Raw genomic sequence first — 72,089 nt, forward strand, 5'->3', positions numbered from 1 at the left:
ATTGTTCAAGCTCCCGTAGATACTCCATGATAGACCAAATAGTACCTGTGCCTCTGCTATCAGAGTATCTCAGGTGTGACAAAGGAAAGAGGAAGGATTCATTGAAAGAGATAAACTATTAGGAATAGTGGCTGACTTTGCCTTTTGAAATTATATGCAAACTTAATAATGGCCCAAGCATTGCCATGGCTACTCTTTGGTTATGAGTAAGTCATGTCTCTGCCATCTGTTTCTCTTGACTACTTCCACTCCCATTTGTGTGTTTAATATGTGTTTATTGCACAACTTTGTACCTTCGCCTTTAGAAAAGCACTACTAGCAACAGGCTCAAATTTCCTTCTAGGCTTGGACTCTGTTAAAATTGCGAGATGCCGTCCCTCCTTCTCAAAATCTCCTTCTTTCTTTCTGGGCAAAGCTCCTATGGTCTTTCTCTCAATTTCAAGTAGATGTTGGGGATAATAATTCTCTCATTACTTGAATTTTAACAGCTCTCCAAACCCAGAGATGTGGAGCTGAATCACTAGAGTGACAAATAGTTGAGATGGCAGTTAAGCAAATGATATAGTTCAGAGCCACCCCACATAGGCTCTCTGACTCAGCCTGTTATTTGCCCTGACATCTTCCCATAGGGATGGCAGGAAGAGAAGAAGGAGCATGGCAGTGAAAGAGAAATTGAGGTAGAGAAACACAGTAGTAGTATTGGGAGATGAGAAAAGAAAGGGAGCATATAACGGTAGGCCTAAGATTTTTCTCTGACTCAGAACATTAAAAGCAGTTTATCAAACCATGTGTGCACCCAGACATATTTTCCTGGATTGGAATGTTGTGGTCAGTACAGTCCTACAGCCACCCACCCATTAAACAGAGATTGATGTCTTGGAAATCTGGGGGGAGGTCAGTGACTATCTCAAAGTGAAGTTAAGTCCCTGTAGCTGGGATGGCTGAGCTTCCTATTGTAGAGTCTGTCAAAGGCCTCATCTGATAGGCAGTGACAAATAGCCGCTCTCCAAGAGCACAATTGCCCCCGAGAAGCATTCCTGAGAAAGAACATAAAACCACAATCAAATGACCACGCCGCTTCCCACGTTAAGTACACACTGAGTGGTTCATGTGTGGGCTTTGGACAGAAGGCCAACTCTCCAGATAGACTATTGGACGGCTAGTGCCGCTAATGACTTCACTGGCCTTGACATGTGAGGAAGCAGGACATGTACCCATTAGAGTAAAATTTTTATTAGAATTGCCATTCCAGAGATTATTAGCAACTTGTAAAGAATGCAATTACCACTTAAGCTGTATTCAACTGAATACATTTTAACCGTAATTGAAAACAAATGTAGGCTTAACTGTATGGTTGGTTAAGCCCCATGATCATGACTGTTATCTTATTATTTTCCATTAATTAAAACAACATGTGCTGCGATTTATTTGCAGCTACGCAGTTGCAATTGGATGAAGGCTCAAAACAGAGTTCTTATTTCACGTTTGCTCCGCAGCACCGCTCAGTGTGGCCACTCGGACGTCTGTCACAGTGTTTTTGAATCCAGTGAAATGTGAGTTAAGATATAGATGCACTTTTATTTATATTCTTCTGAAAGAAAACTTTGAACTCATCCAACTCTTCCTTATTCTTATATAATAGGGAGGCCATTGATGGTGGTGGCCGCCTCAACATTTTGACCTCAGTGACTTCCAGAAGTAATCAGTTTCCAGTTTCTGTTGACTATGAGAGGAACATTTAGGGCTTTGAGCTGCTGTGAATTTTGTGTCTGTTTTTAACCACATGCAATTGTCAAGGGTCTCATGTTTTCTTTTACTTTTTTTTTTTTTTTTTATTTCCCTCAGCTTGGATGCTTCATCCCAATGTGCAAGGAAAATTTGATTTTAGGGGAATTTGCTGTAATTACATAACTTGCCTTCTGAGAGCACATTTCAAAGCTTAGATTTGAAAAATAAGAGGTCTGGCTCTAGTTCTCCAGTTTAATGTGATATCAGGAAATGACTTCATAGCCCTGGACCTTGGTTTTGCCATCTGTAAAACTGGGATACCAGGCCTGATCTTATCTACCTACCAGGGATATTCTGAGACCATAGGAGATGACAGCAGTGGAAGGGATTTGGAACCTGAAATGAATATTCCAGAAGTCAGGATCATGATAATAACAAGAGTCTTCTTCTCATCACAGACCCATTAGGTTTGTCAACATTGAACACAGTAGTGTCTCAACTCTCATTAGATGTTCAGTAAATGTCTTCTAGAGTGCAGCCGTGATTTCATGGTGTACATCTTTGAATGGTCATCATGCTGCTTTTAGGACAGGCACATAGAGACAAATCTCAACCACAGGTGAGGGATTTATGTAGTTTACAAGGAAATGCTCAGTCTCTGAGATGAAGAGCTGCTGGACTACCTACTATAGGGTCCTTATTGTGACCAGCTCAGCATTTCTATTTGGGCATTGACATGTTTTCATTTTCCTTGTGATCATCATCATCATCATCATCATCATCATCATCATCATCATCACTGTCAATTTAAGGTACATCTCTGAACTTCTAAATACTTAAACACAAACATACACCATACAGTGTATTTTCCAACAACCATACAACATGTTGATGGCAGATGTTAACACAAGGAGAAGTGCCTGGAAGAATGACAAGCTAAGCTGCAGATAGGACAGGAGCTTGGGTGTCTGAGTTTTGTAAAAAGGTTCTATAATAAGGTTCTGAAAGCGATGAGACAAAATGGTATTTGATTTTAAGAAACCAAATTTGAGGTGATCAAACTAGTTAAGGATCAGGTTGTAGAAGAATTAACCTGTATAAAACAAACTACCAAAGCAACATGGCATGCAAGATCCCATCAAATCTAGACCTTGCCTGTCTTTTCATGTTAGTTTATCAGTCATTATTACCACTCTTTTACTCACTAGACACATTCTACATTTGACCAATATGAAATGCCCCCTTCTCTGAAAGTGCAATGTTTTTAGGACTCTGTACATTTTTATATGCTGTGGCCACTGCTTAGAATATCTTCTCCCATCTCCACCTCAGGGGCACAGAGAATTGTGATGGTATAATTCTGTGCCTGCCTCCTCTAACACCCATGTGCAGAAACCTATCTTGTCCACTCTTATATTTTCAAAACTCACTCAGATGCTGACACAGAGTGTGCCTTTACTGAATGTATGTATAGCTCATTCGTGTCCAATGTGATGGTGGGGATGCTCTATATCTGTGCCGTCCAACCCAATAGCCACAAACCATATGTATGTAGTGATTGAGGACTTGAACTGTGGCTAGTACAGCTGAGGAGCTTTCTCTTTAATTATAATTGATTTAAGTAGATATAGATAATGCAACTAGTGGCTGCTATATTGGATGGCACAGATATAGAAAATAATGGGAGAATGACAAAAAAGTGACTCCAAAGAAATGGTGTTCAGGTGCCATGACGAGGGGATTGCTGTAAATCAGGAAGAGTGAGACTTTGGATGATAAAGGACATTATGACCAACCCCTGCATTTTTTCCTTACGCGATGTTGATCAATTAGTCCTACACTGGCTAGGAAGCTTGAAGACACCAGCATCCATAATCTATGTGTTCTGTCTGACTTGCCTCCACTCCTGAGTGCTTGACACATTCTGCGTGGAAGATGCCTGTAAAAAGAATCCTGTCTCTAAAGTATGCAGAGGCCTTTAGGAAAGGGATCAGGTCAAGGAGGAGAGAATGAACTGCTTAGAGTAGGCTGAAGAAGCCATTTTAATACAAGACAATGCTGTAAGGCCCTGCTCCTGGGTGGAATCATCTTGCCTTTGGCACGATTATTTCTACAAGGCCAGGAAGGGCCAGGGCAGCCAGGGAGAAAGAGCATGTCTGGGTCGGGGAAGAAAAAGAGCCCTGGAGGGTCACCAGTTGGAACAAACTGAAACTGAGCACAGCTGCAGGTCAGGCTACATGCTTTCCAGATGCCTCCCTGGAACCGGTCCCTATGATATCTCTGCAAAGGAGAAAGCATCACAGCTCCATGGCCATGTCCAGTGTCCTTGTAGGGCAGTATCTCAGTGGTCATTCCCAGAAGGGCTCTTACAATTCATAAAAATTTCAATGACATTTATAAATAAAAAAAGATTCAGAACTGCTGTTCTACCTCATATCCCACCTACCATGTCCCATCTGAAGGACGTGAGGTGCAGAGAACAAAAATGGCATTTCCCAGATCATGCACTGAATCATGTGGCAGATCAAGGATGAAAGAGAAGGGAAACACAGGAAGAGCTTGTAGTTACTCATTAGAGACCCTATCCCACTTCCCCCAATTATCAGCACCTTCAGATGTGGTTTCACCTAATATTCACCTATTATGTCAACGGCCACCTTTATGTCTCCAGTGTTCAAAATACATCATGAGGAACTTTGTTATGCCTGGTAAATACCAGCAGTAATGTCAGGTTTTCGTGATTCCCAATGGCTACTGGGAACTGTGGAATTCACACAAATAATCTGTGTATTCTCACACAAATCAAATATTACCTGTAGGCTGAATTAATTATGTTTTTTTGCATATGCATGAGCATCTTAAAATAAATGCAGACACTGTTGAGATAAACATATAGCTAATTAATTTAAAAATTCATTTTATACAAAGCACAAAAAATAAAACAACTTCAATTAGGCTCTAAGCTTGGAATTATTTTGATGCCATAGAAGCCCTCCTCCTCGCAGAAGTATGAATCATTGAAAGAGCTGCATTTCTCTGGTTTGGCAATCCTCAGGATCAGGAAGTTCAAACTGATATGTTTTTAATAAAACAATTGTTTCAAATTTTTTCTCTATTCCCCAAATCAAAGTAATCTATTGACAGTTCTCAAGTGAAGGCACCCATCCACAATGAGGGTTCCTGATTCTGCAGGCATCTTCAGGTTCCCAGAGGCTGCTGCCACTTAGAGGAAGCACATGGGTCCCTGACTTTTAGGATGCTGGGGTGCAAGAACTGTCATTTTTGAGATATTGGCCTCATCCTAGAGCAGCTGGGTAAGGGTTAGAGCATCTTCACTGGCAGTGGGGACAATTGCTACCCACTCTGACAGGAAAGTGGCCTGGGGCTGATTGAATCACATGCTGTCAATTGAGTGACAGACATACTGTCTCATTCAAGGCCCCAGAAGGAAACACATGGCCAGTGCAGTCGACCTGGTTTAATTACACTGAAGATGCCATTTATTATGCCCTGTGCTTAGTTTATTCACATTGGGACTTTTCCTAAATAAAAACTAACTGTGGATTGTACTGTCATGAACATTTGCAATGTACACTTTGGGACACACCAGTTGTTTTGCATCACAGTTTTCCCCCTCGAGATCTTAATTAAATTCTAAGCCAAGAAAGACCCAAGGGAATAGGACCACACACTGTACTTTAAACTGCGTTTTAGGAGATGATGGATTGTGCCCTCACAGTAGCCAGATTCTTAAAGAACACCTCTACCCCATTCCCACCCCCCCCCCAAGACATTTCCACTCAGTGTTGTTTGTTTAGACATCTACAGACAGGCACCCTGTTCAAGCAGAGCACAGAAGGCCTCCTTCTGCCTGAGCATCTCGGGGTGGGGGGGGGGGGGTGAGGGGTTGGGGGAAGGCAGTGGACGGGGGATGAACACGTGACCCTGGCGCTCCTCTGGGAGGCACACACATCTCCCATGAAGGCGGTGAGTTTGTCTGCCAAAGGATGTGCTCTTCAGAGCCCAGTGCCAGCAGGGATGGCAGGGTCAACACAGAAACTTCGATTGCTCTCTGTTACAAGGAAGTAGGCTCCCTGGAGCAACACATTTACATCTTGCTGCAGGTTTATTCATAGAGCTGAGTAGCTCACATACCCTGACCCTCTCCTGGCCCAAGCTTGGCAGAGTTTCACACGTTTCACAACCTCCCAGAGTTAGTGTAGGTCCAATGCTCTATGGCCTTGCCTCTGCCAATGGCTATCATCTGTAACTTCGCTGTCACTTTGGTTTAAGGCTCTTTTTCCCTGTTACGATGCCACCTACCCCCATATCTCAATTTAAGATTTTTTTCAGTCGTCCATCCCTTATTATAAACTGGTTTACAGATTTTTGTTTTTCCAGAAAAAAGTTTTGACAGTGATGTGTGGGACTTAATCATGGCTATTTTGATTGCTGATGAGAAGGGAGAGAAGATTATACCATCAAGGTGAGGGAAGACAATGGAAAATGAAGAAAGCTCTCTGTATCAACCTACTTTAAATTTTGTGGAGAGAAATTCCTATTTGCTTGTTGGGAATTGAGGTTCAAGTGTGAAATGTTACAAGGACCATAGATACATGACTGGAGATGGGAACGGGTGCTGAAAACCAATAACACTTCCCATCATGGGCTGTGTTGTTAAGGTGTCTTGCTCTTTTAGCTGCTGATCAAAGGCATTAAAAACAGACCCCACTCCTATCGAAGGCAGGATTTCATAATACCTTGATTTCAAATATGCCATGTGTGTGATACTCTCCTGGGATTGCTGCATTCCTAGAAACAGCGGGGGGAAAGCTTACAGGTTTACCCAATTCCTAAAGAAAAAGACTGGTTTTAGAGGTCTGGACTGATATGGTTTGGACAAAAAGATATAATTGAAGAATGTCATAAATGTCAGGAAAATATGGAAATGACACTTTGACAGGTGCCCTGAAGAACTCCCAGCCCAGCCAGACTGGTTGGTAACTGGTATCTCCTTATCAATGGAGAAGGTCTTCCTGGAACTAACTCAGAAGGTAGTTCAGAGTGGACCAATTGCTTTTAACCACAGCATGCTGCAGATTTTTCAGCATAGGCTGGAATTTGGAAAGAAAACCTCTCAATGTTGGTTTTAAAAAATGGATGATTATTTTAGTTAGCAAGTATTTAATGAAAACCTACTCCAAATGGATCCATAACCCAAACATGAAAACAGACTTAGCTTTGTGGGCTAGGCTGACCCAGACTCAGGAGACTTCTAGAGAGCAAACTGGTAATTGGATTGAAAGGGACCCCAGCACAACAGTATCTTTCTGAATAAAATCCCTGAAAAAAATAAGCCAGAAGAATAGCACTGGAAACAAACATTTTAGGTCCTATAATGAAATAATTTCTGTAAACGTCCTAGAAGGCGAGGAAAAAAACAACTGCATTACATGGTTGATTTTTCTTATTCTGTAATGAAAGAAACATAAGACTTAGAGAAGCTAAGGGCCTTTTTAAGTAGACATGTGAAATAGTGGATGAGACCACCAACTTCTTAATTCCAAGTCTAGTGCTATGTCTCTTCTCTGCTCCCTCCCAACTTTCACTTTCTTCCTGTTGCCTTCCTGAGATTCCCATAGCAGCTTATTGTGCAGAGCTCTGATGAGGTCAGGATCAAGTCTACAGGAAGTCATTGTTTGGATGCACATGGGCAACTGGGCTTCTTTCTCTCTCACTTGGAGGACGGGCTGGTTTTGATTGGGTGGCTGGCTATGATAGCAAGTATAGAAAGTTTCTGGATGATTAGACAATTCTGATTAAATCTGTTATCTCCCCAGAGGTTTACTTTTTCAATATGTATTTTTCCATAGAAACCTTAATGGAGCTGTGGTTTGATCTTCTCCTCCCCTCACTCCAAGTGGCTGTGTCTCTCCCCATACATGGTAAGGAACAGGGCAGTGCCTATGATGGGCTGGTACCTGGCTCTCAAGTGGACCATATGGAGGGAGGCAGCACTGCTTCAGGGAATCCTGGTACAGAGGCTCAGCAGGAGAGAAGAGGAAGTCTAAGGGGCAGGACAGGGTTAGGAGCAACCTAGGGCAATGCTAGGGTTTTCAGTGACAGGATAAGAAATCATGGGAAACTCCTCTTAGAAACCCCGTTTTCTGAGCTATCATAGTCATGGGATCTTATTATCATTTGGACTCTAAGCTAAAGCTCTTTTACCAGGAAGAGAGGGGTTGACACTTTTATCAGTCATTAATTTGGGTGAGTACTTTGGGTTTTATTCCTAACAAACTACATAGAAAAACAGCTAGTAAATGAGTATCTATCTATCACCTATCTATCTATTTATATCAGCAAACTCAAATAGGCTATTGGTTCTTCTCAACTTTTTGTTCCCACATGAGTATAAAATTTATGTTGGGTTCTGCAAAAGACAGACCCTTCCCTCTCAAGGCTTTTGCTCAGTCTGATGTTTAAAAGAGTTTTATAAACTACCCATGCAAGGCAAAGGTTGGCTGCATTGGGAGGTGTGGCTGTTAATGGTTCTTGGGTTGGGTGTCCTTCAGGGAACCCTCCACAACTCCCACAGTGATTTATATCTTTGCACTTACCCGGGTCCCAGCAGTGAAGCCTAAAATGACTTGACCTTTCTGGGAGTCTCTTCAGTAAGAACAACAAAAATCTGTCCTATTCTCACTCCCATGCTCCTTCTTATTTTATCTTTTGTCAGGACCCCAAAACAATTCTGGCAATTGCAGGCTACCTCACAATGTGGCTGTTTTCTGTTTGGTTTCTGGGTCACGTCCAGGTCACCCTTTTGGAGGACCTTTTGAATTCTCATACTGGGCTATTGTGGAGTTCAAAAACTGGGAATGCCTGGGTCCTATCACAGTTATGTCAAGGGACAAAGGAATAGTATTGGCATTAATTTGCCAAATATTTACTTATTGAAATAGGGATCGGTGTTGGAAATAGAAAGATCTAGACAGTCCTTGCTGTGCAGAGACCCACAGTATGGTGGGCAAGCAGACATGCAAACAGAAAATCACCAAGCTGGTGTGGTATTCATAGGCTGGTATACATGCAGTGCTAGGATAGCGAAACAAGTCATTTCCTGTAATGAGAAGGATTCATAAAACAGGTGAGACCTGAGTTGAGCTATAAAGAATGATCCAGGGTTCATCAAGCTGGAAAAGGGATAAAAAATTCAGACCAAAACAGCATATACAACATTACAGAAATGGATATTAAAGCTAATCTACTCTAACTCAAGTGAGACAAGATGTAGATTGTATTTCCCTCTAGAGTCACTGCAATTTCCCTTTCACTTATTGGATTTATTTTTTGAGAGATAAATAGATAGATATGAAGGAGGGAGAGGAGAACCAAGAATAAAGATCAGCTTGCTAGGCCATTGCTTGGTATTATCATCACATAGTAAACAGATGGGTAGAATCTCCTTCAAAATGATTAGTTTAGTTGTGCCAACACTTAGTAACTTCCCATTGCTGAAGTTGTGAAACTGAGCCCATAATGGAACATTCTACATCAAGCCTTGGTGACTGAGGCCACTGAGCAGTGCTTCCTGGAATCCAGGAGACTGCCTCGCTCTTTCTATCTTCTCCAGGCCAGTGCGGCACCTGAACTGGAGGCCTCTGATCTGAAGAGCATATGAGCCTGAGGCCCTCCCTTGAGTTACAAATACCTGAACCCTGGGAAATATGCTCCCATAGGGGTGGGCACCATTGACACTATGAGGCTCTCAAGGGAGGTGAACTTTTGGTCCATCGAGTTTGGTGAAGGGCCCTAACCCTTCAGCAACTGTCACAAAAGAACTCTACCTGAAGAACGGGCCCCTGGAGGAAACATAGCTTACGGACACTGAATCTGTACCACGGAAAGACCTAAGCCTCTTCCGGGATCTCGGACTCTGAATAACTCCCCTGGGAAGGCTGCCTGACCATGACTGTCAGAGATGGTGTCCAAGTTCTGATTGGAAGGGAGCAGCACAGAGCCAACTGCAGGTGTGGGCATGTCCCTGGCTTCACCCACAGGCCTTCGGGAGAAAGATGTGCTTTCTGAAAAAGGCCTGAAGAAAAGATGAGGCCCATGCAGAGGCCCTGCTGTGCAGGAAGATTGCTTCCAAGAAGCGGTTCATTTTTAGTTTCCCAACTGTGCATTTGGTCCCCAAACAATTTATCTTCACGCAGAATCACATACCTGTGTGCCAGATGTGCACAGCTGTATGTGAGCAACTGCTGATCTGTCTGGATCACATGCCAAGTGCCTGTTTCTTTAAATTAGGGTGGGTTGGGATTTGGGCCGTGTGAAAATTTCATTTTGAAACCAGAAACCGAGCTAGCCCTGGCTACACGGGGGTTTGAGTGGAGCACGATGATAAACCAAAGCTGAATTAGTCTTTTCCAGGACCCCCCAGAACCTCCCCCGTTCTCAACCCGTGAAATTCAGCTGCATTCTGGGTCTGCAGAGGTCGGGCTATCTGGAGACTCAGTCCTGCCAAAGTGTGCGGCCCCTGTAAATGCTTGTGGTGAAACTGCAAAACCTCTGCCCGGCCCTGGGGAGCTCTGGGAGCAGAAGAGAACTTGACATTTTTAGTTTGTGTTTCAGTTTTTACCCTCTGGACTTAGAAGCAGCAAGACCACAAAACACTCAATGAGAACTACCACCCCAGTGGCCAAGGTGCAGCTGTGCACAGGAGAGAGGGACCCGAGGCGCTGAGAGGACCCTCTCCCCTAGACGCCCAAGCCTCCGTGTGCGCCGCGGGGACCCACAGCACTGGCACCTGGGCATTTCCCACCGGTCATGCCGCTCCCTCCTCTCATGGCCAAAGACAGTCAATACTAAAGCGATTCAGCCCCAGGTTGTCATTCCTTCACCGATTTATTGGGTATTTGCTACTGTTAGGTGTGTGCTAGGCATCATTAGAAGGTAAAGTGCTTTACACATAATGAATGTTCAATATGTGTGAGCTGCTGATGAGATTATTGAAAAATTGCCTTTTCCACCCATATTTTTTTTTTGAGACCTACCAGGTTCTCGGCACTATGTACAAGTCTCCCATTAATTCTCACAACTCCATAAAGCAGGCGCTACTTTACTATTCCCCCAGTAGAAAGACAGGCTCAGAGAGTTCACAGAACGGACTCCAACATCCTATCTCCTACGCGGTAGAGCCAGGCTCGAGATTCAGCCACGTCTGATTTCAAATCCCGTCTTCCTGCCACCATGCTGCTGTCACTCCTCCTCTCTCAGCTGTTCCCGGAGTCTTAACAGAGGCTGCTCCATGCAGAAGTGCATTGCATGTGCTTCTCCCGGCCCCTGGGCCACCCCGCTTTAATGTGTTCCTGGACGGACGCCCGCAGTGCGACCTCTTAGTTGTTACACGTCCCAGTTCCACTCGGGTTCTCACGCGGGCCGGCCCTGATGAATCAGCTCACAGTAACAGACTCAGTTTGAATTTCAGCAAAATTCTCTAAAAACAATAACCAGATGCAATTCAACTCACATCGTGTCCACATAAGGAATCCATTCCAAGAGAAGTCAGAGGATGCACTGTGATGCTTTAGTCAGATGAATGACTCCTCATCTGCCCTGGGCTCGTTTTAGAGCTCAAAGAAGAAATAACATCGAGATTAATTTTAGAGCTCAGGCTTCGACTCCGGTCTCAGGAAGAATGCACGTATAATTAAGTCTTATAATGATGACCCCTTAGAATGATCATAGATCACTCACGGGTAGTGGCTCCTTCCAGACACCTGCCCCACTCAAGGCAATTTCCTCTTTTCAGTCTCAAGAACTGTTTCAGACTTTGCTTTCATACGAGCTGCTCAGAAGAGCCGGGCCACCATCCTTGGAGTAAAACGGGATCCTCCAGGAATTACATCATTTATTTTTCAACACAGATTAATTTAATTTGGTTTAGTTTTACAAGGGCGAGTGATCATAGATTTGATAACCAAATAGATGCCCTGACGTAAATTTCAGCCCTGGTTTTGCTTTCTTCCAGTGAGAAAAACAAAGACTCTCAAAGGTAATTGGTATATCACCTCTCCAAGGGGGGATAAAGGGTAGGCTTTCAATTTTCTTAAACATAAAACTTAAAATCCACGTATAATAATAAACAAATGGTTTAAGGCATTTTATGTCATAAATGTGCTGCCATTATTTAGTTATGAATTTTCAGGTTCAGGCATTATGCTAAAACCCAACGGTCATTATGGAATGTCTGTATATTTGATTTCCAAAACTCCAGATAGATTTTAATGTGTTCAGTGTTATACCACTGCATTCCCAAAGCTATTTCTGTATCCTTAGAGACACGTCCTAATAACAGGCCTCCATGATTTCTGCTTAGTGAAAAGTGTGAATAATAGCTCCAAAGAGAAGTATTTATGTATATACACACACATACATTTATATATATATATATATATATATATATATATATATATATATATATATATTTATATATATTATTTTTTAACTATAACATATGTTCTCACATGGCCAAATGATTGAACCCAATACAGTTAACAACTTAGGAAGGGATCCATTGAATTTTCCAAGTCTCTTCATGACCAGAATTACTTTGTAAGGAGACCCTAAATGTGGAATAATCAACATGTTAAAGTAATCTAGATGTTTATGATTTGATAACTCTTTGGTGCATTGTTTAACAACATGTTTTCAATTTACTTTCCTTCAAATAGCTCCAAATAACCCCATGATTTGGGATGATTGATTATGGGAATGCTGCTTTTGCTGTACATCCAAGGTAATTTTAAAATTACATCTTCTTTTCATTGTTAAGGGGTAAAATCATTTGCAGGTCTTGACATGATTTATCAGAGAAAGGGGGACAAAGGGTCAGTGTTGGCCTCACTCTATTAGAACATTATTATGTGAGCCCAGAAGTAAAGCATTAGACCCGTGGAAGCTGGGTTCTAGTCCCAGCATGCTCCATAATCAGTTCAGTGGTCTTAGAGAGTCCTTCACCTCCTGTGACTCATTTTCCTCCCATATAAAAACCATCAAAACAATTGGGATCAAAACCTTCCCGAGAGATTCTGATTCATTATAATTGGGCCAAGGCCTTGAAATGCGTATTTTCTGTTAAGAACCTGAGGTTTATAATTATACAGGTTTGGAAAACACCAGGTTAAATAACTTCTAAGTCCAGCTCTCAAGTTCAATTCTAGAATGAAGTTTTCCTGTCCTCTGGACATTTTTCTTTCAATATAGCCATGTTCTTAATGATCAACCTTATGTCACTGTATGGTTGCTGCGTATTTCTCTCAGACACTGTGCTCAAGCTTGTATGTAAATGACCCGTTTGATCCTCCTCAGAACTTGGCACTGTCAGCGTATTTGTAGACAAATCCTACCTGGGACAACAAACTCCCAATCTCAGTGGCTTGAAACATTGATGTTTTGTTTCTCACCATGTAAAATCTCACTCCATCTTGCAACTAGGCGGCACACATGTCCCTCATGGGAAGACCAGGATAGGAGACACTGGATCTTACCTATCATGATGGGAAGTGACGAATGACACTTCTGTTTACAGCTTACTGTGTTAAATATGTCTCATGGCCCTGATCCAACGGGAAGACTGGGAAATATAAAGGAGCAAATGCAGATCTAATAAATAAAACTGCCACAACCAGGGATCTAAATTTTACAGCTTTAAGAAACTGAGGGTTATGAAGGCCAATTTGCACTTGAAGAATGTCACTGATGAATGTGTCACACGGTATCTGATTCAAAAAAGGAGGCATGCATTATTCACAATAGCCAAGGTGTGGAAACACCTAAATGTCCCTCAGTAGATGAATGGATAAAGAAAATGTGATGCATACATACAATTGACATTATTCAGCCGTAAAATAGGAAAACCTTGCCATCTGAAACTGCATGGATGAACCTGAAAGACATTTTGCTACGTGAAATAAGCCAGACCAGAAGGACAAATCCTGCATGATTCTCCTTGCATGAGCAATCTAAAATATCAAACTCATGGAAGAAGAGAGTAGAATGGTAATTTTCTGGGGTTCAAGGAAAGGGGAAATTGGGAGGTGATATTCAATAGTAATAAGGTTTTCCATTTAACTCCTCTCTAAAAATAAAGTTTATGGATGTAACAGCTGTCAAGCACAAATTTACAAATACTAATAAAATATAAAATACTGTTTATGTAAAAAAGGCATGACTTCCAAGAATAAAACTTGTTTTTTTTCCTAGAGAGAAGAGGATTTTCTCCCAAATATAATACTACAGAAATGGTATTTTTTGAAGCTATCCTTGCTACTCTGTGTGCTGAAATCTGAAGACTTCTTCCTTCCTGCAGCCGACAGGTGCTCCCACTACAGAAACATGATGTCCCAGGGGACTTTCCTGTGCTGCTCTACTTTGACTCCAGTTTGCTCACTCCAGCGAAATAGGACCCCCAAAATGTCAAAGAATCATCCTTTTTACCTTAGCTCTTTTAAGCAGTTCTAAACAGAGATTATTTCTTCACAACTAAACCTGTGAAATAACAGCTTTGTCCATTCAAAGCACACCTGTTGTAAATAGATACTTCTTCTTTCTTTCTAGTTTTTGCCCCTGAGAAACTTCTCAATAACTCAGCAAATAATTTTAAGGGTGTTGAGAGAGTCAGAGATTTTTGGAACTAGGATTCAGGAAGATAGGCCCTGTATTGGAGGAGTATCTAGTCCCCAGCAAAAGCAAAACAAAATGAAAATAGCAACAAATGACAGATAAATAAGTCACGGTAAGACATGAGGTGAGGGCCATAATCTTACACTTATGACCGAATGGAAGCCTAGGGAGGGGGACAGTTACTTCTGCTGGGTCTGTGAAGTCTGGAAGGGCATCAGTGAGAGAGGATGACAATTTTTCTAGGCTGCAAAGTGAGGCATCATTGGTTCCCTATGGGAGTGGAGTGAGTGTGGAATAGCCATCCAGGGAAGGAAGACCTTGAGCAGGAACTCTGAGGTGGTAGAGTCTTCCCATTTGCAGAATGTAGTAGGCTGGGGCTGGCTGGAGATCTAGGCTCGGGGCAAATGTTCAAGAACATAAATATCCTTATGAAGGAGTTTGGACTTTACCCTACATGCATAACGGAGGCATCGAGGTTTGTAATTATGGGTCTAATATGTGCTGCAGAAATATCTTGGTGTCCAGGGGAGATGGAAGTCAACACTTGTAAATCTCTGTGTAGCACAGACAGTAAGTTGTCACCCAGTATCTATTTCTTTTTCTACTTCAATGTAATAATAGAAACTGTAACTGGGCATGTGACTCCTCAGAATAAAGATGGCATTTCTCAGGTTTTCTTTCAGTTAGTATGGTTGTGTGACTAAGTTCCAGCCAGTGAGACATAGCTAAAGACCCACTGGCAGTTCCAGGCATTTTTCTTAAAGACAGCTGGCACCTGGGGCTTCTCTTGTGTTCTTGCTGCTACTTAGAATGCAGATGTGATGATGATCTACTTGGGCCTATTTTTTAAGACCATTTGAATGGAAAAGACCAACTGCACTTTCCACCACTTGAATTGCTTTTGCATCTTTGTCAAATACCATTGGGCATTCTTATGGAGGTCTATTTCTGAGCTTTCTATTTTGTTCCATTGATCTGCAAATGCCAGGTGTATTAATTATTGTATCTATAGAATAAGCTTTAATGTCAGGTAGAGTGATTCTCCCACTGTATTCTTTTTTTCAAGATTCAAGACACATTTTAAGAAATATATTTTATAGCATAGAATACATATACATAAACACACACACATATATGAAAACCCTTCCATGCAAAAGATATCTTGATTATTTGTGATGCACCTTTCTTTTCTAACCTACGATTCCATTCTATTTTTTCATAACAAAGTGCTGGTCATGACCCAGTGCATTGACATCACCAATGGGTTTTTCAACTTGCAGTTTAAGAAACACTGGACTAGAAGGGAGTGGGGAGTGGATATTTACCATCAACCCCCTGGGTCCCCAACAGGTGAAAGTAGCAATGACAGAGAGAAACTGAAGGTGCAACAACCATGAGGTTGAGGTTGCCCTCTTCACATTATTTTTTTCCTAACTGGGAGAATGGCTTCTAAGAACACACAGCCTACTTTTGGGGTTGCTGTCTTACTAGGAGAAAATAAATGGTCTCTAAACATAGGTTTGGTTTGCTTTGAAAATGGAAAAACCACTCAGCAAGAGTAAGAGGTTACTTGTTATCACGTAAATCCATAGGCCAATTATTTTACATATATTATCGTCTTTCATGCACATACTGCCCTAAGACATATATATTTTCCATTTTACATATGAGAAAAATATAGCCTGATAGAGATTAAGGGATTTTCTCAAATTTCACATCTGATAAGCAGCACAATTCAGAATAGAGCCTGTATTGGTCTCCCACCTTCTCCCCAGATGTCATGCATGAAGATAACCTAGGCACCGTGGGTGGTCAATGTCAGGAGCTACAAAGGAAGGAGATGGACTCTTTTGGATGGTTTATAAGAAGGTTCTTAAAATGACAATGTAACAACCTACTTGGTCCATGATGCTGAGAGCCACACCTGAGCTGTACAAGGTCTGGATCACTGATGATGATGCCACTGAACCGAGCCATCATACCAGCCAGGACTACTGGTCCTGTACATAAGTAGGGAAATTTTTTATCAGGTTTAAGTCGCTTATTTCAGGTTTATGTTACAGTTGAATCCAATCCTGATAGAATCACTATCCCACAAGAACAGTGGCAGAAAAATATATATCCATCACATAAATCCACTTTTATAAGGGAATGAAGTCAAATTATTACCCCCAATAAAAAGGTGTTTTGCAACATGACCCAGGAACTTAGAAGCACCGTTTGTTCACTGGTTCTCCTTGTCTCAGTCTCACACACACAGCTCCCTCTGGCCCCATGGACATATGTGAGAACTTGGTTTGCATGATGGCAGGATATGAAGCGCTAGGGAAAGAAGAGCTTCCAAGGACAGTGTAGGGGTTGTCATGGTCGGGTCAGCAGTGTACAACCCTCCCTTCCCCCCCGCCCCAACTCTGCAGTCACAAGCAAGACGAAGAGCTTCCTTCTTTTACCCTTTACTAAATGTTCTAGGACAAGGAAGAGAAAAGACAATGGTGGATACGTGGGCTAGAAGAAAAATGAAATATAAATGAATTAAATTCTTCACTGAACAGAAAAGTTCAAATTAAAAAAAAATAAAGAAAAATGTAGGATACTAATTTGAACCATAGCCCCATGTCTAATGCTTTTAGCCAAGGAAAGGAGAGAAAAGCAAAAGAAATCTGAGTCAGAGGGAAGATGTCATGGTGAGTTTCAATGGGATGAATTCCTTATTAATTTTAAAGAACACGATGCAACATGGATTTAATTATACAAGTCAACCCACCCACATTCCTCTGTTGCTTTTCACACACATGGGCTTCTGAGGATGATGAAAGGTGGGTGGGGAGAAAGGGAAAAGGAGGAAGAGCACAGGGTGGCTAAGGCCATGGAGAAGGGGGCTCTCCTCCAGGGTGCAGGCGCTCTGGGCCTCCCTCTCTGAACTTGACAACCATGGGTGCCTCACTCTAGTCACTACAAGAGTGCCAGACCACATCAGTCTCAGCCCATCCATTTACCATGGCTTCAAGGACACTTACATTTTGTTCTATTTACTGTGAAGGGGAGATTCTTAAAATTTTGAGAGATGGAGCAAAGACATATCACAAAGGATACAGATAGAAGCTTGGGAAAAATCTCTCTCAGCCACTTTTCATTTCCTGTGGAAGGCACAGCTCAATCTCACCACGATTTTCACTAAGAACAAACAAATCTATTAAAATGGAAGAGTTGTTAATCCTCACACAAGAATATTTTTCCATTGATTTTTTTTTTTAGAGAGAGAGTGGAAGGGAAGGGAAGAGACACAGAGAGAGAAACATCAATGTGAGAGAAACATCAATTGGTTGCCTCCTCAGGTGTCCTGACCAGCACTGGGGATCGAGCCTGCAACCAAGGTACATGCTCTTGACCGGAATCGAACCCAGAACTCTTCAGTCCCCGCAGGTGGACACTACCCACTGAGCCAAACCAGCTAGGGCTATGTTTTTAATAACAATTGTATTGGAATAAAACATGATGTTTTGATATGCAAATATAGTGAAATGATTACTACAGTCAAATCCAACTCGACATTTTGGTTTTGTGGTGAGCACATCTGAGATCCACTTTCCTAGCAAATGTCCGGTATACAGGATAGTTTGATCAACTATAGTCATCATGCTGCACTAGACTTCAACCCACACAACCTCAGCTTTGCTGAAGCAGCATTCTGCTTTCTCCAAGTTCTCCCGGGGGCTTTCTACCTGTGCTGTAATCAACAATAACCCGAAATCTGTTCAGGTGAAGACATCAACAATTTTCCATAATCAAGACCACATTGTTTCTGCCTGTTTTTTTCTGCTCACTGTCAGATAACACCCCAGCGAATGTTAGCTGTCAGACAGCCCCGTTGACCATTCTGTGCCTATAGTTTATCTCTGGACATTTTTAGGCTCTCACACTGAGGACATCTCGTTTGGAGGGGAATTGGTGGTAGAATGATGGGCCCATGAAGTCACAGGGCATCAGCAGCTGAGTTCAGATGAAGACGACAAGAACAAAACCAGTCCAGCTCGTTTAAACAAAAGGATGCAAGGCAGAGAAAGACATAGACTTGGAAGGCTTTCGGTCGGCCTCCACGAATGACTCCCAGAGCAACACCATTCAGCTGGCCCTTCAGGGCAGCGGCCACCTCTCCCGCCATCTGGAAGACGGACAGTTGGAAAAACTACCACTGAAACATGGCTCTAGGGACACAGTCTTTCTTAACCATAATCCAGGACGAGGAGCTGCCTTCAGAACATTGAATTTAGAGCTGCACCATGTCTGCCAATCTGCACTGGCAAAATAAACGTCCATGATCCATGCCATCCATGCACTGCCTCCTGATCAGGACTCTCTTTGGGGAAACTGGCTTTTTTTTTTTTTTTTTTTTTTTACAGAAGGAAAAGACTTGAGATGAAATAAAGCAACTTCACTTGACTACCCTTCAAGTAGCTTCCTGGTAACTCATTCAGGTTTTTCTGGTGTAGGACGACAATGCTATGTAAAAGCCCAGATTACCTTTAAAAAGACTGGTGAACAACCTTAATTACTGGGGAAACTACTCCATAATTGGAGGACCTTTGGGTGGTGGCAAAAGCAACAAGAATAAAGGTAGTTCTATGCCAACAGCAGTTCCCGAGGAGGCAAGAGCAGCAAAGCAGCAGCAGCTGGGGGCTGGGCGCCACGGGGGAGCCAGCTGCTGTAAAACCACCACTGATTGAGCACCTACTCTGCACCTGGCAAGGTGCCAGGTGCCTTATAGGCATCGTTCACTTTCGCAACTCTGACCCGAAAGAGAGGCGATCCACATTTTTCGAGAGAAACACTGAGTCTCAGTGGCGGGGTGGTTTGTTCTCGGGCAGAATGGGGGTGTGCCTCTGGAGCCCGTGGTCTTGCAACCACGCTATATGCCTCTCGAAAGAGGAGAGTTGGAAGGAGAGGTAGCCCGGGAACTTCAGCAGCACGGAGCTGCGAATGAAAGACTTGCTCCTGTTTTCGTGTCAGCAACATCACAGGCTGGTGCGGTCTGCCGATGCTGGGAGGTATGCAATGGGTGTCGGTCAAATTGAATTGAACGGAGTTGATACCAGTGCCACAGTCTAAGCCTAATATCGTCACCCACCAAGTATTTAGAAACCTTCTCTTTATTTTCAGCATCCTCCAGCGGGTGGGTGAAGTTCTCAGAGTCCCCTCTGAAGGAGGAGGTGCCCGGTAAATGTCTCTGACATTTTTGAGGGTAGGAGCAAGGCTAACGAGGGCCATTGGTTTAAAATCAGCCTCAACAAGAGGAGGAAAGAGGGATTGCAGTTACGTGTGTAGACCAGTGGTCGGCAAACTCATTAGTCAACAGAGCCAAATATCAGCAGTACAACGATTGAAATTTCTTTTGAGAGCCAATTTTTTTTTTTAATTTTTTTTAAAATATATTTTATTGATATTTCACAGAGAGGAAGGGAGAGGGATAGAGAGCTAGAAACATCGATGAGAGAGAAACATCGATCAGCTGCCTCCTGCACACCCCCTACTGGGGATGTGCCCGCAACCAAGGTACATGCCCTTGACCGGAATCGAACCTGGGACCCTTGAGTCCCCAGGCCGATGCTCTATCCACGGAACCAAACCGGTTTCGGCGAGAGCCAAATTTTTTAAACTTAAACTTCTTCTAATGCCACTTCTTCAAAATAGACTCATCCAGGCCTTGGTATTTTGTGGAAGAGCCACACTCAAGGGGCCAAAGAGCCGCATGTGGCTCGCGAGCCGCAGTTTGCCGACCACAGGTGTAGACCAATCTGACTCTGCAGGCTGGGGATCTGAAATTACCGCCACCACCACCGTCAACAACAAACACATGCTGAGTGCTGCCATTTTCCCTCCTCTTCACCAGCTCGCCCACAGGTCAGCCACACCACCACCTGCATCTTCCCTGTGTTTACACCAACCAGGCAAACAGCTCTCCCACCACACCTTCGATCTGGTCTCCTCCATCATGACCACCTCGAAGTGGTCTCCTGCCATGTCTCAGTCCTGCCGTGGGCATCTGTGTTCATGTGGCTTTCTGCCCTTCCTTGGGAATTGAGGACTGTCCTTAATCAGGTACACAGATTTCCTGGTTCACCCCCCCAAGGGACCCCATCCTCTAAATGCCGCTTGGATTTTAACCCTACAATTCACATAGTGTTTCAGAGCTCATATTTAAAAAACAAACAAACAAACAAAAAAACAACTTACTTTTCAAAAAACAAATGTTTATGACCAAAATACAAGAAGAAATCGAGTTTTAGAGTCTTTTATCATGAGTTGGTGCTAGGTCATGGGAGCCACTAGTCTGAGTGGCCAGGTATGGTGTCCCCTGTCCAGCCGTCATGCCAAATTATCCCTGGGGAGCATTTAGGAAGAAAGATCAGCTGTAAATCTTTAGAGATTTCAGTATTTTAAACGCAAACAAAGTGAGAGACCAGTGAAGTGTCCTTGTGAACATGTTATATGATTGGACTGGATGTTTCTAGGATTTTAGATAACAGAGGACTGAATTTCAGATACCCTGGTGGGTTTGAATCTTGGAAGCAAACCTGGCTCCCTTTTCTCAATGCTGAGGCATGCTGGGGTCCAGGGTGCACAGGGAGGCAGAGGAGAGTTCTTAGAGGGCCACTGATGGACCTGCTACCTGTCTTTCCCAGCCTGTCTGCCTCTGTCTCTCCAGTTCTCATCCCCTTCCTCTCACAGAGTAATTTACTATTTAATGCATTCTCTGAACTTTTGACTTCAACAATTTCGTCTTTATTTCTAACGGTTAGCTGGTTTGGAAAACGATTTCCTAATACTTTCTGCTCAATGAAGTGAGGTTTCCATTTGCCTTTAACCCTGGGCAGTTAGAAGGAAGACTGGTCTAGTGGTTTGCTTGCCCAGACCAGGCTCAGTGAGTTAGCGCAGTGGCCTGCAGTGTTTCATGAACTTCAATCCCAGTTCTGATTAAACTTTGGTTTTCCAAATAGAAGATGCCTGTTTGTCTTAGTCTGTCCTCCTGGCTATTTATGGGAGGGAGTTTGAAGACAGGAAATGAGATCTCCAGGAGTGACAAAAATAGGGAAGAGGTTTCTAAGACTCTGCTGGGGGATCATCTGCGGGTCCCCATCAGATCCCTGTGAAGGGGCCTTGACTACCATACAGAAATCCGACTTTGTTCCTTCATGTATTACAGCTAACACGCGTTCTCAGCTGAACTCTCCTGTTTTATATCATCTCACTCAGACATCACTTCCACTCTTCAGCTGAGAGACGTTCTATTTACTTTTACCAAATCACGTGATGTGAGATAAATGTTCAAACCCTTATTTATGGGCATTTAAACATTGCGACACTGCTTTTACAAGGCAGTGGGCTGATTCCAAGATGGATAAGCTACAAAGCTACAGTTGGCCTTCATCCTGGCTGCACAGCGACAGAGACCTAAAGTTGGTTTTGCTCATAAAAAGGCAAACAATGACACACAGATCTGAAAACAAACAGAACCAGAGTGTACCCTGCAGGATGCTAGGAGGGTCCATTGGCCTGGTGTCACCCGGGTGGAACACTGACATTGGGAGACCTGGTATAGATTCACATGTTCTGAGAGTTGTCAGACAATGGTACTGCCTAATTATGCCTGTCCGTAGTAGCAACACATAAAACATGTGCTGATTTGTCAGATGTTTAGTATAAATCTAGTGCTAAACAGCTGCCCCTTGAACACTGAGGGCATCAGAGACGCTGGCCCCCACATCCAGTTGAAAACTCATATATAAATTTTGACTCTTCAAACAGTTAACTACTTTAGACTGGAAGCCTTACCGATAACATAAACAATCCATTCTATGTGTATTTTATATTGTATTTCGTAATGCATTTTATATGTATTATATACTGTATTCTTATATCAAGACTAGAGGCCTGGTGCATGAAATTCGTGCATGGGTAGGGTCCCTAGGCCTGGCCGGCCATCAGGGCTGGCTGGGACCTTCCTTCCCTGGCTGCCGGCTGCCAGCTGCTGGCCCCGGGGCCTTCCTTTGTTCCACACCGCCCCCTGGTGGTCAGCGCATGTCATAGTGAGCAATCAAACTTCTAATCTCCCGGTCGAACTCCCGAGGGGACAATTTGCATATTAGCCTTTTATATATAAGCTAAAGAAAGCAAAGTGCTATTAAGAAAATCATAAGAAAGAGAAATACATTGATACTACTTATGGAAGAAAATCAGCCTATAAGTAGACATGTTGTTCAAGGGTCAGCTGTACATGAATTATTAATCTAATGATCACAACAACCTGATTTATAGAAGAGGACACTGGAGCACAGAGAGGTTGCACCACTTGCCCCAGATTACCCAACCAGAAAATGGCAAAGCTGGGACTAAAACCCCAACCTTCTGTCTCTAGGGACCCCACTGTGCTCTGCCTACTTCTCCAGGATAGGTGCCCCCCTACTCCCCATAAATGCATTCAGCAAGCCAGGGCTCCCTGATATTCAAGGCAGTTACTTCTATTGCCTCACAGACTTTTCAGGACACTTCTCATGTTGAGCTAAACCTGCCAGTTTCTACTGGAGTCTTTCTACCCCCAGAAACATCCAGAACATGGTTTTGTTTTCTTTTTTCCTCCTAACAGCTTCTGGATACCTGAAGATACTAATTGTGCACCTGGATGTTACTTTGTGGTTAGTGGAAGCAATCCTCTCGTTAGAGAAATACCACGCCTCTGGATACTTAAACAACCCTCCACTTCCTCAGCATCTAGTTGGCAGCCCAAATCTAACATTGGGCACAAAGTGCATTAGGGATGATGTCAAGGAAATAGTAAGATATGCTGATAAATATTTATGTAGCTATCCACAGTGTCATTTATATTCTCCACAAATTAGAAATAACCTAAGTGTCAAAATAAGGCAATGAATAAAGTATAATTTAACCACGTGGTATAATATGCACTCATTAAAATTAATGTTTTCAAGGGAACCCTGGTACACTGCTGGTAGGAATGTAAATTGGTACAGCCACTAGAGAAAACAGTATGGAGGTTCATCAAAACATCCAGAAGAGAGCTACCATATGACCCAGCAACCCCTCTTCTGGGTATCCATCCAAAAAATGTGAAAACACTTATTTGTAAGGATATAAGTATCCCTATGTGCTTTACAGCATTATTCACAATAGTCAAGACATGAAAACAACTTAATTCTCCTTCAACCAATGATTAAAGAAGATGTGGAAAAGGTGAAGGGATTAAGAAAAAAACAAACAAAAAAAAAACCCCAAAAAAGTTCAAAGACTAACAACAGTATGGTAATTACCAGAGGGGAAGGGGATTAAATGGTGAGTGAAGAAAGGAAACGTGACTTGGGGTGGTGAACACACACTACGGTATACAGATGATGTGCCAGTATTGTAGAATTGTAGCCCTGAAACCTGTATAATTTTATTAACCAAGGCCATCCCAATAAATTCAATAAAGAAAAAGAAGATGTGTTACATGTATACAATGGAATGCTACTCAGCCATAAAAAGGATGAAATATTGCCATTTGTGACAACATGGATAGACCTTGAAAGTATCACACGCTAAGTCAGGGGTCCTCAAACTTTTTAAACAAGGGGCCAGTTCACTGTTCCTCAGACCGTTGGAGGGCCGGACTATAGTTTAAAAAAAAAAAACTATGAACAAATTCCTATGCGCACTGCGGGCCCGGGATGCATCAGCTGCTAAGCAGGACAGGCAGTGGCACCCGGCGAGCCGGATAAATGTCCTCGGTGGGCCGCATGTGGCCCGCGGGCCCGTAGTTTGAGGACGCCTGCACTAAGTGAAATAAATCAGATGGAAAAGGACAAGAACTGTATGATTTCACCCATGTGTGGGATATAAAACAAAAAGCAACACAGAACAAACAACACAAATAATGTCACAGACCAGATAACAAACAGTTCAGTAGTTACCATATGGGAAGGGCGGGAGGATGAGGAAGTAAAGGGGGTAAAATATATGGAGACAGAAGGAGACTACATTTTGGGTGAAGCACTCGATGCAATGTCCAGATGATAAAGTATAAAATTGTGCACCCAAAACTTATATGATGTTATTAGTCAATGTCACCCTTACACATTTCATTTAAAAAATCAAGGCTTTCAAATAAAAACTAAAAATAAGTTCTCATAATAGTGTTCATTTTTAAAAGTGGGATTTAAGACACTATTTAAGATATCACCCCAATAATGAAAAAATTTAAAAAGAAAAAATTCACAAATACATGTATCCAGAAAAAGAACAGAAAGAACCACACCATTGTACTACTAATAAATAATATCTTTTCTTCTAAATAACCTGTACATTTTTCAAACTTTCCAAAATGGGCATTACTTTTGAAATCAGAGAGACTATATGAACATTGTGTGTATATGTAATCTGAAAAATAAAATATGTCCAAGTATCACCTCCAGCTGAAGTTGAATTTGAATATTGGGGAGACGGGCAAATGGCATTGAAATGGGGTGCTTCTACCATCCGTTTCGATGCCGATTTTGTGGGCCCCAGATTGCTTTGACCTCCCCATTAAATCCAAAGCTGAGGTAAACAACAAATATTTCCTGGGACCTAGTTCCATTACAGATTATTCCTTTATCTGAAAAGCAGATTTAGCTGGGCAGTCTATATTGTCATTGCTAAATCTGGCAATCCTACATGCAGAAGATCCCTACAGATTTCCTTTTTACCATTTTTTTTTAAATGTAAAGGCATCACCCTTCTTTTTAACTGTTCTCCCTGGAAGCATGGCCTTATCAAATCGCTCACCCAGCCAAAACCGGTTTGGCTCAGTGGATAGAGCGTCGGCCTGTGGACTGAAGGGTCCCAGGTTCGATTCCGGTCAAGGGCATGTACCTTGGTTGCAGGCACGTCCCCAGTGGGGGGCGTGCAGGAGGCAGCTGATCAATGTTTCTCTCTCATCGATGTTTCTAACTTTCTATCCCTCTCCCTTCCTCTCTGTAAAAAATCAATAAAATATATTTAAAAAAAAATAAATCGCTCACCCAGAAGTCCTGTGCAGGATGCGTGTTCTGTCGGAGTTGAATTCAGGAGCGGCCTCCTCCGCCTTCCTTGCCCCCCTATCTTTCTCTGTCTCATTCCTTCCTTCTCTTTCCCTCTCTCTCTCTTTCACCCCAATTTCTCAAAAATTGCTCTCCTTTAATTTTTTTTTATAGCAAAGGTGGAAATTTATTGAAGAACAAGTACAGACTCTCACGTGGGGAGAGGGAAAGAATCGTATAGCACAGATTCTCACGTGGGGAGGGGGAAAGAGTCCCTCCCGCTCTCCTTTACTTTTTAATGAATTACCAAAAAAGAAAAGAAAAAAAAAAAAGAGAGAAATATCCTCTGTATTTTCTCCAGTGTATTGCTAGTACAGACAGTCATCACAACTTTCCCATATAGGCCTGCTGAGAAGTGCCTGGCCCCCTTAGCCTCTTGGCAGCAAGGCCCATCCCGTCTCTCCAGTGGACCCCCTCTCCCCCTTACCTAGGTCACTGTACCTGTGGCCCCTTTGCTTTCTCTCCCTCTAGGAGCACAAACAATGCAGCTCTCAGCTCTTCTCATGCTGCCCTGGGCTATGCAGGGCAGGGCTCGGGGCTACGCTCCCACCCACCTGTGCTGAGCCTCCTGGAGCCACGTGCCCACCGCTCAGCCACAGCTGCTTCTCACAGAGCCTCGCTTGCTTCTCAGCTGCGCGCTGTTTGCTCTGGGAAGAAGGGTAATGACAATATAGACATTTAGCAATGACAATATAGACTACCTGGGTGCTCAGACTTCTGTGGGGAGTTCTACCTCCCTAACCCCTCCCTTAGGAGCTGACCCAGGAGGAGGAGTGGACAGGACCCGGTCATAGACCAATATGTGAACTGGTGACTTCCCCTAACTCGCCTTTCCCGTCCCAGGTTGTGGGTTTCCAGGTTGTCTGAGGTTAGATGGAGAAGAAGGGAGATCTCAATCCTTATAAACACACTTGCCTTCTAAACCTTCCTTTTGCCCAGAACATCAAGATTATTAATTCAAACTGTGAAGAATTAGCTCCTTTATTTTCTGATCCGATTCTGATAAAATTAAATCTAATTCATGCTCTCCCCCTGCCCCCCCACCTCCCCCCCCCCCCCCCCCGCACTCCCCACTTAGTGTATCCTCTGAAAATTGCTGGTGGCCAGAGGGCAGAACACTGTAGAAAGATACCTTCTCCCAATGTCAAGCTGATCACCGTCTGGTTGGGAACACATCTAAAGCCCTGAATAGCAATAAAGGACAAAGCAGCTCCAGCAAGAGGGCGTGTCCGCTAACAGTGAATTAGGCACAGAGAGATGGAACTATCCGGAGGCTGAAGGGGAGGGATGGGCAAATAATGCGCCACAGATATCAGTTTGCAGCAAGGATGGAAAGAGCAGGGGCAACACCGGCTTTGGACACAGCCTGTCGGGGAGCTGGGGGGTCAGTGTGGAGAAGATGGGCTCTATTATAAAATGTTGCTGCCTTTCCTTTTCTCCAAGTCACTCAAGTCTTCGTGCAACTGCTGGCTGTAAATGGGAAGATCATTCTAGTTAGATTTAAATGGTGAAGACCTGGTTTCATCGGCTGGGTAGCTAGCTCTGAATGCTTTCCTGGCTAAGCATTTTGGGGTAAGCTTAGCGAGGCTCAGTGGTCGGCAAACTGTGGCTCGTGAGCCACATGCGGCTCTTTGGCCCCTTGAGTGTGGCTCTTCCACAAAATACCACGGCCTGGGCGAGTCTATTTTGAAGGAGTGACGTTAGAAGAAGTTTAAGTTTAAAAAATTTGGCTCTCAAAAGAAATTTCAATCGTTGTACTGTTGATATTTTGGCTCTGTTGACTAATGAGTTTGCCGACCACTGGCGAGGCTGAAGTACTACAGGAGCATGAGATACAATCACTCATTTATTTATTTAATAACGAATTTGTTCGTCAAATACTATTTGAGCGTTTACAGTGTTCCCGGTCTATGCTAAGCAACAGAATGCAGGGAGATGGGTAAAAAGCAGCCACTGCCACCAGGATGTCACTGTGAGGTAGGGTGAGCCCAGCACGTTTAGGAGATGACCAGACTTCAGTGGGAGAGGACCTCGGAGGACTTGGCAGGAGCAAGTGGAAATGAGCTGCAAAGCAGTCAGGGGCCCGAGAACAGATCTGATCTTTGATGATGGAGTCATTGGCGGGTTTTTAGCAGGGAGAGAGTGACCAAGCACATCACATTAGAGAAAGAGCATCCCTGTGGTACTGCTCATTACCAGGAGGCCCAGGGGAAGCTGGGAGGCTGTTACTTAGAGGAACTAAACGAGTCAGAACTAAGCCAGCGGTGGAGGGAATAGAGGGAAGGGCAGGTTCAAGAGGGTGTCTGGGTGTGGAACAGAGGAGATTAGAGAATGTACAAAGGGAAGGGCGGGGGTAAAGATGACGTTCAAGTTTATGGCCTGGATGGGGAATAACAAAGCATCCAGGATAGAGAGGAGGTTTCCAGGGGATTAGAGAAAAGACATTCAGCTTAGACAGGCCAGATCTGAGATGCCTGTGGGACTTTCAAAAGGAGATGCCTTCGAGCTGTCTACTGCGCAGCTCTGAGGCTCAGGAGAGAGGTCTTGGCGATTTATATTTGGGAGTCACGGCCCTGGGCTGTGAGTCAGCACTACCTTGAACGCTGTTATTTCAGGGGCAGAAGAGAGTTGCCAGCGAAAGAGATTGTAAAGAATCAGCCGACATGTAGTGGAACCTGGGGCCTGAATACCAGGAGACAAAGAAAACAGCTTATCAAGAAGAAGAAGAAGAAGAAGAAGAAGAAGAAGAAGAAGAAGAAGAAGAAGAAGAAGAAGAAGAAGAAGAAGAAGAAGAAGAAGAAGAAGAAGGAGGCGGAGGACGAGGAGGAGGAGGAGAAGGAGAAGGAGAAGGAGAAGGAGAAGGAGAAGGAGAAGGAGAAGGAGAAGGAGAAGGAGAAGGAGAAGGAGAAGGAGAAGGAGAAGAAGGGTGTGGCTAACTGTGCCAATTCATAGCAGATGCCGCACTGGGCAGCGGCATTCAAGTCTGACTGCAAGGTGACGGCCGGCCACAGGAGGCAGCACTCTGTACATATAGTCCCCTGCACACAGTAGGCTGTTTGTAAATACGAGTTGAAGATGGAGATGTTTAGCAGTGGAGTCATGTGTCTAAGGAGGGCTACAAAGGAGCTCACTGGGCAGGAGTGGGCTACCAGCAGGCAGGTAATTTATAAAGGGGGCTCCTTGCAATGGGTGGGAAACCAGTACCCAGAGGGGCCTCCCAACGTTTGGAGGACAAATATTGAGCATGAATAGTTTTTTTATTTTTATTTTATTTTTTTTCTTTCTTTCTTTACATTTTGAAGTGAAATGACTTTGGGCCAATAAATAGGGAGACCCTGGCCGCGGCTCCCTCCCCAGGTCCTGTGAGGTAATGCCTGTAGCCCTGGGGCACGTTTCCTCATCCATAAACTCAGCACACAGCTGTCCCATCTGCTCCTCAGAGAACAAACGGGGAGTTTTGTGAGTGTTTGGGAACACGGAGAGAAAGAGAGGGGTAAAGCAGCAGCAGAGGCGGGGAGATGGAAGCCCGATTGCTACTATTTTACTAGGTCACCGTAAGCAAACTAGTTCCCACGTGTATGAAGTGATGGCGAAGATAACTTCATGTCATTTCCTCCAGGCCCGGACGATCATTTTCTGCAGCGTCATCACCATCACCATCTGGGCCTGGAGCAGGTATATCAGGTGTGGAAGGGGCTTTGAAATACACGCTGACTTGCCCTGGTGGGTATGCTCAATGGTTAGAGCATTGGCCCGGGCACGGAAGGGTCTCGGGTTCAATGCCCAGTCAATACCTGGGTTATGGGTTCTCTCCCTGCCCCTGTAGGGAAATGTGTGGGAGGCAAGCAGTTGATGTCTCTCTCTGACATCCATATTTCTCTCTGTTTTCCCCTCGCCCCCTCCCTTCCACTCTCTGAAAAGCAATGGAAAAAATATCCTTGGGTGAGGATGAACAAAAAATAAAATAAAATTACACTCTGACTCAGTTGGTCCTCAGTGCAGTCCAGTGGCGGGGGCGGTCAGGGAGGGGTTTGTTATTGCCTACATTTCCCAGATGACACTGAGGCCTGGGCTCCCAAGCTGACCATGGGTGAGCTCTGTTTCCCAAACCCATGCTCCTGCCCAGTGGGCGTGGCTCAGTGGTTGAGCGTCAACCAATGAAGTAGGAGGTCATAGTTTGATTAGCAGTCAGGGCACATGCCCTGGTTGCATGGGTGTGCAGGAGGCAGCCAGTCAATGATTCTTTCTCCTCATTGATGTCCCTCTCCCTCTCCCTTCCTCTCTGAATCAATAAAGATATGTTTAAAAAAAACCCACGCATACTCTTTCTACCTCCCGACAGCCCTATGTGCTTCTGCTGGACAGTCATTTGGAAGCGGAAACCCTCTCTGCTAAGGGGGGAGAGCCTGCCTGCAGGAGGCCCGAGGTAGAGTCTGGTCTCCAACCTCTCTTTGCTGTGCAAACCAGGGCTCAGGCCCTTTCCTTTCTGGGCGGTGCTCAATGTCTGCGTGCACAGGGGTGAGCCAGCTACCCTGCCGGCTCTCAAGGCCGCTTAGAGGCAGGAGTGAGAGGAGGGCCAGCCTGGGAAGCGCTGGGCACACCGCAGGCCTCTCCTCTGCCAGTTCCCAGGCATATGGTCCAGCTGACGGCACAGCGGCCCTGCTCTCGCTTTCCGGTGCCGAGGGGCCAGGATGCCTGAGCTGTGAGCTGGTTTTCTCCCCACGGCCTGGGTAAGATACCCCTCGGAGCGACTGGACACTCCTTCCCCTTCAATCCAAATATTTAGCTTCAGGCCTGCCTCAGCTGTGCTTTGGCAAGAAGTGTTTGGGGGGAGGAGGCTGCTCCGAGGGGCCCTCCTTTGAAGCCCTGGGTGTCCCACGGTGATGTGGGGCCTGGGCCAAGCACGTTGAGCTTTGAGGCCAGCAAGCAGCTTTGAGACACTCTGGGGGCTGCTGACTTCATCTGAGGGGGCCTGGGGCCCAGATCCCTGCATGGCCGTGGGCTAGCAGTGAGCTCTCTTCCTGGGAATACAGCCTCCTGTACCATCGGCCCTGGACCAACAGCCTTCCCTAGGGCTCTGCATGCTGGGAAGTCACAGGCTGAGCGTGCAAGGCGGGCTCTCATCTCTCTCCAAAGGGAGAGGAACTATTACTATTAAGCCCTGCAGTGAATTCTTTGGGTGCCCACTGACCATCACTCTCAGTGACTTACAGGGGGAAGTTATACTTCTTGCACCTTAAACTTGAGATTTGGGGCACTATTTCTACCGGGAAACATTGGACTCCTATTAACTTAAAGCTATGGCTGGCTGCTGACGGGCCACTTTGGGGCCTGGGTGTCCCACTAGAACACCAGGTGGAGAGAAAAGTTACTGTTTTGACAGTTGTAATCAAGTCTGATACAGAAGAAGGGCCGCTGTTCCACAGAGGGGAGGCGAGGTCACCCCTGAGTCACTCTTGGTTCTGCTGTGCCTGGCACTGTCTAAATGTACAAGTCTAGCAGAGCAGAGCAGAGCATAACATAGCATACTGGTATAGAAATAATAGTAACCCTGTTGCTGAGGAAGTTGCCTAGATAAGGACATGGAGGAAGATTTAGGGGGGCAAAAACCTCTGGAGAGGCAAGCCTAAGGTCTGTAAACCCCTGATATGCTATCAATTAAGATAGTGGTCGGCAAACTGCGGCTCGCGAGCCACATGCGGCTCTTTGGCCCCTTGAGTGTGGCTCTTCCACAAAATACCACGGCCTGGGCGAGTCTATTTTGAAGAAGTGGCGTTAGGAGAAGTTTAAGTTTAAAAAATTTGGCTCTCAAAGAAAATTTCAATAGTTGTACTGTTGATATTTGGCTCTGTTGACTAATGAGTTTACCGACCACTGAATTAAGAGAACATCTTAATTAGGTAACCTCCTAATCCCCCAAAATACCCAAACCAAGGCTGTAGAGTAAACTCCAGACACAAAGCATGGGAAATTCATGGAGCTGGAGGCCAGTTAAACAAAGTGACCCACGAGGTCCCATTCACCCCAGTGCCTTGAAGATCATGAGAATGGTGCCATGGCTATGTCTATTGCATAATCCCATACAAACCCATCTGGCAGCCCGAGTCTGGGTAACTACAGAGCCACTGCCTCAAACCTGGGCTGGCATTTACAAAGAAAGGCCAGGTGCTCGGTCTCAGGTGGAAGTCCTTGGGATGATGACTTCACCTCAATTGCTACGTGTGTGAGTGTCAGTTTTCCTCTGTCTAGATGTGGAGGGCACAGGCCCTTCCTCACTCAGGGATTAGTTCCACAGAGTAAACACTACTAACAATGTTGTAGATGGTTATAGTTCTTCCTGTTTGCCAGCTGTCATTCCTAACAGTTTAGGTTAGAAAGTCATTTAAGTCTTATACCTATACCTAATAGGTACTATTATTTTATCCATTTTAATGTGAAGAAACTGAGGCCCAGGTCAGTTAAGTAGTGTGTGGTCTGTCGTGAATGTAGAGTTCTCCTGAGGCCAAGTGATGTGTGACGTCACAACAGATTGAGTGCAGAAGCAGGTGTGAACATTTGCGACTAACACAAAAGTTAAAAATTTTATCTTTTCTCATTAACTGCTTTAAAAAAAATACATATGTTTTTATTGATATCAGAGAGGAAGAGAGAGGGAGAGAGAGATAGAAACAAACGATGAGAGAGAATTATAGATGGGCTGCTTCTTGTACACCTCCTACTGGGGATGGAGCCTGCAACCCGGGCATATTCCCTGACCTGGAATCAAACCGTCCCTTCTGGTTCATAGGTCAACACTCAACCACTGAGCCATACCGGTTGGGCTAATTAACTGCTTTTAAAAATTATGATAGTTATTTTCATAAAATATGTTATTATTATTTTTAAATGAACTAGTTAACAAACATTCAAAAATTGTCCTCAGTTATAGTTTCTGCTATGTTAACTATTGATAGATTATGAGCAACATATATTTTTGAGGTACTCTATGATTTCAAAGAGTGTAAAGGGGTTATGAAACCAAAAAGTTTGGAACCTTTTGTTTGTTCCATTCTTTAACATAAAATAACTCCCACCCTCTCATCTTGGCAAAATATAACTTGATAAATAAAACCTATGGCATATTCACTGGTGCCTGGTCAAATGTAGACACAGCTTTGTCCTGATTATTAATTTGCTTGTCTGCTACTAGTTCTTCAGGAAAAATATTTGTCCCCTGGATATCTCCTCCTCCCTAAATAAATTATTACTTATTGAAGATATTGTGAAGTGATGACACTTATTGAGAATGCTACCCTGTATTGAAAACAGAGGGTGGGGAAATAGGAATGAGAGTAGCTGAGAAGAGAGAATGAGTTCAACAGGATACATATAAGAGATTGAGGTTCTCTCCTCTAGGCACACATTGACCTTGGCCACAGGAAGGGCAGAAAGCAGAGAAAGTTGGACATTCTTCTCTCGAGTGGCCCTGCTCTCCAGAATTGGTGTTGGGGATAGGGGAGGATACTGTAACTATACCACCACCACCCCCTTATTTGGAGTAACCAAGATTTAGGTGAACGTCAACTCAAGATTTTGATTGAGAGCAAATAGGGAATCATTTGAGGAAACAAAACCCCCTAAAAACAAAAAAGTGATTTGACCCTAAGACGAAAAGAAGGGAAGTTGCTTTATTTTCTATAGCTGGACATTTTCTCAAACCTTTCTGTTGAGATGAATTCCTTGAATGGATTGATGTTTTGGGGGAAGAGTACCCACCTCCGTGGTTGCATACTTCTAAGCATGATTAAATCATTAAATGTGGGATCATGTGGTTAATGTGTTTCCAGGGATATGTTTACCAGTGTATCTGTAAGAGCTAGAGTAATTCCTGGCACATATAGGGACTCAGAGCATACTTGTTGAGTGTAAAGAGGGAAAGAAGGGAGGTGGGAAGGGAAAGAGGGAGGGAGGAAGGAAGGGAGGGAGAGAAGGAGGGAAAAAGGGAAGGAAGGAAGGAAGGAAGGAAGGAAGGAAGGAAGGAAGGAAGGAAGGAAGGAAAGAAGGAAGGAGAGACAGAGAGAGGGAAGGAGAGAGGAAAGGAAGGAAAGAGAGAAGGAGGGAGGAAAGGAAGGAAAAAAGGAAGGAAGGAAGGAAGGAAGGAAGGAAGGAAGGAAGGAAGGAAGGAAGGGAGGAAGGAAGGGAAGGAGGGAGGGAAGTGTAGAGAGCACCTGGGAAGGCACATGGGCATTCTTCCTTAATGATTGTCAGCTGAACCCAAGGCGACAGGCAAAGCCTCATCTTGGTTACACATCTTACCAAAAAAGCAGATGTGTTCTCAGCATTGACTCTTATCTTTGCCCAGGTGTAGGGAAGTGGGTTTTGATATGTAAATCCAGTCTAGCACTAGGAATGCTCAGGCCTATTCAAGAATGCAAATAATCTCCTTTGTCTTGACATTTGGTGAAACTTCCTGGTATTTGGGGGTGTACAATAAACACGCTGCATCGGCTCTGGGTCACTGTCTCTCCATCAGAAGAGGGCAGTGGTCCACCCAGCTTCAGCTTTTCTTTCTATCTCTGTGTCTTGTCTCTTTCTTTTATTTCTCAAACCCCAGCCGCCTCTACTCAGGAATTGGATCCGCTCTCTAGCTGCGCTGGATGCGGAAAAGAGAGAAAATAGTTACATCTGGCGCCTAACGTGGTCCTGCTGAGTACAGAGGCAAGAAGCGAGGGGGTCGCTCCAAGAAGTGTGCGCACCGCAGATTAAAGAAGTAAGGTAAGGAGTGGATTGTTGTAAGCTGTATTAGCTGGGTGTAAAACATGGGTAATTCTCAAATGTGTAAAACTGTGCTCAAAGCTCAAGGATGCTCTGTTAAGCGTAGTCAGATTCTTGATTTCTTAAGTTTTGTTGATGAAACGTGGGAAAAGGTCAGAAAGCAGTTGCATGACCGAAACTCAGCAGAGGGTCCAGAGAAGATTCCTATTTCTACTTTAATTTGTGATGGCCTTGATCCAGCATAGGAGAGTTTAAGAATGTCTAAGCGGGAGGGATGTAGCCACGACCTTACAGCCTACAGTGGAGGGGTGCGAATCTCTAAAAATACTGCCTCCCCCTCTGCACCTCCTCTGCCTCCACATGTTGCTCCTGCGACCACAGTCAAAAGCCCCCCTGACAAAAATTTATCTCGTAATTATGAGCAGGAGCTAGAGTTTGAGGCGGAGCGGGACAAGCATCACTGTGAGCGGGATAAGAAAGGTTTTGCTTGCAGCTGCCCAGCCTTTACAGCTGGATGCTGGCGCTTGGCCGAAAGTGACTTCATATTTCATTTTGTTGAAGGCTCAAACTACTCGTATAGGGCTGAACCAAGTAGAAAGGATTAAAGGAATTTCTCAGTAACTGCCAATGATTCTTTATCTTAAAAAATCTTTTTCTTTCCTTAAAAAATAAAAATAAATAAAAATTGAAATAATAATGAAAATAAAAACAGTAGACGCCCGACCATCACTGAATTTTCCCCCAAAGCAAGAAGGAGATGGGGGAAGGGAGACACATGGCGATCCAATATGGACACCCACTCCCCAAGAAAGCCATTTTAAAAGGTCTCATCTTCGCCATGCTTAAAGATGGCGGATATGAGCCGGGGAAAAATACAGGCTGGCTTCCCAAGGCAATCTCTAAAGGAAAAAAAGTGGCTCTTTTAAAATTTCCCTCCCAGAGGCAAGTAACCAGCAAGAAGTAGATAGCAATTTTGCATGGAATAGCTACAGTTTTGCTTCTTGACTTCCCCAGCAGAAAAATTATGGTGTTTTTAAAAGTAAGCGGCTGGGCCTGGCCTGTTTTGCTTGCCAGCCTCAAGCGTGGTTTTCCGGAGCTGCTGGAAACTTAAAAACTTTGAAGTTTACGAAATCAGATGATAAAAACTTATCTAAATATATTGAAATGATATAATACTGAAATGTTGATCTGAGTATGCCTCGTATGAAGTCTAGAGGATAGAATTTAATCTATTAATTGAATATGCCTTGTATTTTATTTGAAATGTATCTTTAAAAATGTAAAAGTATTGATTTGAGAAATGCTAAGTATTTAATTTGCTACTAAAATTTGGAGCTCTGAAAGTTTAAGGTTCAGATTGAATTGGGAGAAATTATATAATTGTGGTAACTAAATGCCTAGAGTATAGCAATTTATTTTTGAGAAAATAATTTTTGTGTTTTCTCTGATAATTAGGAATTCAAAATATGTTACTTATTGGTCTAATTAAAAAAGAAGATTAATTCTGTAAACCAGTTTAAATGTAATTGATATTTTTTAAGATAATTTAAGTATATAATCTTTAAATCATATATATATATATATATATATATATATATATATATATATAATCTTTCCAAGTTATTTTAAGACTTTGAGAATAACTTTCGGACATTTCACGGGCCCTGAAATGTTTTCAAAAGTCTGTTCTCTCTTAAAAGAAATATTTTTTAATTAAACCGATTGATACTTGAAATCGCATGGAAAGCTTTATCAAATAAAAATTAATCAATATATTTTACATATATATATATTAAATGTTATAAAGGTTTTGGCCTCTAAGGAGGGCAAAATATTTCTTAAAATCCAATAGCAAAATTTTAAGACGGAATTTAAAGTAACAAAAAGCCCATAGCCGCCTGCATTTTAAATAGGTTGGTTGTGGGGCAGCGTTTGTGCTTTGTGAATCAGGCCTATAAGTTTACTGAATTTGCTTGCTTTGCTTTTTAAATAAAAATACCTACTTACATTACTTTATAAATTAGCTTTTTAAAATATAATCAAGGTCTCATATAAATTAAGTTACATGAGAAGCCAATGTTTTTATAAGTAATTGAATCCAAGTAAAATCTAAGAAAAGATTAGAAGCCACCATGAGGACTGCCTGGCTTGGCAGCCGCCATGTTGGCCTCATGGCTTGCCTCTCCCATGGGGGCCACCATCTTGAAACAGCAAAGGCCAACCCCTTCCTTTGAATAAACCAATGTCTATGTAAGCAATTTGATTAAGTCTTCTAAGAAAGTTACTGAGACCTCCCATAATCCCTCTGTATATGCAAATAAGCCAAAGGGGATACTCTTTAAAAATAAAATTCTAGCTTAATAAAAAGGAGAAATTTGAAAATTTTGAAATCTCTTCAACTAATATTTATAATTAAACTAAGATTGTTGTTAAAGTATTAAATCTGACAGTAAATTAGTCAACTTTAATGTAAAAGTGCTTGTGATATGGCTACTCAGACGTATGACCCAATACTTATTATTGGTGTAAAGAAAGACAAAGATTCTTAAGTGAAACTCTCTGTAGCCTGAAAATTATTCTGGAAGGAAATAAGAGAGGTTTTTTTCAAATGTCATAAGGATTGTAATTGAAAGTCAATATATTTGGCCTCATAAACTGAAGTAAATACCTTATTTCAAATTATTTAAAATTGGCTACTTGAAATAAGTGAATATTCAAGAAAATTTAATTGTACTGGACAAAAAACCTGTTTCTGAAGTATTAACTAAAAATTTTATTGAAAGTTCATCTCATAGTAAAATTGCTTAACATGCAATGAATCCAAAGCAGTAATATTTCTGTGCAAAAATTAAAATTACCTCCGGCATTAACCATTTTTACAGATGGGTCCAGTTCTGGAAAGGCTGGATCTACTGCATCAGGGGAGCAAAGGTCTTTAAACCCCTTATATTTCAGTAGAAATACAAGCTCTTATTTATGCCTTAACAGATTTTTCTACGGAGCCCATCAACCTATAGTGATAGTGCTTATGTGGTAAGTATGGCCAAAATTATTGAAACAGCTACTATAGGGCACACTAATTTGGAGGAACTTTATTTTTCAGCCTTCAAAATGATATTTGAGAACGACAATTTCCATGTTTTATTGGAAGCAATGTCCTCTGTGTGTTGTCCACCTCCCTATGCCAACTTTAGGGGTAAATCCCTGAGGACTTAAACCTAATCAAATCTGGCAAAATGGATGTCACTCAATAGTGGAAAGAGCCAATCATACTCTTAAAATCAATTACTAAAACAAAAAGGGGGAGACGGATGTTATGTGTCACCTCAAAACAAACTCAGTCATGCTCTTTATACTTTAAAATTTTTGAATTGTGATGCAGAGTATCATACAGCAGCCGAAAGGCCTCGGGCCTCCTGTGCAATAGCCTCCACCAAGTTAGCTAGGTGGAAGGAAACACAAACCAGACAAGAGTTTTATCAGATTCAGTAATAATGTGGGGAAGAGGTTGTGTTTTGTATCTTTCCAGAAGGAGCAGCACAGCCAATATGGGTGCCAGAGCGTTACGTGCATCATCACAATGGACCCAGAGAAGCTCCTTGTCCCGTCACTCAAAAGGACTGAGTGCTGCCCGATGAGAGCAAAGTGGAAGAAGAAGAAAACTGAAAGTTACACAAGGGACTGAAGTGCCAACATGGGATCAACTGAAGAAGTTAATGACTGAAGCGCAGCAGATTGTGGAAAAGCAAGAAGTGGAAGCTACTTCTTCAACCATGTCTCTGCCTATGCTAGCATTGGTTAGCTGCCAGTCTTCTGCAAAGTCTTGCACAGCCAAGTTTGAGGACTCTGAGTAAATATACAGCGGCAGCAAAAGAAACTTTCTTTCATTTAGTAGCTAAAAATGTTAACATGTCTGTAGTTTTGATTTCTCTCTTATTGCTGTTTTGCATTGGCATTGTTTTGTCATTATTTAATAGCCAGAGTTTTGCTCTTGACATTCAAATTTTAAAATGATAACATTAAGTAGTTTGGTGTTTGCAACTGTTTTATTATCAGAGCTTTGCTCTCGATGTTTAAATTTTACTTTCATTATAGTAGCTTAAAAACAACAAAAAAAAAGGGTGAGATGTAGAGAGCACCGGGGAAGGCACATGGGCATTCTTCCTTAATGATTGTCAGCTGAAGCCAAGGCGACAGGCAAAGCCTCATCTTGGTTACACATCTTACCAAAAAGGCAGATGTGTTCTCAGCATTGACTCTTATCTTTGCCCAGGTGTAGGGAAGTGGGTTTTGATATGTAAATCCAGCCTAGCACTAGGAATGCTCAGGCCTACTCAAGAATGCAAATAATCTCCTTTGTCTTGACTTTTGGTGAAACTCCCTGGTATTTGGGTGTACAATAAACACGCTGCATCGGCTCTGGGTCACTGTCTCTCCATCAGAAGAGGGCAGTGGTCCACCTGGCCCCAGCTTTTCTTTCTATCTCTGTGTCTTGTCTCTTTCTTTTATTTCTCAAACCCCAGCCACCTCTACTCAGGAATTGGATCTGCTCTCTAGCTGCGCTGGACGCGGAAGAGAGAAAATATTACAGGGAAGGAAGAAAGAAAGGGTTTTCTTCTTTCTGGCTGATCAGCTTTAGAGGTTACACTGTGATTCTATTCCATGAAAATGCATTTAGCCTAACTGGAGATAGGAAAAATCTATTTTTCCCACTGCACTTACAAAACCTAAGGAGTTTACCTTAAGGGAAGAACGGTGTTTATGGAATGGTAAAGTGTTTCTAAGAAAAATGACCTTGTGTGCAAAAGTGTGCACCCGTTTTTTGACTGAAGGGACATCAGATTTCTACCATGGCCAGTTCAGAAATAGGAATTCTCTGACCATCTCTCTGGTCTGGCGGGTGCTCCTTCTGCTGCCCCTGCATCATCATAGCTGAGCCACTTTGTATTTTGGCTTCCTCTCTTCTAAAACAGTCTACTTATGCCTGTTTCTTAACAACAGAAGTTGAAAGGAAATGTGTCGATTTAGGAAAAAAAAAGGAATACATGAATATATATATATATATATATATATATATATATATATATATATATATATCCCAGACCTACCTTTAAGTGCATTTCCCCCCGCCCCAAGGAATATCAAAATATCCCTGGAATTTGTTGTGAAAATTTGACCACATCCTAGTTAGCATGAGGTTAAAATTAACTGTAACATGTGTTTTAGGGATCTCAATTTGCAAAATATTAATAGAGTTCATGGGCAGTTAACTGCAATAAAGGGAGGAAATGAAGTTTATAGTGCAGGACCCTGGGGATTACAGCCTTCCCTGCCCCTGAGCACATTCATACCCCAGAACTCAGGTGAGGTGAAGAAAGGGAACATAGGAGGAAATCTCAAGGTTAACATAATGGACCTGCTTCTCTTCCCTCTGGGCAGGGCTTGCAGTACCTTGGGCATGGCCTTACCCAGCTCTGGCTTCTTCCTGCTAATTCAGAAACCTTATGATTCAACCAGAGCTGAAAATAGAGGGACCTTCAGCAAGACTTATAGCTGCCAATATAACAAAGGAGAGCCCTGACCTATCCCTTGTAACTTCTCTGCAAATACTAGTATGATCTTTGCTGTGTTTGGATCTCCAGCTGAACAACTTAGTCAAGAGAAAGTCGTGGAAGACATCCTGGGTTGAGCGTCAGGAGATGTGGACTTTTCCTTCCTCTGTGATTGATTCTCCCGTGACCTGGAAGCAATCACTGATCCCTTCTGGACCTCGGCCTGCTCACCCAAACAAGAGATAGTGGGGCTGGTGGTCTGTAGGGGCTCTTTCTACACACTAACCTGTGGTTTAATGTGAATCCAACTCTTACGCATGGGCTTTCTAGAAAACTCTACTAAATAATTATTACTTATTACATGAATCCAGGAAGAGTCACCGGAAGATGAAATAGTCATGATGGGTAGAAAGGTGGGCTTTAGTCCAAAGTCCCAATAGGAATCTAGTGACTAGAGAGGAGAGAGGGCATTCCAAGCAAAGAGCAGGCTTTGGGTGAAGAACTGAGGTATAAATATATGGGCCGAGATTTGAATCAGTGGGGAGAGCAAAGGAGTTAGAGCAGGTTGAAGGAGGAAGAGAATCACCATGGCTTTCTCACGACTTTATGTGGGCAGGGAAGACTTTTCTGGGCTGGCTGTCTCTGAGGGCACCCTCAGGGACATACTTCAGTGTAGTGTGCAGAAGCTTTTATGGACTCAGAATATCAAAATGTGCGTCTGATCTAGACCCTTTCAGATGAGGGGCCTACTGGTCTCACCTGCCCACCTAGTGTGTTGTAGCTGAGATTTGACCCTCTCATTCCAGGTGGCAGGTGTCCTCATACTAGCTCCTAAACAGGCCTGTGTTATGCTCACCTTTGACTTGAAGAATGGGGTCATTCTCCTTTTGGGAGATCTTGCATGGAAAGGATCTGGAACTGATGACTTTCCAGGGTTCGGATATAGGAGATCTTTTCCCCCTTTGGTTTGCTTCCTCTTCAGATCATTAGGGCTCAATCCTCTGAACCTTCAGGGGGATTAAGAGTACCCAGGACCCAAATAAGTCCTGCTCATGACAGGTTATCAGGAGCCTTCGGCCACTTCAATCTTCAGACCAGTGGAGCTTAGAATATAATGCATCCTTGTCAGCATCCATTGACTGGGTGTGACAACCAGGCACTCTCATTACATTATAATCACTTTTCCACAATTTGGTTCTAAATTCTGGTGCTTCCCTAGGTACCTAGGTAATCCTGCTGTTATCTCTACTACCTCTGGCTTGGCCTGTAAGACTGAGAACTAATCTTTCTCTTTCTTCCCCTTCCTTCCTTCCTTCCTTCCTTCCTTCCTTCCTTCCTTCCTTCCTTCCTTCCTTCCTTCCTTCCTTTCTTTCTTTCTTTCTTTCTTTCTTTCTTTCTTTCTTTCTTTCTTTTCTCCCTCCCCCATTTCCTCCTTCCCTCCCTCTCTCTCTCCCTCCCTTTATTCTCACTAGATGATTGGTTTATCGTAAAAGAATATAATTTGGGAAAAGCCAGATGGAAGAGATGCATAGGGGAAGGTATGGGAAAGGGTGCAGACATTCCATGCCCTCTCTAAGGACACCACTCTCCCCAAATCTCCACATGTTCACCAGCCTGGAAGCTCTCTGAACCCTGTCCTTTTGGGTTTCCATGGAGGCTTCATTACCTAGATTTGCTTTTAAATCCTTAGCCATTGATGTTTGATCCAACCTCCAACCCCTCTTCTCTCCCCCTCCACTTATATATTTTTTAGTCACAAACCCCCACTTTGTTCAGTGTCCAAGGCCCCCCACAGGATCACAGCTCTGCCAAGAATTCAGCCTGTTTATCTGAGGTATTGATATCCTTGCCTTACCTTGTCAGTGCCTGAATTCTTTGCCTGAATGATAGATGCTATATCAGGGACCACCTTCTGAACCCTGGCCAGGGCTGGGACATAGCCTCTCACACTCATTTTCTTAGGTCCATTTGGGTTGCAAGCTCCCACCCCCTGAGCACTCATCACACATGGTTCTTACTTAAACTTGATTTCTGGCCCTTGACTTGTGAGCAGTTAGAATAATAGTGGCCCCACTATGGCTTGTTATTTGTTATTAAGACCTCATTTTACTCTCATTAAAGATCTTCCTGGGAAAGAATTTCATGATGCTAGTTCATATTCTTTATGGGAATTATTTGATAACTATTTGATAAGATTTTTTAGGCTTATAATGAGTCGCCGAGTATCTTCAGAACACCGAGAACTAAAGGGAATATGTAAGGTTTGTTTGTTCCTTTATTTGCTTGTTCTAATTAAAGTCAGTCTTTGCACAAATGTTGTAGTCATTTTATTGTGTACACTTTGTGCCTTAGTTTATCTACATACAGTCCCTGGCCAGAGGTAATTTGTTTTCTCTTTTAAAAAAATTTTTTTATTGATTTTTAGGGAGAGGGGGAGAGTGGAACATCCTCCATTTCTGCCTCCTGCATGCCCCCCATTGGGGATTGAGCCCGCCAACATGGCATGTCTCCGGACCGTGAAGTGAACCAGAAACCTTTCAATGCCCAGAAGATGCTCAACCAACTGAGCCACACAGCCAGGGCAGTAATTTATTTTCTCAAGAGAATGCACACGTGGCTGAAGCATCAGAACTACACACTCTGCCACCCTCCTCACCCTGCAGACTTTGTTTTTCTCAAAGGCAAGGGAACTCTCAGCTGGCTCAGACCACGATGCCTGGAACCTAGAATTAGTCCTTGCCCTCTAGTCCTAAGCCCTAAGAAAACTGGGCTGGACCTTAAGTATCCAGGAGACTACTGGAAAGCAGATCTTTCAGCTCCCAGAAGTGAGCTAACCAAAGGCAAAGCCCCACTGCCCTGCCTCCCCAAGCAGAATGATACTCTTGATATCACGGAGCTAGTCAATACTGAGTTATTGGAACCCCTGGGACTCTATGAACTGGACCCGTGACCACATCCATTGAGATCCTACATCATCTCTCACCCAAGGCACACCCAGCTTCTGTTTCTCCAATGGGCCCAAGCAATAGTGTCCCAGGATGCTTTTAGCACCTGAAAAATAGCTGAGTGAGTCCTACAGTTTGGGGTTCCTACTGAATTTCTTATTATCAAGGCAAAGTTCTTATCCCTCCAATGCATTCACAGTCCAATCAGGGAGGCCATCTAGGGCAGTGGTTGGCAAACTGCGGCTCGCGAGCCACATGCGCCTCTTTGGCCCCTTGAGTGTGGCTCTTCCACAAAATACCATGGCCTGGGCGAGTCTATTTTGAAGAAGTGGCGTTAGAAGAAGTTTAAATTTAAAAAATTTGGCTCTCAAAAGAAATTTCAATCATTGTACTGTTGATATTTGGCTCTGTTGACTAATGAGTTTGCCGACCACTGATCTAGGGGAACTGGCACATCTAGGGATGATCACCTACAAACCTTAATAATTCAGGCCTGGCCTTCCTGGTACAAGTGAGACTGGGAGAAATTCCTTCTGACACTAATCCTGGATCCTTCCTACTTGCTGCTCTTCTAGCAAATTCCCATAAGCAGCCCAAAGTCCTCTGAAGGGCTCCTCATGCAACCGGGTCCTGAAGATTGTGGGGAAGCCATCCTTGGGGCTGCAGGGGTATTTGCCTGCTGAGTGGGCTCAGCAGAGGCATGTTGCTAAGGAAGTAGTGTTTTCAGAACAAGGGGAGACTTGGATTTTTCTCACTCGGGACGGATTCAGAGGGTCACGATCATGGAGCCTTCTGAACCATGGGCTACGGACGGAGGCAATCACATTGCTTTTGCAGTGGGCAGCTCTGGGTCCTATTTCCTGCTCTGCCGGGTACCAACTCTGGGGCCAGGAGCCTTTTTCTTTTTCGTACCCTGACGACTTCATCCATCAATGAAATGGGAGTAATAAATGCACCTCGAGGAGTTAATGTGAGAATTAAATATGGGCTTTGCTATAAAATATCCAAGTAGAATTCAGTACAGGGTAAGTACTCAATACGCTATCGAACCTGTTTACTACAACAGAGGAGAGTTATAGCAGGTTACTGGGTTCTCTTTATCATCCTCTCCGGATGGGAAAGATTCCAAGGGAGCCAACATAACCACGGGCATGGCCTAGTTAGTTCCAGGAAAATTCATAACAAAACTTATTTTTCTTATAAGCTTCAGCAGAGCTAAGAGGAATAATTGTCCCGAAGTTTGGACAAAAACAAAAGGCTGAATTCAGGTTCCATCTGTCTTGCAGACAAGTCGAGTATGCTTACCACACACACCCCTATCACATATGTGCACATGGGTGCATGGAACATACCCACATGCACATGCATGCAAACATACAAGTACATACATATATTCACGTGCAAAGTTCCCCTCTAAGCCAAGCTACTGCCTCTGATCTCTGTGCCACTGTCTTCAGATCCCGAGCTGTGCCAAAGCAGGAGAAACTGATGGGTCAAGCTTGCTGAATTCTAACTCACCAAAATCACTCGGATGACCCGCTGCATTCCTTTACAAGACATTTTAGGCATTTTTCATGGGTTGGGAAATCATGTTTCACCAGGAATAAATCGAATCCAACCCCAAAGGACTAGAGCTCAATTTCAAACTCAGAACTGAGGAGGTCAGAGTGGGCTGTACCACGGAAAATCACTAACTCCCTTCCCCCGGCAAAGCAAGACTTATTCTGGAAGAAAGAGAGGAGGCTGAGAGTCAGGCACAGCAGTTTCTAATATTTTTCCTCTTGACTTTTCTTAATTAGTGTTGACTAGCTTAACGAAGCAATTAAGGGGCTTATTTGCTTTTTTAAATCACATGTGAAATTTAAGAAACCTTGAAATAGAAGAAATATTTGTCCCCAAGATCTTACCCCACAAGGGAGATCGGTTTGAATATTCTCCAACCACTAGAAAGTGAGAACAACCGGTCTGCTCTCCGAATGGGGCCCAAGCAAAACAGAAATCGCAGTAGCCAGCTCTGCAGAGAGCTGCCCTGGAGGGAACGGCTGCTGCTTCCACGTCTTTCCACCACTTCCACTGAAAACAACAATAATTAGTTTTTAATAATAATCAACTTTAACAATAATGTGATTAATGATATCTATCATTTTTGGCTTACTTATATGCTTGCAATTCTGTTGCACACTTTTCATATATTATTTCAGTCTAAATCTATCCCCTCCCATTTATTACTAGAGGGAGAAATAGGGATGCAGAGAGGTTAATCGGCCTGCCCAGGTTCCCACACCTGTCAGAGCCTGAATTTAATCATTTTGGGGACATTTATTAACAACTCTTGGGATAGTTCTTAACCATGAGAATTGTGGCTCAAGTACACTGAATATTATTAAATATTTATATTTGTATATGGTAATCACACTTATATTTATATTTATATAAATAGCACTTGTAGATGAAAATTTATTTTTAAATTTTGTATAATTATATAATCAAATTATCCATAGCATAACCTAACATACTTTATACTATGTATATAATATGTTATCATTTCATCATTGTAGCATTTCATATTTTAAATTACTTTTGAAAATAAAATTATATATAGTTATATACAATTTATATAAGCAGATTAATAATATGTATTAATATAATAAATAGATAAAACATGATATATGATCTATGACATATACATGATACAGATTTGTAATATATAAGTCATAATATAATGTATGATATAGAAAACATAATACATGATATATGCAATATACTTTATTTATTTTAAAATATATTTTTATTGATTTCAGAGAGGAAGGGAGAGGGAGAAAGAGATAGAAACATCATGATGAGAGAGAATCATTGATTGGCTGCCTCCTGCATGCCCCTTACTGGGGATCTAGTGGGCAACCCTGGCATGTGCCGTTGACTGGAATCGAACCCAGGACCCTTCAAGTCTGCAGGCTCTATCCACTGAGACCAAACCAGCTAGGGAAATATGTATATATTACAGAACATATAATGTGTGGAGATTATATCTTTACTAATTATATATAATTGTTTATAAAATGATCATATAATTGGATAAATAGCAAGCTAATCACTAAATTAGTTATTTTAATAAGTATATACTTACAGGGTAATATCCTAGATTATCTAATAAAATAATAAATGTATTAGATTACTAAACAATGAGATTAAGAAATTCTGGCTGATTCCAAATCATAAGGTCTTTGTACTCAGATGAATAGGTGGAGAAAGAAAGTGATGAAACAAAGGAAGAAGAGGGAAGTTGTACCTTAATTCTTGCCCAGTTATTGTAGTAAAGGACAGGGTAGCATTTGTTTAGTTTCACTGATACAGTAGAGAAGACGAAGGGAGCCACCCTGGGGCCAGTTCAACCATTCCCTTAAGCTCGAGTGTATTCAGCGGGCTGCTCCTCAGGGTACCAGGGAGGGGGAATGACCTGGGGTGGTGTCAACTGGCCCAGCTCCTGGTGCTGGCACGCGCAGGCTGGTGGCCAAGTCCCAGTGTGACATCCTTGTGACCAGTGTCACTCCCTTGGAGTCAGTCTATTTTTCTCACCTCTGGGATTTCAGCCTAAATACTTGGCATTGGAAAGACTGGCAGCTCCAAGACAGATTGGGAGGATGTTCCAGATGGGCACTGAGTCCACAGAGCCAACAGGGAGAGAAAAACATCTGAGCCCAGGGAGATTTCTTAACTATTTACCGAACAGGGGGAATTGTTTATTTTCTAAATATCTCCCAAAGAGTCCATTTATGAGCTCCATTTACCACTTCAAACAGGCGAGTTGGCAGAGATATGGCACTGAAGATAAGATGATGACTAATTAATGCTCTTGCAACAGGTTTCAACACCCAGATCTACAACTACTTATATTTTTCTCTTAACCGCCAACATCTTCAAACAGAAACATGCTTTTAAGTATTTTTGTTAATACAGCTAATAGTTTTATCTTGTTCCTGGCACTATTTCCCCTTCTGGATAGGGTTATAAATAGGGTATTCCACTTGGCAAGGATCTTGTCCATGGCATTAGAGAGACAGTTCTATACTCACTGTAGCAAAACAGCACATAGTTGGCATATTTCCCCCCAAACTCTCCTAACATTGACACTGCCATGTGCATACTTTTCACTTGACTTCACTCTGAAAATTGCCTGTTCCTCTGATACATACCAGAGACTTGGCTGCTTGGACATTTGGCGGGGGGGAGGGCTGGAGGGCGGGGCGGGAGAGGAGTTGTGGAGAGTAGAACATGAACGAGTATTCTTCCCAGTTCTGATCCCAGGCAGTTAAAACTTGCAAAGAGTACAGCCATTTGTAAGAATGATTTAAGGTGCTTCCTTTAAGTTCAATTTCAATTTTAAGATCTTAGGATTCTCTGACAAGAGGAACAATCCCAGCCATAACTAACACGTGGCTATTGATAATCACATAGTTTTCTTTAGCTTGAGAGAAGCAACTGTCCGAGTTCATGGAAACATATAGAAAAAGATTCCAGATCTTGGCCTTTTTTGTTTTTGTTTTTGGTAAGAAAACTCCAACAGGAGGTTTAAAGACACACATAATAACATTATAATTGAGAATTCGAGCTAAATCCCTTTCAAGTGTTCTGCTGCCAATATTTTAAAGAAATGTCAGACAACTTGGATGAGGTTAAGATGCTAGAAAACAATATCTCTGGGAGTTCAAGAATTTTCATTGTTGTGAGACAAAGGAGGCAGAGGAGTATATTAGTAAATCCATTTCCAAGACACTCCAGTGGCCCTCAGCGGCTGATCTTCACTTTCCCTCCAGGTCTGAAAAAGCCCAAAACAAAGCCCCCCAAAATAAAGCCCCCCAGAATTTTGGGCAACAGCCACAGAGGCTGTTGATGACTAGCAAAGAATGTCTCCAAATGAGACTTTTGGGGAGGCAGAAAGAGATAGCTCTCACCTGGATAAACACCCTCCATTGGCATCAGGTGTGTTTAGCCAAAGCCCCATTCGAATGACTGTCAAGGAAAAACTGACTTCCCAATCCTTTCTGACACTGCACATTTTGCTCATCTCCTTGGGTACTAGAAGAGAGGACAGGTCATGAGTGAACATTGGCCCGTAACACTGTGCATGAAGGGCGATTTGGTGCCCAATGATCCTCAACATGTCCACATGCGAGGATTCACCACCACAAACACGTTCAACGCTTATTTGAGAAGGCAGCCAAACGAGTCCTGTTGCGGGTAAAATACAGTCACGTTGGTAGTTGAGAGTGTGTGTTGGTTGTAGCTGTTGCTGCTTTTGTTTTGTTCTTGTTGGCAAAGCATTGTTGGAAAACCGTTTACCAGGTTCAGCACCAGTTTTTACTTGTGGTTTGGATATTTTGATCTAAAATCTTTCAGGGATCAACTCTTCGCAGACTGGGGGAGCCAGATTTTCTGTTTTTATTTTAATAATCCTTTTAGCCATAGAACGAAGGAGTGGACACTGGCTAGTTTTACAGAATACCTTATCCATAATTTAAGCATCTAATGAAGCTGAAACAAGAATATTATTTCTTACGGGTTTAAAAGAATACAGATAATGTGTTTGATAGGGGTTTTGAAATTATTAGTGCGTTAAAGATAAAGATTTAGGGAAAATACCGCTTGCCTCCCACTCTCTCCCTCCCCCCGCTCTCCCCCACCACCATGCTCACAGACCAATACATTTCTAAAGGCCTACTTGGTTGTCTATGTTGTGTTTAAATGTCTAAATAAATTTCATTTTCAGTTTCTTAGTCACACCAACCACTTTCAAATGTTCCATAGCCACATGTGGCCAATGGCTACTGTATGGGACAAGGCTGATTCTGAAACATTTCCAACACCTCATAGTTCTGTTGGGCAGAGCTGCCTTAGAACCTGGTTCAAAGCTTGCTTGCCAGCCTCCTCCTCGTAGTCCCAGCCAGGTAAGCCATCCTCCAATAATTCCAATCTGCATTGTCTTCTGCAAATGCCCTGAGCTGTGGGACTGTGTCTGCTCTTTCCAAAGCTTGGAGTGCTCATTTGGAATCGAGCTGTCCTCCAAGGCCTGGAGGAAGGAATTTTATTTTCTGAATAAGCCCTTTCTGATCTTTCCAATAAGAGCTCTGCCTCTGCTGAAGGCCCAGACCACACACTGGACCTCGCCGACAGCTCACTGCAGTTTGCCTCATGCTGCAGTCTCCCCAGGACCTGGGAACCCCACTGCCAGGAGGGCAGGGCAAGTGTGTGGGTTCTTGTTTCATATTTCATGAGCTCTGGTTTTTGTTGTTTGTGTGTTTTATTTGATTTTTTAAAATATATATTTTTATTGATTTCAGAGAGGAAAGGAGATGGAGAGAAACATCAATGATGAGAGAAAATCATTGATCTATGGCCTCCTGCATGCCCCACACTGGGGATCGAGCCTGCAACCCAGGCATGTGCCCTGACTGGGAATCCAACCATGACCTCCTGGTTCATAGATCATTGCTCCACCCCTGAGCCATGCCAGCCAGGCTTGATTTTAACTTCAGATTGGAAGTCAGGAAAGCGGAGATAAAAGAATGAAGAGAGGGAAACATACATGTGGTGACAAAGTCTGATGAAGAAGGGAAGAAGTTATGGTTGTGAACAGTATGGAAATATGTTTCTGTTTACAATAGAAAGGAAGAAGAGTGGTTGCTGCCCTATATACACCAGAGAAGAATCCTATAACTAAAGTCCAACTTTGCCATTTGGCTTTATGGATCAGAGTGAGTTAATGATCCTCCCTAAACTTCCGTGGTTTTCATTAAAGACTAGGAATAGTAACACAGCACAGCAGGTCGTGAATATCACTTTTGAGATACTCTATGTAAACGTGCCTCTTGAAAAAGGAGAGAGGAGCCTCATACAAATGTGAGGGGTTTTCTGAGAGCTTCCAGCAAAGAAGGGTGTGGAATAGGGAGAAACATATGTTTCCCTGGCCCCTCACAAACCCGCTTTATTCTGACAAAGCCCAGCCGACTGATAAAGTTCCAGTAGGCTCTCTGTGAGTTATCCACAGGGTTCTTTTTATCTCACAGAAATATTTATGTATCTATAAGTATCTATAATATTTTTTTTTTATTCCACCCTGGTTGGGATGCAGTTATGGCTATTGAATGTTTACTTTTCAGACATTCCTTCTCCCTTTGAAGAAATCCAAGGAAGAAAGAGAAAAATGCTGACAAGTTTTCAAAGCCATGATTTACAGGAACGATTTCTGAAAAGCAAGTGGACAACATCCGAATTCATCATCCAATAATATTTCCAAAGCACCCTCTAGTGTCTGGCCGCACGCCCGGTGACTCAGTGCCTGGAGAGGCTGCAAAGTTTTGAAAGGAAAATGGACTCTCTTGTTGGCTCCTGAGAAGAAAGTCACATTACTTAGGGTTCCTGACAACTATCTCTAAATAGGTATCAAGAATGGATCGCTTTAGAAAAATGCAATACAATTAGAAACCCCGGTACTATTAAATGCAATTCAAATTCCAGTTTGAAATAGAATATTAAAACTGAAAAGGCCAAGTCAAAAATTATAGCAGGAATTAGAAGAATTTGAAATCCAAGTAAATTGCAAGGCAGGAAAATCTACTCTGTGAGAAAGTTTTGAGTCTGCGGAAAGGTAAGTTTTGTAAGAATAGATGGGGCCACCTAGCAGGAATGCTAGGCACACATCTGCCATCTGATTATGCTGTGACTGGCCCTAGCCAATGGTCCTCACCCAGAAGATTCTCAAGTGGTCTAGTGAAAAGAATGCAGTCTGTAGATTCGGAAGGCTCGTGGTCTAGGCTCAGCCCCACCACGTATTTGGCTGTGTGACTTGGAATGCATTGCGTAAGATTTATGGGCCTTAGTTTCTTCACATGTAAAATAGAGAGAGCTCTGCCAACTTCATGGAATTGTTTAGACTTTAGAAGATTAAATAAGATACAATGGACTAGTTCCTTGAACATAGTATTTGCCTCCAAAATATCATCATTTTTCCAGTTGTCTGATTGATTTGGCAATCAGTGATTTTATAATACGCATTCAATATAATTCTTGCCCATATCTCCTCAAAGGAAATTTCACTTTCTCCTCATCTTATCATTCCCACATCTTGGAGAATGAGATCGTGTTTTTACATGATGGTGTTGAAAAATAGTAGAGTCAATTCCTGCATAGGTTAGTTGACTTTAAAGACACATATCCAATCATTGATTTTTATTGCTCATTCATCTACTTGTTCATTCATTCACATAATCCCCAACTCTTAAACCTAGAATGGTCCTTTACTAACTAGAAGCTTATTAATAAAATCATTGCTTTTATTAGATATGGCAGATCTTTATAGGCAGATGAAAAAAGAATACTGAATTATTTTAAGCAGTCACTTTGAAAATGACTTTTGAACATAGAAGAACTGGGCTTGTTCAAGCAAATTATATTTTAAAGTTTTACTTGCAAGATTATTTATTACTGTGTGGAATCTCACTCCTGTGGCTAGGGTCAAAGCAAATGGGGACACAGGTGCCTGCATATTTGCACAGACATTAAAGAGTGTTGTAAAATGAGCTGAGGCCTTTTAAGTTACTGTCTTTTCCTTTATAATAATAATCTCTTCAATGTTACAAGGTCTATATTATTTTTAGGTAGGAAAACACTGTAGAGTTCATGTTTTATTGTTCCTTGCAGTTACATAAATTATATTTGGCCAAAACAAATGTAATTCCTACTGTGTGAACTGGGAATCCAAAATGTTGATTTTCCTCAAGTTATAAACAATGTGAAGATATGTTATACTGGGTCACAATTTTCCAGAGCAGAGAAAAATATATAACTCAGTTTTAATAACAAAACTGCATATATCATTAAAGTTTCCTGCTCCACACAGAATGTATTATATTACTCTGCCCAGCAAGAAACATCCTTTGCATAGACCACAATAGGATTCTAAAATACTATTTGATTGAATGGAAAACGTCTTAGCCATTTTTTTTAATGTAATGCTTTAATGCTCATGGAAATTCTGCTTTGTCTTTGCTAGTGAATATTAAATTTCTTCTCACTAAATTTGAATACCGTGAATTTTGTAAACAATAAGGTCTGGGGACAAGCATCATGATCCCTTTCCCACTATTAAGGAATCTTCATATATTTAGCATCATAGAAGCAGATGTCTGCTCCTTTGTAACACCAATGAACCTTATTCATCCACGTATTATATCAACTTCAAGTTGCATTATAGCAATTTACATGTAAGCGCATCTACTTAAGTAGGCTTGTAAGTTAACAAAACAGGGCCCAGATCACATTATCTTTGTGTTCTTGGACCCTGGTCCAATGCTTAGCCTCAAGTTGGAGCTCTGAAAATGTTAAATGAAGAAAAAATGCTAAAAATACCAACACCAAATCATAAATTTGACTTATACACTCACCTGTCGTGCTCATAATTTAAAATTCAGGAGATCTAGAAATGTAACTACTTTTTACAACATTGAAGGAAAGATTATTTTTATTTTAAAATATCATAGATGGGATTCAGCCTTGGGCAAACTATGGCCCTCGGGCCGGATCCGGCTGTTCTATCCGGTTCTCTTGCTCTCCCCTCCACTCCTTTACTTTGAATTTATATTAGTTCACACAAACACTCCATCCATGCTTTTGTTCCGGCCCTCCGGTCCAGTTTAAGAACCCATTGTGGCCCTCGAGTCAAAAAGTTTGCCCACCCCTGGATTAGCTAGTCTAGCTTCCTTATTTCACATGCGGAGATGTGGGGACCTGAAAAAAGAAAGTCTTTGCTTTTGCTAATGTCACAAAAGTGGAGGCAAAACTGATCTTAATTATGTTCCTCATGTTGTTTGATACAAAAGTAATACATGTTAATTATCAACATTTTGACAAGTTCAAAAGTACATAAAGGAGCCAACAAACTTGTGAAAAGATACACAACATTAAAAGCTAGAGAAATGCCAATTAAAACCACTAGGAGATGCCACCTCACATTCATTAGGATGGCGAACATAAAACAAATACACAGAAAATAACAAGTGTTGCTAAAGAGGTGGAGTAATTGGGACTCCAGTGCATTGCGGGCAGGGTTATAGAATGACAACTACTATGAAAAACAGTATGGTGGTTCCTAGAATATTTTAAAATTATATTTTAATAAAACTTTCAGTACTCTGGTGTGGCGAGCCGGCACAGCCATGGCATACTCAGCCCCAAGGCGCCTTATGTGCCATGCCAGCTCAGCCAGGTTCAGTGACCTTGAGAGGGGGAAGTGAAGGATTAAGAAAAGACAGACAAGAGAATAAAAGCTGGGTCTGGGTGGGACCCTGCTTCTCTGATGGAGAGACAGCGCCATGGACTACAAGCCGTGTCTTTATTTTATAGCCAGATGCCATGAGGCAAAGTAAGGGCGTGGTCAAGATGTTTACAACATTCTCGTGGGTTTCGATCCTACTCAATTACATGCACCTGATCAAGCTTTGTTTACTTGCAGCCTATATCACTCAGGCATGGGAGGTCACGTGTTCGGACCATAGGTTCAAGCTTACAACTACAGCTGTTGGCTATCATTGTGCTGGGAGGGCTCTGCCCTCCAAGCTGGGACTTGCACGTGGCCATGAAAGGACTGTGCCCTCTCATTAATCCGAGGCTTGAACCTGTCCAAACACTGTAGCCGCTCTCCACACTCTGGGGTGAGGGGGCAGGGGTGGGCTAGAAGGGGTCAATAGTGGAAAAAGGGAGTCATATGTAATACTTTCAACAAAAAGATTTTAAAAAATCTTTCAGTGCTATTTCTTGAAAAATCCTGCTAGAGTTTTGCACAAGGCTAGACAAATTATTACAAACTTGTATAAAGAAGTGTACAATTTTTTTGGGTATAAAGTCTACTCATGAAGCTTGGAATAACTGCTGTAACAACATCAATGGCACTCATAATGATAAATAAAACTGTATCTGCCAGGTCTTGCATTTACTGCCAGACCACATTAGTTTAATCCACACAGCAGCCTTACAGGACATGTGCTCTTATTATGGTCATTTTACAGAGAATCCAACCAGGGCCTGGAACATTTACATAACTGGCCATGACCACGCAGCGGTGCGGATGAAACCAGACTCTGACCACACTCCGTGTGTCTTCAGAACCCTGGGCCTCTACGTTGCCTCTAAAGGTCACTAAGCTGTTTCAAAATCTTTCTAAGGTTAACTTTCCCTTCAGAGGACTTTGTTAGAGTTGCCTTTATGTTTCTAAGATATTTTTAATTTTTGTTCTTAACATTTTGGGTTTTGCAGTCTTTTGCTGGTTTTGGATGGCTTTAACATTTTTCATTACATTTTCTTATTTCTAGCATCTAAACATTTTATTAAAATCTCACTAATACCAAGAGGCGCCCTCGAATTTTCTTCGCTTCTCTAGTTGTGAAATTATGTCTTGTTGCAAATAACAATAATATACTTATAATTCTGTTCCATTTCTTTAGTAATAGCCATGAGTTCTATAACCATTAGAATAATAAAGGCACAGAGCATGTATGGGTGTTTTGTCCCAAAATATAATATTGGGCTATCACTATTAGGTTAGAACAGTATTAATCATGTTTTATGTGTTTATAATATTTTCTCCAATTAAAAATAAAGTTAATTTTATTCAAAATCGTTTGGCATTTATTGAGATGATAATATATGAATCCCTCCCACCTTCTATTTGTCTTATGTAAAAAAAAATGACAACTACATTTTCTTGATAATTATTATATTCTAATCACCATTGAAAACAATTTACATTCAATTGTTTATTTAATCTTCTCAAAAAAAGCCTATGAAATAGGCACTGGATTTTTTTTCTTTTTTTTCTATTCACAGATGAGGAAACTGAAGCACAGAGTAGTTAGTCATTTGCACAAGGTCATATAACTAGTTAGTGGCAAAGCTGAGATTCAAGTCCAGCCTGATCTGCCTGATCATTAGCATAACATAGAGACCTGAGGGCATCAATAGAGAAGGCTTGAGCAATTCCTCAGAATTAGAATCTGTAGCAGGAAGACAGAGAGAGAAGGTTATTCTATACATACACACAAGAACTGGGTGGTTCTAAAAATATATATTAGCAATCACCTTTGAAATATGCTTTTATATATCAAGGATGAGCTCAGGTGCTCACCCACCCACTTTCCCGTCTTTTCATAATGGGAAGTAAATAAGACAGGGAAAGAAAGAGCTCAATTGTTCTTTCTGCTGACCAGAATTGAGGAGCTCTGAGATTCTGAAAGTCAGGAAGTCTGAATGGCTATGAGGAATCAGAGAGAAAGGAGGGTGTAGGTGAAACATCTCACTCAGCAGAGAAATTGGGCTCACTGATACCAGCGATTGGTGCCTGTTCAAAGACCAGACAGAAAGACATTCCATGAGACAGCAAGTGTGGTTGTGTGACTGAGGAACTGAAATGTTCAAATAAGAATTTTCAGAGCCCTAGCTGGTTTGGCTCAGTGGATAGAGTGTCCGCCTGCAGACTGAAGGGTCCCAGGTTTGATTCCTGTCAGGGGCATGTGCCCGGGTTGGGGTTGCGGGCTTGATCCCCAGTAGGGGGCATGCAGGAGGCAGCTGATCAATGATTCTCTCTCATCATTAATGTTTATATCTCTCTATTTTTCTCCCTTCCTCTCTGAAATCAATAAAAATATATATAAAAAAAGAATTTTCAGAGATTTTTTCAATAAATATAATAGAAATTTTTCTGTAGATTTCCTTACTACCATGAAACAATTGCATAGATTAAATCAGGCTAACATAAAGTAATCTATTGCTGCTTCTTTGATATGAATGCATGAATCATCATACCTATAAATTTATACGAATCTCCTTTACACATTTTTTTTTCTTTTTTACATCTACTCTTAGTAATATGTATAACATCTATGGTGTTTTGTGTCATATAAGATAATATTGATGTAGGCCCTGACAAATAATTCATCTTGTAAACAGACAACATAAACTTTTGATATTGATAAATACAGCACAGTAATATAAATATATTTTCTTTTCCTTTTGATTTTCTTCATAACATTTTCCCCTCACTTACTTTACTGTAAGAATACAGCATATAATACATATACAGAATATGTGTTAACAGTTTATGTTATCAGTAAGGCTTCTGCCGACTGACGGCTATTAGTAGTTAAGTTTGAGGGAAGTCAAAAATTATATACAGATTTTCAACTGCATAGAGAGCTGGGCTCCTAAGCCTGCATTGTTCCAGGGTCCACTGTGTCTGTATATGTACATTCGCCTGCTGCCTCCTCCATAACAAGGCTGCAATTTCTCCCCAGCAATGTCCAAACTACCCCTTCTTTTCAAAATAAAAAGCAGTTGACTAAGTCTAGAAGCACTTTGTTTATCCTGGTTAGTCATCAGCATTAAAACATCATATCTAGCCATGATCCTGGCCATTCCTTGTTCCACACTTTTTCTCCAAACAGATTGAACGTCAAAGTATATTCCGAGCATAGCGTTTAAGACAGGAGAAAATGTTTAAAAGGGTTTTCGTACTATGTGGTTCACATTTTTAAAAGTTTTGGCATTTAGAGTCACAGGCTTTAGTTATTTGGAATATTATCTATAATAAATAGTCCATTCCCTGGTGATGGTAAATAAATGAGGCATCACTCCATTGCACTTACACTGATTTATGCATCAAGATGTGGAGAGTGTCCCATTTGACAATGCAAAGAGGGAACACGGTCAGTGTGTTTTGTTGCTATGTGTACTGTTGAGTCCCAGGATACCTTGAATTGGAAGGAAGCCTGCTGAGTGACAGGGTTACATAATTCTACCTTCTCCGTAAACTGTCTTGGGCCTCAGCGTCCCCAGCTCAGATGTCTGTCTATCAGTCGACATGTGGGTCCTGCATTGTTCATTCTGGTTTGACCCTCAGCCAAGAACTTTAACAGAAGCCTGAGCCCTGGACTTCCTTCCTAAGCAACTACCACTGTGAGAGCAGTAACCAATTCCTGCGCCTGATGACAGGAAATGGGGTGCTCGCCCTTTTCAAAGCAAAGGCAATGACAAACCGTTCCCTTGCAGGTGGAGTTTTCTGGCTCACGGAAGGGTTAGAAATGAAATTAGCCATTGAAAATTTCATTCAGATCAGTCCAAACGTGGCAGAGTACAGCGGACGCAGGCCTTTCCACATTAGGTAATCAAGTCCAATTTCTCTCCACGTCTGTGCTCCAAAGCAGACAGCTGCGCAACCCTTCGCAACTGTTTTCCAAGTACCCAGTTGCTTCCAGGGTCTACAGAGATAGCACATCCCAGAATGAGCTCTGAACCCTGACCCCGCGGGCTTGCAATCTTGTCTGGAAGGCCAGAGTCACCCACACAAACTGCTTGGGGAAGTAGGCTGCACAAGATAGAGCAGCCAGCCATGTGGGTCAGACAATAGGGAGTTCAGAGCCAACAACAACTGCTCAGCGCATGGTGCAGCCAGCTGCAGGAGAAATGGGAATGTGACAAAATGGTATAAATAAGATGCCTGATTTGGACATTTCAACCTCTACTGTTTCCTTTCTTCCAACTTCGGTTTTCCTGTAACAGGTCAAAACCACTTTGTAGTGGTAATCACTTTAAAACGAGTTTTAAACGAATATGCCCCCACTTTAACATAACGTTCTTATTTTGGATGGGCCTACCATCCATCCATCACCCTGACCCACTCCAGCAAAACGATGCACAATCCATCACAGAGCTTTCTGCACGCTGTTCCCCTGTTCAAATACATAATGGGCTTCCTAAGGACAACATGGACAACGTCAATCGGCCTCTGCTTGGAGTCCCATTGTCTTCCCAGCAGGGCCCTGCCTCACCCACCAGATATGGTGACACTATATGGGCTTATTTTTTAGGACATTTTTAGTAATGTCCCCCATTCCCTACCATTAGGAATCTACTATCTGTGACCTCAGGTGACCATGCTATTTTATAGACGGGCAGTATAACTGATTTGATTGTTTCCCATGTGTAGGTGTTATTTGTCTAGCTCAGTGGTCGGCAAACTCATTGGTCAACAGAGCCAAATATCAACAGTACAACGATTGAAATTTCTTTTGAGAGCCAAATTTTTTCAACTTAAACTTTTTCTAAAGCCACTTCAAAATAGACTCGCCCAGGCCGTGGTATTTTGTGGAAGAGCCACACTCAAGGGGCCAAAGAGCCACATGTGGCTTGCGAGCCGCGGTTTGCTGACCACTGGTCTAGCTGGATAGCATTTTCTCTTGTATAGGCATGTGCAATATAATTGGAAAAGTTTTCACTTTTCCATAACATATGGCACATAGTTGTTTAATAAATCCCTCATTGATGAGTTTTAATACCTGAGGAACTAGAGTAAGGTGATCAGCATATGGTAACGGGCCCATGCAGGGCCAGGACTAGGATGAGGCTAGTGAGGTGCCCAGGGGGGCAAGATTTAAGGTGGTGTTCACACTCAGTTGTACACCTCTACCTTGCACTTGTACAACCCTGAGAGTGAGTGTCTTCTTAAACTCTACGTCCTAGATTTTTCCCCTTGCCTCTCCCTGGAAGCTGCCCTGATTAGATGATAGTAGGAAGTGTTTTTGCAAAATTTGACTTTATACATTAAAAGTAGATGGTGAGATTGTTACCCTCATAGCTGTTCATAAACAAGACCCATACGTGTGCATGCAAACCCCATCAGACTGGCTTCCCTACAATGGTGGCAAACACATTAGGGTTATGCCCATCCTCATGAGAGGTACGGCTTTGGTGAAAAGAGATTGACTTCGAGTGAGATCTACCCAGCATCAAGGCCTAACTTCAGTCTTCATCACCTGAGTAGTCTTAACCACCAAATGGTATTTGGCAAAACAGTGTAATGGTAATAATGAGAAGGAAGAGGAGAATAAAAAAGGAAGAAAAGGAAGAGAAGGAGGAGGGAAGGAAAGGAGAAAAAAAGTAAGTTGTGTTGTGTGTTTTTTTATGAAGATTGATTGGAATGATATGAGTGACATACAAAACCCTAAATAAAACTTAGTGACTGTTTTTGTTTATTACCCTGGCTTGCTTTTTTTTTTTTAGTGTGTTCATACAATTGCTCAGGTATAGCATTCTACACACATTATCTCTAAATGTGCGTGCACAATCCTAATATACATTAAAGTACCTGCACATGCATTGCCTGCCTAATAATGGAGTGAGAGGTCCGTTAAACAGAAACTCATCCTGAGTAGTTCCCGCCACTACGGAAAGGGGTTACTGAATGGGGCCACCTACAAAGTATCTTTGGGTTCAAGGTTCTGTGTAATAGAGACTATTTATTTTGTTCACCTTCCAATTGGGAGACTTGGTGGTTAGTAGTCTCTTTGTGTGATTAACAAAAAGTGAGAACTCGGTAGGAACAACAGATGTGGGGACAATATAACAGGTTCACGTTTGAATTTGCTAGTGGCACCCACAGGGGTCTGTTGATTTCTCTAGAAAAATGAAGGCACTTCCAAAATAAGGGGGTGGTTTCCTAATAATTCATACTTAAGTAGTTAAATATATACCCCACAGGTCACGATGAAGGCACTTATGTGCTTCCTGAAACTGTTTCATTTAAATAAATATCCTGCCCAGGTGTGTGGTGGTGAACCTGGTACATCCAGTAAAATGATTCACCAGTTGAAGCCACGCCTATCATTAGGCCTGGCGTTTCCATGACTTATTCTGGCAAGAGTGGCCTGGCATGGAATCCATGAATCCATACATGCCCAGCTCTGGGGCACAAGTGATCTTACCTAGATTAACTCGGCAATTGTGACCATCTAGACCTGATTTGAAAGATAGCTCTGAAGGCCTTAGCCAGTTTGGCTCAGTGGATAGAGCCTGCGGACTGAAGGGTCCCAGGTTCTATTCCATGTACCTCGGTTTCAGGCTTGATCCCCGGCCCCCACTGGGGCGTGTGCCAGAGGCAACCAATCCATGTGTCTCCCTCACATCAAGGTTTCTCTTTCTCTGTCTCTCCCCGTCCCTTCCACTTTCTAAAAAAAAAATTAATGGAAAAATATCCTCAGGTGAGGATGAACAAAAATAAATAAATAAAAGTTTTTTAAAAAATAGCCATGAAGCCAAAGTGGATAAAAAGGTAAAATATTTACTCTGGGCAGCATTGCAGGTACGAAGACTCCCAGATCAGATGATTTCTCAGGGCCTTCAGAGCTATCTGCAGTGATGCCAGCATTTGGATGCAAACTTTTCACCTCCTCGATTTTTTATTTGAATAATAAACGATTTATTTTTCCCAACCTTACTAAAAAAGAAAAGAAAAGAAATCTATTTGTTTTGTGTCTTTGTTGCTTTGGTCATTCTTCTGCCTGGGTGCCCTGACGATGTTCACGTCTGACAAATTCAGAGGTGGTGACGCGCGGAGAGGATGTTTCCAAATTTATTCGAAGGCAAGTGGCCTTTCGATGTGACTTTAAGTAGAAAAAGAATGAACCAGTGAAAGGGTCTACTATTAATAATCCATTAATAATTTAATATTTGGGACAAATAAGCAAAGCCAGATGTTAACGGAAACGTCTCCCGCTTGGGTCGGAGCCTGGACACTCCCAGACGAGTTGAAACATTCCAGCCTGGTGCCTGTGCATCAGAGTGCGGGCCGGGACCCAGGCACAGAGCTTTCACTGCCCAATCAGGGCGCACTTAGAACAACAAACATAACACAAAATACAGACATGTTCACAAATAAACCCTTCTACACACATACTGACTGGTCTACTCAGGCATGGGGTGGGTGGGGGGACCCTGGTATTAATAACCTTCAATTCTTTGGTATTAACAACCCAATTCTATTGGTAGCCCACCAAACCGATAGCTCGAACCCTTCCAGACTCATTTAAGAGACGTGGGGAGTCGGATTGACTTCTCAATGGCCCATTCATCCTTTGAACGTTTACTCTGTCGCCTCCACAGCTCTAACCTAAAGCTGGATTTCATACATAAAAACTGACCTCCAGCCCCCACTGCTTCTGCCAAGTCCCAGCGAAGGCTCTGGGAATAACTTAGAGTTGGCCATAGTGACAAGTTTAAGATTCAGTTATTAAGTGTAGTAATTTATTTTTACTATGTTTGTAAAATGGCTTTCGCCCAAACTAACTCCACTCCCCTTCACAGCCAAAAGGCCCAAGATAGCAATGTGATCCTCACAGCGACAGGGCTGGCCCTCCCTTGTTTAAGGCCACGTCAAACAGAAGGACTTCTACGGGATTCAGATGGAGACATTTCTCTTTTGCCTTAGTTTGGGGGAAGAAAAAAAAATTGATTTCCCTCTGATAGCTGTAATGGATGGTGAGGACGGCGGAGTAATCAGGCCCAGCTCGAGGCAAATGCCAAAAGTTTCCCAGAAGGATAAATCTTGTTTCCTGCCTTACTTCACAGCATTAAGCCTTAAACAAGTCATGTTCTGTGGCTTGGATGCTGTGCTTATATCAGCTTCGGTTCCCTGGCTCACGGTCGGGAACATTGTATTGGTCTGTAACCCTGGGAAGGTTTTCCTGAAGCAAGAAATCACTGTGCCGGTATCTCTAGCTCCCTTTCCATTTATTTGTTCTATTAATACTAGCAAATGAGCTCTGGATGGTAAGTGGATCACAGGAGACAGTTACACTCACCAGGTGCAGCCGGCGGAGCCAGTGATTTAGCGCTCGGCTTTGGTAACCGTCTTTCCCAGGGGCTGCATGAAAGATGCCTCTTCATAAAGGATTTTGTTTTGGAAAATAATAACCGCACCTCATCTGTGCATGGTGTAATCTCAGTAGGTTCAGGGGGAGATCTTTTCTGTAGAGTTCAGGGTAAGGCTTGGGCCTTGCGGTCTCTCGATGTCTTAAATGAAACCAAATCCTACGGGGATTGCATTGGTTTATGGTGAGTAACAGGCGACTTCCTGTTTCGAAGCAAAATGGGCTTGAAGAGGCTTATAAAAAAGACTCAAAAGGTTTCTTGGACATCAAATGGCTCTAGTAAAACATTTTGATGAGTTAAGTGTAAATGCATCAGCAGCATACGGATTAAATTCCCTTCTAAATAAACATGAACAGAGAACATGTTTGGCAAAATGCATTTTGAGTTTTGCAAAACTGAAAACATTTGAGGAAGGAGTGTGAGATATTTGATGAACTCAGAAAGCAGCCGGATTGCCCATCCCGGACTTGAATATTTTCTTTGGATGTTCTGCAGATGTCAAATAAATTAGGACGCAGATATTAAAACCGATGTCTGCTGCAGAAGCCATCAGCTGCCCTCCGGTGAGGAGGGTGTTTCTGTGGATACCCAGTTCATGGCTGAGCGCATGACGAGAGCCCCAGGAGACCCGTAACCCTTTCCTCACTCGCAGGCATCATCTCTTTCCTGGATTCCGTCCTGCAAGACCTTCTTGTTATTCACAGCTCTCGAATCTGCTTTCCTGCCTGTGAGATATTTTGACTCCCAGAAGGGATTCGTGCTTTGCTGCAGAGTAGCAATGAGGACTCGATGTCACCAGGCAGATGACAGCCTTGGCGCTGTGTGGGCCACGACCTTGTATTCAGGAGCCACTGTCCTTGTCAAGACTCTTGTTATCTCTCACTGTCTCTTTTTTGCTGACATGCAAAGTGTATTAATCTGTTGGGATGGTACAAGTGACAACGGGAACAAAAGACTAAAGCTGAAATATAGTTTGGACAAAGCCTCAACTGGACTTGGGAACTGCATGTAGAAAGAGAAGAGTCCAATGTCACCCCAAGGGTTGAGTTTGGGTGATCCAATCCACAGTGAAGCCACTGAATGAGAAAACCCTGTTTAGAAATCTCTTGGATTATAAATTCATGCAGAGCAGGGAAAATACACAATTGACATTCCTCCTGTAAACAGAGCAACAAATCGGCATGTCATGGGAGAAATCTCACATGTGTGGATGCCATAATCACATTGAATTAGAATAATTTTGCTTTTGAACTATATATGCTGAAAGCCGATTCTAAGAAAATTAAGAGGCAAATAAATAGTTCTTTTGTTTAAAAACTTTAAAAAATTAAAGGTTTAGTCCAGTATATTTTAGCAAATGATGATGCTATTTACATAACTGGCAACCGCTCAGCCGGTGTGGCTCAGTGGCTGAGCATCAACCTATGAACCAGATAACTGACAACCCATCACCATATAAAAAATCATGTGAAAAACTGATAGGCAATTAATTAAAAATATTTAAAGCCTGTAGAGGGAGAGCTTAGTTCTCGCTTTGGGATTATTCCACCGCTTTACGACTGCCAGCGCCTTCCTTCCTGCTATCTCCATGCACTCACTAATTGGCTTCCTCACGGGGGCCAGGATGAGGCTGAGGCTGTTGGCCTTGGTTCTCTCGACTTTCAATTTATTCTACATATGGTTGCCAGAGCTTTCTTTCAAAAGGACTAGTCTTGTCATTCACCTGTTCAATAATCTTTGATGCCTACCAGGTGTTTCCAGAATAAAGTCCAAATTCCTTTACTTGGTGTTCAAACCCTTCTGGTCTGGCCCTAATTCACCTTTCAGTTCACGTCCCACCACCTCATAATCCAGTCATACCAGACATATTCCCTGTTCTCTGATTCCACATGTTTGTATGCTCTCCTGGTACTTGGTACTTCTTAGCCTTTTGCACACTTGTAAATATTTATTAAATTATTTGTTTAAACAGGTTCCCTACTAGACCTTCAGTACATGGTGGGGGGAACAGGCTGCTCTGAGAAATGTGTATCCATCCCCAGGGTCTAGCACAGAGCCTGGGATGGAGAGGTGCCCTGTGACATCTGTGGATGGATAGTCACCTCTCTGTGTCTCTCGGCTGTTCACTTCTATCACAGCACTTGGTGAATTGCATGTTTATTGACCTGATCTTCCCACCACTAGTCTTTGAGCCTAGAGAGCAGAAGATAAGACTTTATTTCTGTACCCTTGGCACCTGGCATGATGCTTAGTGTGTGCACCAAGTATTCAACAAATGCTTGCTAAATTAAAATGAAGAGCATTTGATGCTGTAGAGGTTCTACAAAATCATGTCAATTCTGAAGGTAAGCTACAGGCATGGTGGCTGTTTTCAGATGCAGCTCTCAATCTTGCATCATGGGAATGTTCTAGGATGGGCAAATCACAGACCACACATCAAATCTGTGCCATGACCTGTTTTTTAAACAGCTTTATTAAAAAATTTATTTTCATATGACCCTTATCTGCTTTCCCACTACAATGGCAGAGCTGAGTAAGTGCAGAGACCAGTGACCCTAAGGCCAACAATATGTACTATTTGCTTCTTTAGAGATAAAGTTTGCTTATCACTGTTCTAGAGGACAGATGATAATAAGATTAATATCCACTACCTAGAGTGGTTAGGATGATTAATTGAGGCAACATCTATAATCTGTTTAGCACAGTCTTTGGCACATATTAATTACTCATTAATTATTAAATATTGTTATCATTGGCATAAGGTTAGAATTGTTTCCTCTCATAGTAAAAAAAAAAAAAAAAATGAAATAGCAAGCCAGTAAGAATTTTGACACAGGCCAACTTACAGACAGGCATAGGGATGGGAGAAACCTGAAACTGAGGGAGAAGCATACTACAAAGATGATAAGGTGTTTATTGACATGCCATTTGATATACTCAAGATTGTTTTATTAGCATGCCCATTTTACAGATGAGAAATGTAAGGAGCCAAACATTTGCTCACTGGTCTTAGAGTATCAAGTAGACATTACAGGGCGGGGACTAGAAAGCAGAGCTTGAAAGGTTTGTTACACACAATGTAGGAACTGAAATGAGTCTGTTCACTGCCTCTGGCTCATTCTGACCAACCTGACTAGGACAACCTTTGAAAAAGAATCACCAAAAGAACCACAACCTGCAAACTATAGGAGCCCTGAGAGGAGGTGTTAATACAGAAATGGATCCCCAGACCAAGAAACGCATGAAGAGGTGATCAATGTCCTAGTGACTGGGGAATGCCAATCAAGACCACATGAAGAATCATTCTTCAAAATTAGCCACACACCCAGCAGCAATGACTAGAGGAGAGATTTCCTCTCAAATGTTGCAGAACTGTGAGTCCATGTGAAACTATGCAGCTGGCACAGTCCACACATGACATTTTCCTAATGATTCGTGGAAATGACAGGTTTTCACAAAGCATGACTCCTTGGAATTCACTTGGAGAATTGGATTGCTGAATTTTAGTAGCACAAAAATCTAACTCCAATAAAAGGTCAGAGCTGCTGAGTCTGACAGGAAAGACACAGGAGCCATCCCAGGAGCAGGCTTCCTCATTTTGCCCTGTGCATGACTCAGATCCCTCCGTAGTTAGTCCTCACAACTCTTCCCCCAAACCTTCTTCTCCTACATTCCTACACTCAGTGTCACCAGCTCCCGATCTCTTTCTTATCAAATTTAATGACAATATTCATGATTTCAGTTTTGTTTTGTATTTTAACAAATTAATTGCCAAAAGGAACCAGCTAATGTATTCCCCAGTGACCCACAAAGTCCGCCTTGAGTTTATTGACGAAATAGGCAAATTGGGTTCCAAAGGCCATGCTCCTCTTGAGAAACTGCACCAAAGTAGGAACTGCCGATTCAAGTCTCTGCTCACCCAAACAGAGGCCAAGGGCTGGAGCCATCCCTTCCCCTGCAGGATGGACTCAGGAGACTGTGCACACTGCCCAGGGCACTGGGGCCATTGGGTTTGCTGGTTAGTGAGGGATCCTACTCAGTAAGAACCTTCTTGGTCTAATTTCAGCCAGTTGTTAGCATGTCAGACATGAGGGAAGGGGAACTAAACCTCGCTTATAAGAATGGATGTTCCACAGAAATCCCTCGACTGGGATAGCAAATCCCTCTGTCAGGCAGGGAAAATAGTGCCCACAGGGGGAGAGCCAGAGACTGTGGGTCCACACTGTGCAAGCACTGGTCTATTTGTGTTGTGGGTGTTTTTCTCCTCTGTAAACATGTTCTGAACCCAAGTGATTGGTACATGTCTTATAAACTGGAACTATAAACACAGACATTCTCTTCCAAAAATGGATCTTTCGGACTTCTCTAGGGAACTGGCTCTTATTGTTTGTTATGAGTTCTGAACGCACATTAGTGAAAACGTCACACCTCTAATATTTGGAGTGCCACCCCAACATCAAAGTGAAAAATGTTGAAAAGGTTTTGAGGTACCCTATTAGATTCCAAAAGCCATTTCTCTTCTATTGAGAAAAATACACTTGCTGGGATGCCTTTATACTAGAGGAAGGAAGAAAAGATCAATGTGTGTGTAATGAAGGGTAAGAGGTGGCAGAAGCTTTGAGGAGAATTCTCCTTCAGCCACATGCTCTGTGGTCTCTGCTCATGCTCACAGATACTTCAATTTTCAATGTCATTTCTGTGTGGTTCTTTTGTTTTATTTTTCTCATAAAATTACAACTTCTAACCTGGACATGGATAGCTTTTAATATGCTATTTGGATGGAGCCTAGAAGTATTCATGAGGCATCTAAACACTGAGTAAATTGAGTGTTTTGCCAAATTATGCACTTCTAAATCAATGGCTTTTTTTTTTTGCAAATAAGATGGTTCTTCTCTTACTAACTTACAAAGGGCTGGCCTAGAGTATGGCTGGTAGTACATCTGTTCTCAGCCCCAAACCTCCCACTCTTTCCTCCTTAAATGATCTTACTCAGCTGGATGAGAGAATTATAATATTTAAGAGGTCCTGGAAGAAGAACAATGTTTTTGGGGAAAGCTTTTAGCATGTGCTGTCAGAAGAATGTACTCAAGTGTTCAGAAATAGTTCCTCCTTACACATCTTCCTTCCAGAAGATGCAGAGCGGGGCCTCTAAGGTCTCTTATGTAAACATTGCCCTATTTGGAGGTCCCCTGGAGATCCTGAGGGTCATATTTATTGAGAATGTGTAGGTTCCTCTTTTTGTTTTATAAAACACATCCTTTGTCAATTGGCTTTGAGTCATATATACATAATGGTGACCTAAAAGAACATACAGCATTGGTAATTTTGCATTTAATCAATTTGCATTTAACTGCAGGCACCTCCCAACTGAATTTTGCATTTACTAAATCTGACACCTTGAACAATGTATGCTGCCCCATCTTCACCCCTCCCCCAACTCTCTTCCAATCCCAATCAACACAATGGAACTATGGCCTACCAAAACAGAGAAGGAAGGCTGGACTCTAGTCTTACTCTATGAGCGCCCATCAATTAAGTATTTCCCCACCCTCACCACTCATAAGATTGGGACATGTTTCCACTTTCCTTATGGACATCAGTGTCAGACACAATCTTCCCTTCCTGCTTATCCCTGTGCTCCTCTTCAAAGACAAGCCCACATTGATGATTCCTGCCTCCCATTGCATTGGTTCTTGGTTTCCTTAAATCTTATGGCATTCATCACAGCCTATTTAAGTCAGCCTCACGCATGACCACCCTTTGGCTTCCATCATTAGGCAAACACATGTCTACTTATTATAGACCAAACCTTTATCTCCTTTTATTCAATCTACCTTTTCCAGTCCTTACACCGGCAACCTAGCAAGAGTCCTTGACTTCTTTCAAGTCTTCTTGATCACTGTGGGTCTCCATCTCAGATGGAAACCCCAAAACAATTATTCCAAATTCCTACCATTTGCAACCTCTGTGCCTTAGTTCATATGGATTCTCCACAGGAGAGTTTACTGCAATCCTAGATATGTTTCAGAATCAACTGAAATGACATTGCCAGGTTTAACCTTCCCTTCCCTCAACTCCTTACACTACTTTAATGCTTGTGTATAGTATACAATACTTCTTCCCATCATAGTTAGAGACTATCCCTTCCTTTGACTATTTGAAAACGGGGTCTAAATTTTGATCATATTAGATGAAAATAATACTTTCAAAGTTTGTTGTATCTAGTAGATATTAAATATTTCCCCAACAAAATATTTATTGTTATTTATCACTACAGATCCAGATTATTGAAATGTTTCAAATATAAATGTTATTTTCCAGTTTTTTTTTTCAAAAAAGAAGTGATACTAAACAGGACTAGATTTTGTTCAACTAAGTCCTATCCATGGACTTAAGTACTTTGTCTTCATATGAAACAGTGGAAAGATTGGTAAATGAGATGACACCTATGACACTGACCCATGAAATCCTTAAGGACAAGAAGGTGAATCACTCTGTTGCCTCCTTCAGTTTCTGCTCAAATGACAGCTTCTCACTGAGTCTCCTCCAACCACCCTATTTAATATCACAGCTCCTTCCAAAGCAGATATCAACTCCCTTCCCCTGCCTTACTTGTTTTCCAGAGCACTCATCACTTCCTAACAAATTATATAATTTACTTCTCTAGTTTTTTTATTGTTTATTTTTTCCTTCTAGAACAGCTCAACAAAGACAGAAAATTTGTCTGTTTTATTCACTACCGCATTCATGTTGTTACTTCAGTGCCTGGTACATAGTAGCAGCTTACTGAGTGTTTGTCATTGTCAATAATATTGTGGTCAGTAGCACACCCAGTGTATTTGGGAGAGAAATCTTATTTTTTTGTTAATCCTCACCTGAGGTTATTTTTTCCATTGAGAGAGAGAGAGAGAGAGAGAGAGAGAGAGAGAGAGAGAGAGAGAGAGAGAAAGAAATATCGATGTGAGAGACACATATCAATTAGTTGCCTCCCTGCCTCCTGCACATGTCCTGATTAGGGTGGGGATTGAACCTGCATCCCAGGTATGTGCCCTTGATTGGAAATCGAACCCTCCACCCATTCTGGCCAGGACAAGAGATAATTTTTTACACCAATTTCCTGTATAGGACAATTTATTTTCATTTATAGTAGGAAATAAAACAGATAATAAGGACCAAAATAAAAATGGCAATTTTATTTTATTGTATATATAATTATATTTATAAAAATAAAATTAGCAGTATGACTCAAGAAAGAAAAAAACACACAGCAATTAATTTAAGAGTTATTAAATTTATCTGTTTGAATGTTGATTATTTGATTATAGCCTGATATAAAAATATTTTGTGTAAATAATTGTCCAGTAACTGATAAATGAATTTTAATAAAAACAAAGATCTCAGAAATAAAACAACTAAGTCATACCACTGATGTAATTTTTTTATTGGTTTATTCTTTAGTTTTGCAACAATTAATGCTTTAAAAAATAAATTTTGATCTTGAAGGTATTCAAATTCAATAAAATATCCTCGTATGAACTAAAATGTGTTTTATCAACTGAAAATATTACATCTCACCTTGTAGCCTGCACTCTGATGTACTGATTTAAATTTCAAAAATAAATGAAGGCTCCAAGTAGTCACAGAAATCACTCAAATTTTGTTTCTCTGCCTTAAAAAATCATGATATCATCATTATTTATCTCACATCTACTATTATCAACACAAGAATTTGTAGGACCACAGAGACTGGACACAAATTGTACCTAAAATGAGTTCCAACATCTCTGAATCATTAAGCGTGCATTTTCAAAACAAATACACGTAGCTCAGTGTATGTGTGTCTGGACCAACTTGCAACTGGGAGTTCCTGAATTAATGCATGACAAATGTTTATCAAAGAAAAAGTAATAAAAATGTACACATGTGAAGCTTATATATATGTGGAGTTTTACACTACATATATTACTTAATACACATTTATTTTTAAATGTTATAATTAACATTTACTTACATAATATATTTACATTAATATACATTTATATTAATATTATATAAACATGTTTAGATGAATATATAAATTTATGTAAATGTTATGTAATATCGATAATAAATGTTATGAATAATAAATAATTATAAAATGTAATTATGTATATATGTACTATATATATCATTGAAACCCTATAATAATTGCAACAATTGTTTAGAACTTAGAGCAACAAAACATTTTTTTCAGGAAGGGCTATTTTATCACCCCTGGTATTTAGCATTGCTGGTGTGCTGTGATAATTAAAAGTGGACCTATTTTAAATCTGTTTTATTATTGTATTTGAATTCTTTACAGACAGTGCCCCAATTTATTGCTGTCACTGCCCCCACTCTTACTGTACCACTGGCTGTTACTCATCTTTGATTGCCCGTGGCTGTCAGAGCCTCCCCTATGGCAGGTGGTCCATGGATGGTGAGCACGGCCCACTGCCTAGACTTCACGTAGGTGGAGAGCAGTCTTCAGAGACGCATCTCTCCGCAGTGAGCTCTTCCTGTTTAGAGGCCGGGGTAAGGGGTCAGGAGTGAGACAGCCATCTCTTCAATTCAACCTCCACAGAGATGTGTGTGTGTTTGGTCCCTCGCCCATGGAGAACACGAGACGCACTGCCCTCAGCCAGTCCATTTGGGACCACCCTTCTTTTTGGGGAAGATTCGTGGCAGCTTGGGGATTCTCCCTGGCACAGGCCTTAGGGTTCAGCAGGACAGAGCTCCAAGTCTCCCTGCCAGGGCCGGGGCTGCCAGAGTTCTCAAGGTCCAGGACTATATTAGGAAATCTATGCGCCCAGGGAACAACAAACATGTTTGTTTTTATCCAGCAGAGTCTACTCTGCTTATCTCAGACACCTCCCTTCAGCAGAAATCACAATCCCGGGAGGAATGTTCCCGTGGGGTTTGGTAAGTTTTTCCTCTATCTAAATGAGGTCTTGCCCTTGGTATTTGTGAAATCATTTCAAAAGAAATCTTTTCTCTGAGGCCAAGTTTTTTCTTTAGTCTTTAAAACAATCAAAGGAGAGTAGTCCTATACAGGAGGTGTTTCTGAAGGTGAGTGCAGTAGGTTTATGCTTGTCACTCATTTGCTGACGTACCATCAGCAGGTGCCTTCTTCAGAGTTCTACCCAATCTGTCTGGCTGTTACCCATGATGCTCAGGACCATGAGAGCTTGTGCCATGGGGGAGAAAGAAGAGGAAGCATTAGAGTCAATGTCCTGTCCCATCATTTACAGCCTTTACTGCTTATAACAATGTTTTGAACTACTGGGACGCGAGTGAGCAATCAGAAAGCTATCCTGCGCCTTCTAAATCCCCCACTGCCTGGTCACACCTGCTCTGCAGGGCAAATTCTTCCCCACACCATTCATGAAATATGACACGGCCCATGACTTTTCTGGTCACTTGCTACCAATGTAAGTTCCCTAGTTTTCTGCTAGCCACAAAACTGAATTATTTCATTCATTAAAATGTGCAGTCATAGATAGTAGTCAAAACCCTGAATTCCACTGAACATTAACGCTCTCCCTCCCCCAGCGTGGGCCTGTTCCAGGTGGGGACTCCTAGTGAAAGGAAGGGATGGCACGCTTCTTCTCTGCTTCCTTCTCTTGTATTAGCACTTCCTTCCCCAGCTTGAGGTCTAAAGGCTTAATCACAAGGAACAACAACAGCCTGTAATTACTGGAATCGAGAGTCTAGGTCAGTGGTCAGCAAACTCATGAGTCAACAGAGCAGCAAACGGCGGCTCGCGACCACTGGTCTAAGGCATTTTCCTCCAGAAACGGGGAGGAGAGAGTGTGAGGTAAGGGGTGGGGAAGGCCTATATGATGAGAGCCCCTGGATGTGCTGTAAGTACTCTTCAGGCTCTTCCTCTCCTAGATGCTTTTGTGGGTTCCTTGGAGATCCCCCCACCCCTGCCCTCATCTCTGGTGATCTCCCCTCCCAGTTCTCTCTTGCTGGTATAAAGCTTCACCCTTCAGTCTGAGGGCATCTGCTGATTAATGTCTGTACGTGCGGTACCCACATATATTTTACTTACACAGATACTTGCACATTCCACAGGAGGTTTTGGACCTTCTCAAATCATCTTTTGGTGATCTTTCTAGCATCTAAGCTGATAAAGACCTTCCAGCACTTCCATGGAGAGGAGCTTGGTGAATATTTGCAAATCACAACCAAATAAAGGGTACTTCTCTTGAAAATGTGTCAAAAGGGTCCTGATCTTGGGTCCCTACAATGCATCTTTTACTACTTTCTCAAAATTATTTCATTTGACCCTTACATAACTTTATGGGGTTAACAGTAATATTCCAGATAAAAGACCAGGGCTTGTAAAGGTTATGTTATTTGCTTACTATCACACAGTAAGGAGTAAAGATGAGTATCTTTGCCCTTCTTTAATACCTCCCTTCTCTATAATGTTATTAAGAACTTCAAAATAGAAACTTTCCCATCGATTATCTGCTGATTCCCACAAATTTGTAACTTAGCCAGAGATCCCTGCTTCACGGATGAAAACATGTTAGGTC

This window comes from Plecotus auritus (assembly GCF_963455305.1).
Source record: "Plecotus auritus genome assembly, chromosome: 8".
Classification (NCBI taxonomy): domain Eukaryota; kingdom Metazoa; phylum Chordata; class Mammalia; order Chiroptera; family Vespertilionidae; genus Plecotus; species Plecotus auritus.